Source organism: Anarrhichthys ocellatus, unplaced genomic scaffold, assembly GCF_004355925.1.
Source record: "Anarrhichthys ocellatus isolate YVR2014 unplaced genomic scaffold, GSC_Weel_1.0 scaffold22, whole genome shotgun sequence".
In the NCBI taxonomy this organism is placed as follows: Eukaryota; Metazoa; Chordata; class Actinopteri; order Perciformes; family Anarhichadidae; genus Anarrhichthys; species Anarrhichthys ocellatus.
The window spans coordinates 2,492,944-2,563,642 of record NW_022280052.1 but is presented as its reverse complement, the minus strand read 5'-3'; the positions used below and the strand labels follow the sequence as shown (position 1 = coordinate 2,563,642).

The 70,699-nt window shown below is 39.5% G+C and overlaps 4 protein-coding genes across 10 annotated transcripts in view; 1 reads left to right on the top strand and 3 right to left on the bottom strand.

Annotated features, from left to right (window-relative positions):
- Positions 1 to 11,971, bottom strand: part of tprb (translocated promoter region b, nuclear basket protein) — a 21,043-nt gene extending 9,072 nt beyond the window's left edge. For 5 of the 6 annotated variants that reach the window (XM_031859596.1, XM_031859597.1, XM_031859598.1 and 2 more), the window contains exons 1-31: positions 11,807 to 11,971; positions 11,322 to 11,426; positions 11,144 to 11,217; positions 10,268 to 10,364; positions 10,054 to 10,157; positions 9,722 to 9,886; positions 9,292 to 9,384; positions 9,063 to 9,143; positions 8,779 to 8,866; positions 8,461 to 8,601; positions 8,268 to 8,371; positions 7,727 to 7,924; positions 7,354 to 7,461; positions 7,017 to 7,243; positions 6,599 to 6,762; positions 6,281 to 6,423; positions 5,429 to 5,577; positions 5,155 to 5,317; positions 4,865 to 4,999; positions 4,641 to 4,781; positions 4,262 to 4,430; positions 3,559 to 3,725; positions 3,009 to 3,161; positions 2,767 to 2,883; positions 2,027 to 2,230; positions 1,662 to 1,849; positions 1,373 to 1,520; positions 1,012 to 1,149; positions 685 to 816; positions 414 to 544; positions 73 to 283 (exon numbers count right to left, since the gene is read on the bottom strand). In XM_031859596.1, the coding sequence (XP_031715456.1) occupies positions 73 to 283; positions 414 to 544; positions 685 to 816; positions 1,012 to 1,149; positions 1,373 to 1,520; positions 1,662 to 1,849; positions 2,027 to 2,230; positions 2,767 to 2,883; positions 3,009 to 3,161; positions 3,559 to 3,725; positions 4,262 to 4,430; positions 4,641 to 4,781; positions 4,865 to 4,999; positions 5,155 to 5,317; positions 5,429 to 5,577; positions 6,281 to 6,423; positions 6,599 to 6,762; positions 7,017 to 7,243; positions 7,354 to 7,461; positions 7,727 to 7,924; positions 8,268 to 8,371; positions 8,461 to 8,601; positions 8,779 to 8,866; positions 9,063 to 9,143; positions 9,292 to 9,384; positions 9,722 to 9,886; positions 10,054 to 10,157; positions 10,268 to 10,364; positions 11,144 to 11,217; positions 11,322 to 11,426; positions 11,807 to 11,957 (4,389 nt within the window). In that variant the 5' untranslated portion in view covers positions 11,958 to 11,971. The remainder of the gene's footprint in view (positions 1 to 72; positions 284 to 413; positions 545 to 684; positions 817 to 1,011; positions 1,150 to 1,372; positions 1,521 to 1,661; positions 1,850 to 2,026; positions 2,231 to 2,766; positions 2,884 to 3,008; positions 3,162 to 3,558; positions 3,726 to 4,261; positions 4,431 to 4,640; positions 4,782 to 4,864; positions 5,000 to 5,154; positions 5,318 to 5,428; positions 5,578 to 6,280; positions 6,424 to 6,598; positions 6,763 to 7,016; positions 7,244 to 7,353; positions 7,462 to 7,726; positions 7,925 to 8,267; positions 8,372 to 8,460; positions 8,602 to 8,778; positions 8,867 to 9,062; positions 9,144 to 9,291; positions 9,385 to 9,721; positions 9,887 to 10,053; positions 10,158 to 10,267; positions 10,365 to 11,143; positions 11,218 to 11,321; positions 11,427 to 11,806) is intronic. The other variant, XM_031859599.1, reaches the window with a different exon arrangement.
- A 4,973-nt stretch (positions 11,972 to 16,944) lies between these two features.
- Positions 16,945 to 21,720, bottom strand: pdcb (phosducin b). The gene is made up of 4 exons (XM_031859532.1): positions 21,640 to 21,720; positions 20,520 to 20,582; positions 19,468 to 19,616; positions 16,945 to 18,436 (listed from the first exon to the last, which is right to left on the bottom strand). Exons 2-4 carry the CDS (start codon positions 20,563 to 20,565, stop codon positions 17,921 to 17,923), a joined length of 711 nt encoding a protein of 236 aa, XP_031715392.1. The 5' UTR covers positions 20,566 to 20,582; positions 21,640 to 21,720; the 3' UTR covers positions 16,945 to 17,920.
- Positions 21,721 to 40,525: 18,805 nt separating this feature from the next.
- ptgs2b (prostaglandin-endoperoxide synthase 2b) lies at positions 40,526 to 45,836 on the bottom strand. Its single transcript, XM_031859531.1, has 10 exons — positions 45,707 to 45,836; positions 45,264 to 45,380; positions 45,024 to 45,167; positions 44,761 to 44,904; positions 44,243 to 44,424; positions 44,059 to 44,142; positions 43,715 to 43,961; positions 42,807 to 43,093; positions 42,571 to 42,718; positions 40,526 to 41,986 (listed from the first exon to the last, which is right to left on the bottom strand). Exons 1-10 carry the CDS (start codon positions 45,765 to 45,767, stop codon positions 41,574 to 41,576), a joined length of 1,827 nt encoding a protein of 608 aa, XP_031715391.1. The 5' UTR covers positions 45,768 to 45,836; the 3' UTR covers positions 40,526 to 41,573.
- A 933-nt stretch (positions 45,837 to 46,769) lies between these two features.
- On the top strand, positions 46,770 to 65,918 carry pla2g4ab (phospholipase A2, group IVAb (cytosolic, calcium-dependent)). 2 transcript variants are annotated; one of them, XM_031859530.1, is made up of 20 exons: positions 46,770 to 47,071; positions 49,069 to 49,184; positions 51,334 to 51,415; positions 51,617 to 51,765; positions 52,046 to 52,159; positions 52,659 to 52,696; positions 53,298 to 53,442; positions 55,008 to 55,144; positions 55,496 to 55,718; positions 55,991 to 56,105; positions 57,505 to 57,642; positions 57,724 to 57,813; positions 58,530 to 58,595; positions 59,173 to 59,303; positions 59,452 to 59,563; positions 60,739 to 60,923; positions 61,024 to 61,213; positions 62,358 to 62,515; positions 63,522 to 63,698; positions 64,157 to 65,918. In XM_031859530.1, the coding sequence occupies exons 2-19, from the start codon at positions 49,167 to 49,169 to the stop codon at positions 63,669 to 63,671; spliced, it is 2,241 nt and encodes a 746-aa protein (XP_031715390.1). In that variant the 5' UTR covers positions 46,770 to 47,071; positions 49,069 to 49,166; the 3' UTR covers positions 63,672 to 63,698; positions 64,157 to 65,918. The 2 variants fall into 2 exon arrangements, with proteins under 2 accessions (XP_031715390.1, XP_031715389.1); XM_031859529.1 differs by having other exon boundaries at positions 63,522 to 65,918.
- The last annotated feature ends 4,781 nt before the right edge of the window (positions 65,919 to 70,699 follow it).

Here is a 70,699-nt window from a genome sequence, read left to right as displayed (position 1 = left end):
ACAGAGGCGTCTTTGGGCAGCTACAATACAGCCAGACTAAAGCAGTGAGATTAAAAGATACTGAGCTCCCACCTTGTCATGTTCCACCTTGAGTTCATCATACTGAGTCTTGTAACGGCGTCCGATCTTCTTGACCTGAGTGATAGTTCGCCCTTTCTCCTGGAGCTCCTGGTTCTTGGTTTCCACTTCCTTCTTCAGCGCATTCCTCTCGTCAGTCATCTTACTCATATTGTCACGCAAGTTCTGTATCTGGCTTTGCAGAGATGTCATTAGATTGTTGGTCCTATAGACAGAAATTAAAAGGTTGTGAAAATGAATGCTAAAGCGGAAAAAGAACTGGTAGGGTTCAATACGGGAGAAAACGTATCCTGGTAAATAAAAATTAGAAAGTAACGTCATTTATAATGGCTCACCTGACGACCTCTACTTTAAGTCTGTTGCTCTCCTCAATGAGCTGCAGAACGCGTTTGAGATGGGCCTCCTTCTCAGAGTGCAGACGCTTGTACTCTTCCGGGTCTGAATCCTTTTGCTGGCTCACCAGATTCTAAAAGAATGTGAGAAAAGGTTGTGCGTTAGTGGTGTGAAATGATAAAACATTAGGAATAAATAGTCATCACAAGACAATCTGCTTTTCTGATGGCAGATGTTTAACTCCCCGTCTTAAAAGCAGCATTATTCACCGACCTGAGTCCGAGCTTTCCAGCGGTTGATCTCCGCTTCGAGTATCTTCTTCTCTGCCTGCAGCATGCCGCTCTTCTCACTCAGCTCAGAGTTGGCCTGCTGCATTGGCATGATGTCTGACTCTAGCTTTTGTAGCTGAAATACACAGATTATGAGCTGACAACTTCTGGATTTGGAGGTTTATTCAGAAATACTTTTTGAAAATGTAACACCAGGATAATGTAGTACATTTTGGAGTAAGTGATTAAAAGTGTACATAAAAAAAACTCCAAGTGTACACACTTTATGTACACACAACCACTACTTTTTTCAATAAACCGCAACCTATACCTTGGCTTGGGTTTGGTGCAGTTCTTGCTCCATTTTGTCCCTCTCCTCTCGCAGCATCTTGTTGGTCTCCATCAGGATGCTCATTGTTTCAGTCTTCTTCATCAGTTCATCATGCTGAGCCAGGGTCTTCGCCGTCACCTGAGTAGGATTAGCATTGGGCTTTTAGTCACATGTGGTATCTCTAGGTTTATGTGCTAGTGGCCAGGTTAGACTCATGTGTTTCATTCAGGAAACGGTTCTTGATCGCACTTTGAGGAAAGTGTGCAAAGAGAGGATTTCTTTACAACTCAATTGAATGATAAAGAAAATCCACAGATAAGATTTGTCAGTGGAGAGGAGAAAAATAAACATTTGGACACACCTGCATCCTCTCCTTTGCGGCACTCAAGCTGTCCTGCACCTCCTTCAACTCTCGTTCCAGATGCTCCACCCTCAGACGGTAACGCAAACTCTCCCCTTGGGCAACCTCAAAACGAGACTCTGAAATCTCCTTCTCTCGACGCACAAACCTTTGATGGAAAACAAAACAAGGGTATCAAAGATAGTGGAGAAGGTGGAAGGACAGGAATGAAACCACCGGTGAGCAGCATAATTCCAAGGCTTCTCAACTACACGAAAGGATTTTGTGATTTGGCATAAACATGCGTTACCTCAGAATCTCAAGGACCTGGTCTTGAGATTTGCCTTCCTCGGTCAGGGAGATGTTCATTGGACTCTCATTGACAGCATGTTGCAACTTGTCAGCCATCTTGCTGCTCATTGTCTGGATCTGCTCATGCAGAAGGGTGTTCTGCCTCTGTAACTCCTCATAGCGGGTCTCCATCTTTGACATCTCCTCCTATATTGTGAGCAAAGATATTAAGACCGAAAGCGTAATTGCTAATTTACTTTAAATATCGTACCTCGTTGGAGAAAACCATAAAACCAATAAATTGAAATCAAATGTTGGGCTCTTGTCTCCAACTGAAACATATCTAATCCTGTCGAGTCATGACCTGTACTTCTCTCAAATCACCTTGAGGATTTTTTCCTGCTCCTCCCAGGAGACTCTGGCCTCCAGTAGCTCTGCGTTGACTCTCTGGGCTCTCTCATCCAGCTGGTGTCTGAGCTGGACGGCCTGCACGGCCTGAGCCTTCGCAGCTTGCAGGGCCTCCACATCTGCTGCATGCAGAATCATCTCCCGCTCATACTTGTCTTGCGCTTCAGCTGCCAGCTTAGCCTAGGAAACGGCAAAGAAGATTTGACACAATCATTGCATGTTTAAGTAATATCATGCAAGTGCAGTGGCAATTTTGTTGCAAAACCTATTACTGGAGCTGCACTAATTAATTGGAATAAGTTTATCATACTGGAAAAATGAGTGGTTGGTCGTGAAACATGCTAGCTGGAAAACCTGACAAATACTGTCAGAGCATGCCAGACAGACACACAGCCGACTACCTTGCAGCTTAACAAATTGATGCATTGCAGACTTAAGAAGGGTAGAGTGGCGACATGCGTCCACAACACCATGGCTGCAAACTCTCCTGGACGGGTGAACTTGGGAGAGTTGCTTGTTTTGCACTTTACACTGCAGCTGGCATTTGAGCATCCCTTATTGTTGCAGCTGGGCGGCTTGTGGTGAATTTTAACCACAGCACCTAAGGCATTAATCTAGTCAGTTAACAGTTAATGATAAGTTAAGGGACATCTATCAAAAGAGAAACAATTGGCATCCCTAATTCCTCTACATTAAATTCTATGAGAGCTTCTTACCTGCTCCTGGCTGTCTAGTAGAGCTAGCTGCTGCTGGGCTTCAGCTACTGCCACTCGCTGTAGCACCGCCTGGTGATCTGCCTGAGCGCTGCTGAGACTTCTTCTCAGACCGTTCATCTGACAGACACAAAAGAAAAAGAAAGTTTTCTTTACATGTATAAAACTCAACAGCAATATGATGCTCTGAAGATCGACTGTGGTGAGGGGAAAAACTGCCAATTCTTAAAGAAAATGTAATATACCTGTTCCTCTAGTGAGGCCAGGGCTCTCTTATTCTGCTCCTCTGAAATGTGTTTCTCTTTCTCAGCTTCCAGAAGCTTTTCCTCCAGCCCGCGGTGCTGCCTCTCAGCCTCCTTCATACGCGCTTCAATGGATGAGCGCGCCTGCTCTGTAACCTGGTCATTAGACATTTGCAAATATAAAAGAGTTTATACAACTATAATCTACACCAACATGTTATAAAAAAAGTTCCCAATGTGTGTTCGGCATGTTTTAAATCAAAAATACAAATGTGTGTATATTTAACAAATAGACTAATAATGCGTTTCATTGGCATAAGGCTTGCTAACAACTTTTGTCAAGGGTGGTGTAATGTTAAAGGTGCATAGGAAAATGAAGACATGCAATATAAAGTAATGTCAATGAATTTCTGCACATGTAAGCACTTAGTTTATTGAAAATGTAGCCTTTTTTTTTTTTTTTTTTTTTTTATAAATACAATTTTTTTGTGGTTGTGGCCAATGGTTTTATGAGAGGCGGAACACTGACAGGCAGTTTGGGTTTGTTTTGCACCTGTTTCTCTTTGTCCAGGGACTCCTCCAGGCACTGGGCCATGGCTCTGTACTGCTCCATGCTGGAGGTGGCTACCCTGAGGCTCTCCGTTAGCTCCTCAGCCCGGGACTCAGCCAGCCGCAGGCGGCCCTGTAAGTCCTCTCTGTCTTGATCTGACCCCGGCAGGCCTGAAAGCAGGAAGAATCAGTGGCAGAAAGCAGAGATGACATTTGAAAACAGGACAATTAGTATGCGCTTTTAGGAAGGGAGGGAGGGTTTTGGACTAATTACATTGTCAGGAGTCTGTGCTTAAAACCCAAAAACATTTGAGAGAGTGTGGCTCAGACATGTCTAAAAATGTGTCTTTTATTGCCTCCCATCTCATAAACTTACAACATCCTAGCATATTTTTGTTGTTGGTCAAGTGTGAAACTGGGTCAGTTGATAACAAAAATCTAGAGTCTTAAGTCTCTTATTAACTCCCAAAAAAAGCAAACTAGTGTGTTAATGGTGATTGTAGTTCACCATAATTACACGGACCGAGACTTTACGAAAAGCCATAAACAATTTGACTTCCAATGACGTCAACCTAGGAATTGTTTGCTTAAAATTTGAAGACAACCAGTGGAAATGATATACACATATATACATGTATGGATTCCTTTGTTTATTGTTCCTGTTGTATGACGTAGGTCTGTTTGCCTGTAAGTACGTTTATGCCAACCTCTGATAATGGGCGTGGTGGGGGAGCTCAGGGAGTGACGTGGTTCGCCGCTGCCTAACTGCAGCCTGATGTTGTTGAGCTCCAGCTCGGCAGCATTCAGCAGCTCCTTGGTCCTCTGGTGTATTGGTACCTGTTGCTCCAGCTGCCTCTTTGTCTCCATCAACTGGATCTGTGACATCGAGAAGTAAGCAAACTGTTGAATCCTGTTATTCCTGTGTCTGGGTTTGAATGCATTCCTTTCATTTGGGGGTTAAGTTTAAATAGTACCGATTCATCAGTACACCACAACACCTTTGAACATAACTAAGTCAGACATGATTGAGGTGGAAAAACCTGAAAAAAAACAAACAGATGGGCAACCATTCAATGTTATGCTTACTTCCTGGTTTCTGCTGAGCAGGTGGCGCTGTTCCACCTCGTGCTCCAGCCTCTTCTGCAGCTGGGAGATCTCTCGTTCCTGCTTCTCCAACTGGCCATTTAGACGCTGATTAGTCTCAGTCTCTGAACGCTCAAGAGTGGCCTAGAAGAACACAGCAGTTATAATTTTGAACTATGTTTGTGTGTGTGATCTAATGAGTGACAAATGTCATATTTCTAGATTACCTGAATAGCCTGGAGGTTGGTCAGCAGCAGGTGCTGGCTCTGTTGTTGGCTCAGGATCAACTCTCTCTCCTGATTCAGCTGGGACTCCACAAGCTTCAGCATGTCTCTCTCCTTACGTAGGCTCTCAGCATGGCCCTAAGTGGAAATAAGTCTAGATGGCTCTACAATTCCTCGAACAGTCACAAGTCCAATTCGAGCCGCACCGCAATTCCTCCATCACGGTGATGATAAAATGCAAAGAAACAAACATCACTAGGAAAAATTAAAAGTTTGCTGGAACGAAGACAAACCTCAGCCATGGTGAGTTTCTCTTTGGCAGCTCTCAGATCCTCATTCAAAGTGTGGATGGTCTGCTCATGCTTCTGTGTGGCAGCGGCCATCTTCTGTCCTTTCTCTCTGAGGGAAGCAATCTCCTTCCTGTAGCGCTCAACATTGTCCTGAAGCATCTCATACCTGATGTTGTTGAGACATTCTTTTTAGTGACCCATGTTCTCTCCTATATATTTTTTAAAAAACACATTAAGTGTTGAGTAAAGCAGAAGAAGGTTTTTCAAACCAACTTACCTCTTAGAGGCAAACTCTAGCTGGGTCGATATCTTCGCATTCTGGGAGTGAAGGTCAGAGAGCTGCTCCTGGAGCTTCTCGTTCTGCTCCGTCATGGCCTTGTTGCACTCCATTCGCTCCTTCTTATAGGCAGAAAACACCTCCTGCAACTGCAACCAGACATTTACATTTAGCATCAACAGAGTTTAGTTATTGTTGTCTGAGAAATACCAGTTTCATGAGGGACAACAAACCGGTTACATCGGCCTTTGACCGATTCATACGAGACTGCTGTCAAAGGTTAATCACCGGTCTTCAGTGAAAACTACATCTGCAACTGTAGATTATACACATTACTACTGAATTATATGTTCTGATGACATTTCAATAAAAAAATAACCAAATAAACCAAATTTATTTTCAGTTTAGTTTCTTTCTTGTTAGCCCACTTGGCACTGTTGAGCTTTTTCTTCATTTCACTCAAAATCATTCTCGAGCATCATTAGCAAAGAAAGGTTAGAATATTTGGGGCACATAACTTAAGCAAATACTGATCTGTCAACATAGCCACATTGCCATCTAGTGGCAGACATGGGAAACAAGTGAGCCAAGCTCATCAGCGGTAACAATATCCATAAATACTGTTCCACAGATTGCAGCTGTCCAGATTTCGGATCATTACTGAGCAGGGCAAGGCTGACATGAGAGTGCTTTACAGTAATCTCACCATCAAGCAAAATCATGCCTGTAACTGAAAGTGATCCATTCCCATGGAACTGGTGTTGGGCACTGCTTGACATAAACCACATGGTGTACAGACTTGTTGCTTGATATCGATCCCCCTGCGGATGTCTTATGTTGATGTTTCCTCACCTGTTGCAAAGCTGCCTTGGCCTCCAAGGCTTCGGCAGACTCTGCTGCCATAGAGACGAGTGCAGTGGGCGTTCCTGTGGTAGGAATGGTTGCAGATGAGCGTCGCGGGGTGGAGGTTAGGGAAAACTCCTCGGGTGGTGTACCTGAAGGAAAAACACTCAGAAGTTCAGCCAAATAAAAAGAATCCCCACAACACCGTATCAAGCCGTTACCATCCGACTGAAACTGCTACTTTGAAATTGAAGCAGTTAAATGTGCACGTACAGGACGCCCTGTCTTGCATCAACAGATTATAACTGTGTATCTCTTGGCTGTTACCCTGATGAGGAAAGCTGACTCCTGTCGCCTGAGCCAGCAGCATACGGTACATGTCCCTCTGCCTCACGATGGACTCAGTCATCTTGACCTGCTGGCCGCGCTGCTCCTTCAGGGACTCTAGCTCAAGCTGGGCTTTGTCGAAACTCTGCTCCAGTTCACCACGCCTGGAACAGATCATCTTTCTTAGCCGTAGCCCAGTTTGACATCTATGGTTACTTGTGATAATAGATTTATGAATCTAAAACACATATGTGGGTGTTTTTATGCTTGGCACTCTTGTTCTTCAGCAATCACTGATTTTGTATAGTTAGACATCACAAACAGTTACCCGACTTACAGATGTGTTTGTTTACGGCAAGAAACAGAAAAACAAACAAAAAGGGGAAACAAAAATAAATCAGCACACATTTCAACCTACTTATCGCCAGTGGCCTCAAACTCCTCTTTCTCCTGGGCATCACTGAGCTCCCTGATGGCCACCAGAAGACGCTGGTTCTGCTTCTGTAGCTCCTCTACACCGCGGAAGGTCACTAAGTGTTGGCTGATCACCTCCGACGTGCTGCTGATGTCAGCCGAGCTCACATCCTCCTCATGAATCACGTGGTTTCCACGAGCCTCTTCCAGCTCGATCAGCAGCACACGCACCTGGCAGGAAAGACCAAGGATGACATAGAAAATAAGAATTTGGCGAAATTGGATGATAAGAATTGTTTGAAAATAACCGGGATTATCCTTTTAACTGGACGAGCACCCACCTGTTGAGCCATGTCTCCCAGCTGCAGGTCACACCTCTGGTTGTCCCTTTCCAGAACAGTGGAGCGCTTGTTAGCTTCATCAGCTTCCTTCTGCAGACGGTGCACCTCCTGAAGTAACAGCACATGAAAAACAAACATTTGTTGACTGTAAGTGCAGATGGTTTAGGAAATGCAGAATGTAGTCTCTACCAACCAGTTTCCAATTAAGCAAACGAATCAGCCTAATTTTACCCATTTTCCATCACAAACGGGTGCATTTATTTATGTATTCATTGTGCGAACCATAGAACACAAGTAAAGGCAACACAAACAAATTCAATGTAATCAAATGGAAAATCCCATTCCACTGAACATACATGTCTGTATTACCCACCTTAACAGCCTGCTCCAGCTTGGCAGAAAGACGGGCCACGGACTTCTGCATGCGCTCGTGTTCGTCCCTCTGCCGTTTGAGGATCGGGGCTTTTGCCTCCACTTCCTGCACAATGTCATCCAGGTACTTGTTGACTCGCTTATTCTCCAATCGCTCCAACTGCAGCTGCTCCTGGCTCTCCACATATGCGGTGTACAACTGAAAATGCACAAGACAGTTTGTTAAAAAGGGGGAAATTAGCAGAGAAGATTTGTGCTCATTGTTGGTTAAAAACAGTTTAATGAACAAGTGGCAAGAAAATACTAAAAACGGTCCCATAACGGTGCACTCGAAATACAGTTGGCCAACACTGAGGCGTTTCTAAATTAACACAAAGCATAAGCTCACCCTTAATATGGTCTATAATACTGCATAACATCAAGACATATTGGAAATCCACTGTGGCAGTCTATTGTATCTCATCATCACTAAAACACAAGGCATTTCCTCAGACCAATTGGTTAATAGACTAATTTTGGTGTTCAAATTCAGCTGCACATACCTCTGTCAGCTTCATGCCGGGCCTTATCTTGGATACAGCTGCTGCTGTTGGAGACATTGTTGTCATTTGCTCTTCTGTGATCACGGATGTTATATGAATAGGGCCTGGGAATTCAAATAGTAGAGAGATCACAGGTCATTTATATGAAAATCCATACCAAACTTAATATTGTACCAGAATCAACCCAACAGACCTCTAAGCTTAGAACTTGATAGCAGCTCATTGGCATTGTCCAACTCTTTCTCAAGACCCTGGATCCTGTCCTTCAGCTCGGCCACACTCTTGTCTGTGGCACCATTCATCTCCTGCAACTTCTCTTCAAGGGCCTTGTTGGCTGTGGCGTAAAGAGTAAACAGAGCAAACGTCAGGAAACACCAACAACAGGAGACTAAGATATAAGCTAAGCCACCAGGCTAACAAACAAGCACATTCAGACTCTCTCCTTCTAGGAAGAAGTCAAGAACAATATAATGAAAACGGTAGTTGCGGTCACTTTGTCATAGCCTCGCACCTTCTCCAGCATCTTTCAGCAGCTTATGCAGCTCCTCCACTGCCCGACCCAGCTCTTCACTTTTTGCCTCAGAATCTGCTGATGCTCCCTGCAACCACCACCACAACAACAACAACAGGGTTAGAGGTGACAAAATAACAGCAACTTAACCGTGACATACAGTGAACCATTACAGTCACTGTAAATATAAAGTGCAATAATAAAAGCACAGATGAAAGAAACATGTGACATTTACTTTGTCTTGAAGACAAAGTAAATGTCACAATTCAACTAAATAAACAAACCTTGTATAGATTGGAAAGCTTAATGTTGGCATTCAGCTCGTTTCTGAACTTTTCCTCCATGGTGGCTTGTTGTTCCCTGGCCTAGAATGAGCAAAGATGTGGTCACACACACTTCAATGATTAAACTTCACACCAAGTGCTACAATACTGATCACTTTGTTGGAGAATATAAATATAATAAGACCACAAAAAGACTTGGGATAGGCTGTAAGAAATATCACAAACATACTTCTTTCAGTTTGCTGATCATGTCCTCATTCTGTTTCTGAAGGTGCTCATTGGAAGTCTTCAAACTGGTCACTTGGTTTTGGAGTCTGTTCAACTTAAAGCCACAAAAAAAAAAGAAAGAAGTAATGAGTATAAGAGATAATGGTCATCATTCATAACTGAAGAACGTGCTTTAATGAACTCAATACAAAGAGAAACTGCTTATAGCCATAGTATGAGGAGAAGGTGACTGTTTACAAAGTGTCCACAATGTATCGGTTACTATTGGTCTATGGTTAGTGCATCACACCCAGCTCTACATTTAATGTGATGTAAATAGACAAATTAAAATATTGACATGCTATCCTTATATGTGTTGCTACTGCCATCATAGCGTATTTCTCCATATCATTTAGCCTTTTAAACACTTTTATGTAAATAAAGAGGCATACCTCATCTTCCTTGTTCTCCAGGTTGCACTTCAGTTCCAGTATCTCGTTTCCCTTCTGTCGGGACAGGGACAGCAGTTCCTCACTCTTAGCCTTCAATTCCTGGTTCAGCCAAGATGTCTGGCCATCCAACAGCTCCTTCTCTTGTATCATACGCTTCTCCTTGTACTGTAACGGCAAACCACCAAAACTTCATTCAGTTACTTGTTTAAGGGTAAAACAAAGGATACACGTTCGCAGTATAGTATTAGGTAATAGATGTGTACAAAGTATCTCCCCCTGAGAACAAATCTGATATCAAGATATTATTCAATCAATCCTTTAATATCGCTCACTTTAATGTTGACTTCAGCCGATTCAAGTTCATCCAACTTCATCTGCAGGGCCATCTTAGAGGTGTTAACCTCCACCAACTTGTCATTGAGTTGCCTGAAGTCATCTGGGGAAGCAACAGAAATAATAATTGCCATGTCCAAATGACAGTAAGCATGTACTAATAGAAATAAAAAGTTCTGACAAATGTCTCCAGACTAATGCATCTTTCCATACCATTTAAATGCTCCACTTCCAAGGATCTCCTCTCCAGTGTTCGCATAAGTTCTCGCTTTTCTGCCTCCAGTTCCTCTTTGGCCTTTGCCAGCAAAGTCTTAAAAAAAAGAAGCATTATTTAACCATAGTGATTGCTGGTATTGCTTAATAATTAAACACTTTCAGACCATATCTGGACTTTTGGTGACATCAACACAACCCTTAGTTAATTAAAAAAACTTGATCCACTCTCCAACTCATGAACATATTTGGTTATTTTGCATTTTCCAAAATATTGTCCTCTGCATGTACGCCCATAGGCAATTCAAACACAGACACGGCAACGAAATATACCTCTTGAAAACCACCGACATGTTGCTTATCATGCTTTACTTTCCCAAAAAGCCAACAATACATAGGGGCGACTGTGGCTCAGTAGAAGAGCAGGTTGTCCCGCTTAACCCCAAATTGCTCCCATAGGCTGTGTCTGCGGTGTGTGAATGTTAGATAGTCCTGATGGGCAGCTGGCACCTTTCATGGTAGTTCCTGCCATCAGTGTAGGAATGGGTGTGAATGGCATGTAGTGTAAAAAGCACTTTGAGTGGTAGGAAGACTAGAAAAGCGCTGTACAACTACTAGTCCATTCACATGGTTTCTCAACACTTTAGGGTTTAACATCGTGTTGTTGACAACAACTTTTTAAGATCAATGTGTTGACACTATGACTCAAGTGTAGACATCAACCATTGCTGTAACTTTTACAATGGCACTACTTCTGACAAGGATCACTACATTTGACAAAGGTTTTGTTAACCGTTACAAAATCCTAAAACGTAGCTAGTCACAGAATATAACCAAGCAGTAACTTGACTGATTTGATAGAGTTGTCCTTCCTACCTGCTCAGATGACAGCCTCGCTTGTGCGGTGTCATATTCTCCGTTCTTCTCACGCACACATTTAAGATCCTCCTCTAAAAAGGGAGATTTAAAGTAAAGCACATCATGAGGTAATGCCATCCAGAGAAACTAAGTCGAGTTAAAACCGTATATAATATTGCAGTAAGTTCACTCTTACCTTGCTTTTTAAACTCCTCTTTGAGTTTAAAATGTTCTTGACTCTGGGACAAAAAGTCATCTTGACACTGAGCAAGTTGTTTCACTTTTTCAAAGAATTGTTGTTCTGTAAGGGGGTCGAACACGAAACGTTAAAATGATCAGTTGACTGGTGTTCATATGTTATACTGTTATTTATTTCTCGTTCCATGTCCTCTTGTTGACGCTAACGCTACCGTTAGCTCAGTAGGTAAGCTAACGCTAGCGTTGGCGTCAAGTTGTGGTCACAGACCGCAGTGTTAGCTAGCTCTAGCTTTCGTCCAACTTCCCATAGCCAGTGATAGACACGTAACACAATTAACAATATGAGGTTAATCTGCCAGTTTGCTCATAGCGAAGAAATTAACTTTTAGCTACTTCGTCCCTTTGGCCGGCATGCGTGCATGATGTCGAGCAAAACAAAACATTTAGCACCGATGGTAAGCATAATACCAGGCAATGTCTTACCGCTGTCAACACGGAATTGTTCCTGTTGTGCTTTTAAACAATCGATTTCATTCTGCTGATCCGAAAGGATCCTCTCGAGTTTGTTTTGAATCGTTTTTGGTAGCTTAGATATCTCAGAACCATCAAACTCTTGCAGCAGCAGTGCCGCCATTTTTCCGACCACGGTACGAGCAGGCGCAGTTTGACATTTGAGTCCGTCATTGCTCCTGGAGCATTATGGGAGTTGTATTTCTTAGAAAATATCTATTTTTTAAATACCTGCAAATAGTTGCTAAATATTATTCCTACATGCCTCCATCACAACAGAAACATAATCCTGAGGGACGTTCTTGTAAGACTCCAATGCATGTTGCACAAAATATTGTACAGTATTTAAATCGAAGCTCATTTCAAGACTACAGCTTAACTCATGGTCCACTTACTCGTCTAGACGTTAAACATTTCAGTTTGCTAGTCATGGAGACAGCTCTGTTGTCAACCCCTGACCTAAGTATGAAATGATGGGTTCACTTCTCTTCAATTTTTTTTTTTATTTGAAAGAAAGCTATTAAGTTTTAGTGGATTTAATATTTTTTTTATAATAGTACAGTTTCCAAGGTGAGAAATAAACTTTCAACCAATGCATTTCTTCTACAGATAATTTTACAGGATGAAATCACTTGTAATCACTTAAAAAAATTAAAGATACCTTAAAAGTTAAAGTTGACTGTCAGTCAAAGATTGTCAGCAGATGGAGCCAAAAGACAGCTGAGTGTGTGCAAGCACACATGCAGTGTATGTGTGACTTAGAAGCAGGATGTAATTCAGCAAAGGATGTTGGGATCCTGATAGTTATAATAAAATAAGGTGCAACATGCAAAACAGCATACAATGTAATTAAGAAGGTCACGATTCCGGCTGTTGATGGTTTTGATGATTTTAGAAACCATGCAGTGCCATAAGCCTTTGAAAACATAGAGGCCATGTCTTTAAGAATTTTTGTGGGAATTTGTGGGGTTTAATGATATTAAGAAGTTTATGTTCTACATTACAAACATACTACACATTTGTTTTGTCAAAAAAAAAATGATTTGGACTATTCACCTCAGTATTTTTTTTAAATCTTGAAAACATGCAATATATTCTTACAAAGTAACTGATCTTGTCTTCATCCCTTTCAAAGCTTCATAAACTTCATATTACAGTAAATAACAGGATCATATATGCCACACAATAGATTATAAAAACTGCAATTTAGTACAATTCCAGGCAATTAACAGCAGACCATATAAAATGTTATATCAGAGGATTCTTTTGGAAATTCCTCAGAGGATCTTTTACGGTGAATTCATTCAACATGTTTTCATGTGTACAGAAACTTTATAGTTTTAGTTAGATTGATATACTTTAAGTTACAATTACTACATCTGGGCTTTAATTGCTCTCACAGTTTCAGTTTCAGTCATTTATTAACTTTGTCCCTATGACATACACCCGATAGGTATTCAGAACCTGCCTGGACCTGTTTTAACAAATACCTCAGTGGTTTATTGGTTCATACCCATGGTGATACTTCTATAAGAAAAGAAGACTGATGGCACGAACACATGAAGTGTTAAAGCAGACGTTTGCTCCAGGCAGCAGAACTATTTTTATTACACTTGACTGTCACGCTTGGTTACCAAGATGTACAGTTACCTATAGCAACATTGCTGGGCAAAACCTCTTGATCTGACTCAGTCATGTTGGTTGTTGTCCGCACTTGTCATAAGAGTGGAACCCAGAAGCATGGACACACACAGAAACCCTGCAATATATGGTGTTTGAGGGAGTGGAGGTGTGATTCAAGTTCCTTTCAACATTGGCTAACAAATGCAGTGACCAGTCATCTACAGTACAGTGTGACAGAAATTCAAAAAAACTTGAGATCTGTAAGGATTTAGTCAGTTTTAAGCATCCACCCATCCCTGCATTTGTCCATGTATCTATATGTCCATTCATTTAAACTATTAGTAAAGTCAACCTAGCGTGAGAAACACCAGTAAGACCAACCCAAAGGTGGACTGTGATGTGGGGGTGGTATGTGCACTGTAATTGATTTTCTGCAGCAGTTTCAGCTGTGTTTCTCATCCTCATACCTCTGATTCTTATCTCTTCCAACCTCCCTCATGTGATCTTTAACTGTTTGCTCACTCCACCTTCATTTTAGTAATAGCACTCTAGCATTCTGTGTTGAATTGTACCTAGCCGTTCCACTCATATGTAAAGTAGTTTGTTTTTCACAATACTTACAAGTTTAATCAACTCAGGAGTAAATTGAGTCAAAGGATAACATTTGCATCATCATTTCATCATTAAAATAGTGAGTCACGAGGAAGTTAAAAATATCTAAACAAAGCAACTTAAAATATGTTTACATTTCGATGACAGCTAGTAAACTCAGTTCGTGGTTATGTCATATCACCCACCTCCGCTGTCCATGTTTGGTCACGGGGGCCTCAATCCAGGTCTCCACTGCCGTGACATCACCTCAGTGAAATTGTTTTTATGTGGGTGAAGTAGAGCGTGGCAGCTGGACTTTCCAAGAGTCCAAACACAAAAAATCACAACAGTTCTCCAATTAGCGAAGCAGTATAAACAAAGGGGGAATCAAAATGTCAGGTGCGGGGGTGGGATCAGGTGGTCATTGCTGGGGTAAACATTGAGGTAAACATTTGTTTGAGGGGAGTGATGAGTCAAATCATGCACTGCAGCCTGTTTCCAAGACGCAAGTTCCCGGAGGTAACTGGGTAAAACCAAAAACACCCTTAAATCTGCAACATCCAAAAGCTGTTCTGAATTTTACTGTAATTGTGATGCAGATAACTCATTACACCTACCTCTTACAAGAGGCCCATGCTTTGGCTATGTTAATGTTGTGCAGAATATCGAAGCAAAATACGCAATCTCACTTGTTAATGGTGTATTGTTTATTCTGAGTTTACACATGAGGCATCTTGTTTTGAAGTGGTGCTCCTCTCAACCATTGGTTGGACTCTCAATGGCTTCTGCTGCACTCACTGAACCCTAAACCCTGTTGGAAGAATGCCACACATACTGTACATTTCTGCTAGCTCGGAGGCATATTACTTGGTAGAAGTAGTTGGTGTGAACATTGTGGGCCAGTGGTGGCACACATGCAACTGTCTGAGTATAAATAGGGTGTTTTGGCTAGTTGGCTGCCACTCTTGCATACAGGGCTGTAGTCTAGGTCAGCCGCTGTCTGTATGTTTGGGCATCCCAAGAAACCTCGCACTCCTCGGAAAGCTCCTGTGGGAGGTATCCAAAAGGTTTTGATAAATCTTAAACACGCTACCGTGAAGAAATGATGTGTTACCAGCCAGAGGCTATGCAAGCCGAGCCAGATGTGGTACTGTGGAAACACAGACGCGTGTACATCCTGAGAGAATTATGTGTTAGCGTGTCGCAGTTCACTAAGTGTTGCATTATGAGTAATTAGAAATCAAGTCCTCCTTTGCAGGCAATACATCCAAGATGAATGGAAGTATACTTACATGAAACCACATAAAAGTAGACACCTTGGAATGTGCTGTGAGGTGCTTTGGAAAGGCATAAAGCTTGCCACTGTGTATGGCCTCATATCGATCAATTCAACAGTGAGATTGAGATGACTGAAACACTTTTTTGTCTTTAATCCTGTAAAAAGATTGGTCTGATCACCTCAGCATATATCTCTGCACTATGCATCACCAAGTCACACTCTTTGATGAAGCATTACTTGCTGATATCTGATATCATGACTATGTTAAACATGGTAAAGGTGAGGCTGCATCACTGCAGAGATAGTTAATTCAGTTAAAGATAAAAGGAAGCAGTAATCAAACAACTAAACATCTATTGTCGAGACTAGCTGGCAAGTGAAGAGATTATGATTGCCGTCAAGTTTTAAAAGACAAAAATGAACTGGCTCTTTTTTGATAATATAGAAACTTACACATTCATCATGATTTTTATGAATATAATTGTGTAAAGAAGGTCTACCTTTATTACAAACCTCTGTGTCCCACTGTAGCAGTGGATGTGTTTTTGTGGTAATGTGTTTGGCAGCTACAGTACAGAGGCAACTTAATTAACTTAACACGACATATCAGAGTGTGGGTTAGTATTGCAAGTCTTTACTTAAAAATCTCAATTGGCTTTTATGTTATGGTTTTGGCATGCCTGCAGCTCATTGGGGTCACAAGGGAGTCAAGTCTATGCTACAAGACTAAGAGATGAGATTTAACATGTGGCAGCTTGCTTCAACAGGAGAGATGTCTTCTGCTGTGCTATTTAACCCTGCATCAGTGCAGTTTGCAGGGTTCCTCCTTTGGTGCCTTTGCTTTGAAATACACTGAGGTAAGATAATATTCTTTCGAAAAAGCTTGCAAATTTTCTTAAATAAGTAGAAATGCAATTTAAGTTGTTGTTTTAGTTGTATGTTATATTGGGGAATAAAGAAAGCGTGAGGCAGGCCCTTGAAGACAGAGGGGTTATGGAAGGACCCCCCTCAGGAGTCATGACATTATTGGTTGGTGGGGAAGAGATATCAGTTGGATGGTGGAGCCTCATTCTTGGCTGAATCTCTATGGACAATCTTAAGATAACGGTGGTGATAGAATTGTGGTGATTAAAGAGGAGGTGAGTTTTGCAAAGCTGTCTCACATTTAGTTCAGCATTTTGGGAAATAACCTTCAGTCAGTTTTATTTATTCGTTGTATATCATAAATCACAAATTTGCCTCAAGGGGGCTTATTCACTTTCTTACCAAGAGTTAGATGAGACGATTGATACCTCTCACTAATTATTTGTGGGCTGAAAATGAAGGTATACAGCCAGGTGGTTAGCTTAGCTTAGCACAGAGACTGGAAACAGTGGGGAAAACAACCCTTCCTCTGCCCAAAAGCACCTTTAAAGCTCTCTATGCAACGCGTTATATCTTGTTTGTTTATTCAGCACAAAAGCCACAGCGTTAAAAACACAAAGGTTATGGTTAGGCTACTTTCTTGATTTCCAAGCATCTTGTTGTCACTGTGAGGTTGCCAAGCAATCAGTAGACCTTCTAGTACCACAATTGAATAAAATGCAAAACGTAACTATCTTTTCTCATTGATGTCTCATTTTTATTCTTGACAACATGTATAGTAAGCTTTGTTTCAACATATTACAGTACACAGTTTAAAATGGTAACAAACCCATGGTAAAATCAAATATGACTATATATTGATATTGCTGAGTCACATCACACAAAGAAAACCCAAAACTAATGGTTTCCTTTCTTGTATAGTCTGATGACTTTCTCCCACTTTTACAACATAAAATACACAGACAAGGGAAAACTCCTCACTGATGATGTTTCACTGATGATGGTAAAACACCAGAGACTCATGAATGTGTTTTTCCAGACACAATATGCACATCCCACCACATTGGCTTAAGAAGCAGGTAGGTCATGTTGTACTGGACAGATGGAAAACATGCACAAAAATGTTTCCACATCCAGAGTTCTTTGGCCTCTTAAGCATTAAGAGTTCCTGTCCTATTTGTCCTTTAAAGGATTTTTTTTTCTATACATCTTGGCAAAAACACCACAGAGAACTGAAGTATACATGTGTTTAAATATTGAGAATGTCACTTTGCAAAACCCTGGATTTATAAATAACTTGTGTACAGATCAACCCAAACAAATGCTAAAAAAAATATTTGATTTAATACATTTTTACATCAAGTACAACTACATACATCATGTAATATTGTCTATCATTACAAAATAAAGTACAGTTAACCTGTACAGTTAACCTGGTTTTGGCTTTTGCTTGGGTGGTGGTGAGGTTAATTGTGATATATTTTCACAAATAATAGCTGTATGTCCTCACCTTACTGTAACCCGCACTCATATTTGAGAGCACTCGTATTCGGGACATCAAGGTTCCTTCACCAACTGGATGCAACATTTCTCATTTAGAGAACAATTCTCAAACACTAGTGAGCTTGTGGAGATGTTATGGTTTTTCTATTTGTCCTATGTCATATTGTCTTTCATCGCTCTCTATCCAGCCTTCCAAGACAGCTTCCTTCAGCAGCCAAACTCTTTGTTTACTCTACATCGTTTCCCTCTTCATCTTCCATACCAGCCAACTCTTTCTCTGGCAGCAGGCCATAGCTGTTGAGGAAGGCCTCCACATCAGTGGCAAAGAACTCCTCAGTTAGGTGCTGTATGCAGGCCAGGAAGTTCCCTAGTAGTTCTCCAGCCTTGTACACCAGCAGCGTTGGCAAAACATCATCCGAGAAACGCTCGGCAGCACCGGATGTGACAGCATCAATCCTGCAGAACTTTACAGTGGGGTACTCAGTGGCCAGGCAATCCAGGCAGTTGTTGAGCTCCTCACAACCTTTGACCCCAACCTTGTAGATGTGGACAACCACCACTGTGCTGTAATGCTCCTTCTCGATGACTTCTAGGAAGGCCTCGCCACTGTCCAGGTCATGCACACCTTCAAACCTGGGCCCGAAGCTGAGTTTATCATGCATATCCTGCATGCATTGTTTTCTGTATTTCTTCAAACATCCCTCATCCTCCTCCTTAAGCAGTTCATATTCTTGGACACTCATCTGAAAAAATTATATCAACACAAAAGTTAGAATTTATATTGGCCATGGAAGTACATTATTTGTAATTTGCCTGCTGTTCCGCTCATTTTCTGTAACCAGTGCACCATTAGCATGATGAAGCTTGGTTTTTACTCAGCAGTGAAGCCGGCGCCAGAAAGAGTGCCAGGCTTTTAAACAAGTAGTAACAACAATTTCCGGGTCCATCATGTGATGCCATGGGGCCCAAAAAATCCTAAAAGTTGTAAAAAACTTTTTTTGACTCATGCACCACTGAGCAGCTTTAATAGGAATGAATGGAGTGCCGCCCCCAAAGCAGTATCCAGTTCTCTTTAAACATCAATGGTGGTCGTGCCACAAAATGACGTCATCACGGCTTGCGCTTTGTGCACATGGATGTCGTGCACGAAGTCTCAGCAAGTTGTCGCGGTGTTTGGTTAAGCATCTAATTTCAACACAGTCTCATGGCAGTTTGTGAAATAGTCTCAAAATGCAATCTATTGGTTTTGTGTACAGGGACACAATTTTTTTGTGTAGGTCGGAACGAATGTTAGCTTGAACAAAACCACTTAGTCAGGCTTAAAATAACTACGTACAGTAGTTATACCACAACAACACTGGCCTCTCGGTTGAAAGTCCTGTGTTTGTTGGACCGATATACTGTACGTCACTACGGTCACTAAAACGGGAGGTCTTAAAAATCTACATTTGAGTAAATATCTTGTCAGCCAAATCAAATTGTTTACAGGATATTCAACCTTTTTTTCATTATAATATATTTAACACTTGACTTCTATCAGGGCTTGTAAAAAGACAATAGAGTAGCCCATGAATATGATATAGGAGTTTATAGTTAATAACTATTCCTCCTTGGCATTGAGGTGGTTGGTTTATGACATTTTGCCTGTAACACTTATTGTCTTTTTGACTCGTCACAGCGCAGTTTGTTTGTATGCCCTCTGGTCTTTCGGAGAATACTGCAACGAACAACAAAAGCAAAGTTAAAGTCCTGTGTGTGGTCTGTTTGGTTGTACCTTGCGGTTAATGTGTGCTCTGGCATCATCTTTTGGTCTGCTCGGAGATGACATCTGTCTCAGCAGTTCCTTTTTTGCAGCTGGCAAGTTTTCCTGGTCCATACTTTCCAACTTAAATCTCCTCCAGTCATTGATGACTCCTTTTGGACCTATAGAGAAGGCAAACAGTATTCAGTTGTTAAAGGGTAGTGAGGAGTCCCAACTCTGGAGCATCTTTTAAATATTTTCTTTTTATTTAGAAAGCCTTTTCTTAGATTGTGACTATGTTTTGATTCTGTTTGGTTTTTACTTTTGTATGCTCCTCATTATTCAACTGTTATAATTTTCTTTTCTTTATTTATTCAGTTTTACTGAATAACTTTGACCTTTTGTAACTCTATTCAGAAAATGCATATGCATAAAAACACATTTTGTATTATTATAAATATTTAATATTTAATATGAATTATTATTATTACAACTATTTAAAAAAAGACCATGTAAAGGTTGAAAGAGGTGAGAAAAAAAGGAAAACATTTTTGGTTACAAACACAATTCAATCTTAGTCCACCAAGAGCAACTTGGTTTATAAAGCTGCATTCTTAAACTTTGCTCTCAAGGTCCAAATAATCAATATTTTGGACTTCAAGCTAAATGACTGGTTTAATCATGTGTAAAATGACAACGTGAGTCTATGAGTCATTGGTGGGTATTGTTTCCTGTTTTAATTTGGGTATGAAAGCTTTGTCTCAACCTTCAAGGAAGTGCACTAATTGCACCACTGTTGCGTAACAAAAAGACGATTAGAGCGCCAATTAAACTGCCAAAGCTTTATAAATCTGTACTCTGCTTTGGTCTTCCTCTTATGCATTTAGAGCCAATTGCTCTGAAATCAATGCCAATGCTTTTCTGTTTGTAATTTCTCTGAAGACTTCTTAATAACTTACAACCAAAATGTATGTTTGCAAAGATTGACCAGACTCACTGCTGAACGCACAAGAACAAAGAAAGGTCACCAGGTTGTCAACACATTAAGTTACTGTGTTATGTTTGAAAACACTGCTTTCACTCACCTGTCTGGGTTGCGGTCTCTTCCAAATCAAGCATTTTGTCAGACATTTTTTCTGGTTAGCCACCTGTAAGATAAAAAATTTAGAATCATATTTATCAATTTTTTTAAAGTGTTAATGGCCCGTAACTCTTATACTTGCTATCAATAAGATAACTGTATTAATTAAATTCTCAATTGAATTTTATTTGTATAGCCCAATATCACAAATCCTAAAATGAATTGTAAAGCCCTCACAATCAATACAACACACGACATCCTTGGACCCTCGCATCGGAAAAAGAAAAAAATCCCCAAATATCACGACAGATTTTAAATCTTTGCACTGTGACAGAGCTACTGGATACCAAATGAGTCCCACACTATCTAATTGAATTAATGCAGTCAAAGAGGATTACTGCTCTGCAACAGATCTCTCTCTCTCTCTCTCTCTCTTGCTTGCTGTGCTACTGTTTTAAGATTGAACAGATGGAACTGGCACACTCTGCGTCTCACACTGCTTTGACATGTCTGTGGTGTCCGTATGTGGAACAGTTTGTGACGTCTGCAGAGCAACTGTTTCATTGGATTAAATGACCTTCCCCAGTGTTTCAATTACAGTCTTCCTTCCTGCGTGCAGTCACAGTGCTGATCTGGGCTGATGATCTTTGTAGCCATCTTTCTAACCCCCAAATCCAAATTAATCAATTGGAGATTTGCTAGCATGAGCAAATGAAGTCACATATAAGTGTTTCAGCTCTGTGTGTGTGAGCAAGAGATAGACAATAAACTCTTGTAAACAGCTGACTTTCAATTTGACACAGACCCATGATTAAATTCAGGACCAAAATGAATAATCTTTTGTTGTCATTCAATGCAGAAGCTTTCACTTTAAAACAAGAAATAAACAAAAAAATAACTCTCTATACGATACCCAATGTTGCAACAAAATGTAAATGGCAAATTATATATGCGAAAACTCAAGATGGTCCTCAAAATCTATCTCAAATGCATGTAAAAACATACGAACAGAATAATCTATCTCCCATTTAATCCATTGAAAATTAAACTCCCTATTTCTACATATACACGAGTCCACTCCATTATCTTCCCAAAATAAAAGATATCAATAAAGTTTTTCTTACCAGTAACAGTTCAGTCCTCCTTTTTTGTCAGTAGCTAACCTTGCGCTGGTCTACACTCGAGCACTTCACTGAGCTATCTGTTGTTGGATGGTGTGTGATTTTGTGTGCATGCGTGTGTCTTTTCCAGCCAATGAGCTTGGTCTAAGGGAGATTTTAAAAAGACCCTATAGACCAAACAGAAATAGAGCATAGATCCTAAGAGGATTTCACTTCAGGAATTAGAAGCCTCTACTAGATAAAGGCCTGACCATACCCAATGAAGAGAGAGAGAGAACGCAAGAGAGAGAGAGAGAGAGAAAGAGAGAGAGAGAGAGAGAGAGAGAGAAAGAGAGAGAGAGAGAGAAAGAGAGCGCAAAACACTTTATTTTTTCCAAAACTTTCTTTTATATGAGGAGAATCTAATAAATCACTTAATCAGGCAGCCGATAATCTTATGTACAACACTAATCAAGAGCAGTACACAAAATATATTGTGTTACATTTCACCATTATAAACAGCACATTAGGAGTTAATTAAAACAAGTGCGCATATCCCTGAGATAAACTCTCAAATAAAGCGATATTGTCTGGAATTCAAAGTTCTTCCAGGAATAGAGTTTCGCATGAAAATGAACACATGACCTTTGAAAGGACAAAACACTGCTAGCTATTGGTGGGAGATATCTTGTGATGCTTTATCATGTGCCTCTTGATTATAGTTACCAGAAATCACTCTGTAGTCTCTTCTCCATTATTAAACTATCATTTTTCTTTAGTGTTTTAATACACAAATATGTTTTTGGGATAAAATAATGCATTTCGATAAGAGGTAAAAAATAGAAGACTCAGTGCATCTAAAAATATTGAGAGCAAACAGCATGATAAATGTGCTCAAAGTATCAAAGGTAAAAGTACTAATAATACAAAATTGCCTCCATCAGAGTGTTGTACATTAATACGTTCATGAATATATTGCAGTATTATTGCTTAAATGTATGCAGCATTTTAATGTTAGTTCATGTCAAGTTGTGTAATTTAATCTAAATTCAAACCTCATAAATTAATCATCTGTTTGATATGTTAATTCTTGATCTGCAAAGTAACTGTCAAATAACTGTTGTAAAGTACAATATTTGCCGCTGACATGTAGTGAAGTAGAAATATCATAGAATAGAAACCTCAAGTTAAGTACATCCAAATTGTGATTAGTAATTAAAGGTACTTTTACTGCTTTTATAGTGGAAAGAAAGCACCCATTATTCTCATCACCGCAAACACCCACAAAGGTTTTAATTGTACACATGGGTCTCTGTGACATCTTCCTGCAACCTGGAGTTGTATTGTGGTCAGTGATGACTGGCTGTAAGGTAGACAACCAGCACAGCTTTATATTCTCCTGTATGAAGTTACTAAGAGTGCATATTCTTAGGTATCACCTTAGAACAACATACATTCATATAATACATTTCAGGATATACAATATGTTTCCACAAGCTACAGCGTGAAAATAAATACCTCAGGCACTCCTAATTCTTTGTCTTTTTCCTGACATGATCCATTGTAAGCTTTCCTTTACCTGAGTGCTGAATCACTACAGTGCAAATGGAAAAGTGTATGCTCTCCCCACACCCTCAAGGTATTTTCTGGGACAGCTCATGCAACTGTGTTTGACTTCTGTCCTTCATCTCTCTGGCTGCGTCCTGTATTTATTGGCTTAAAGGATTACTAGACTTTTTTATTCAGGCACACAAGGCACCCACGTCAGGTGGGGTCTTATTATTACCGGTTCATTGCCTTCTTTTCTAAAAATCTCTTTGAGCAACTACTTACAGTCACTACGTATCTAACTAAACTTACATGATAAGATGGTCAAAACAGAGGAGAACTGATGTATTTGTTAGCCAGAAGTCACACACCAAGTGCATGCCCACAACAACAACAACAACAGAGTATAGTGCCCAGAATAATCTCTCTGAGAAGAAACATTTCTTAAAGAAAGTCTTGCATGGGAGATTAATTGCAGTGCCTCTATGGAGGATTGTGTATCTGTGCTAAATTCAGAGTCGCTCAGTTACATGATCATGGATCATTGGATCACTGCTCTCGGCTTGACATACAGGGTGAAACTAGATCAACACCTTTTATTTTAAAAGCTAGAGCTCAGCCTTGTGCCTTTGGGATTAACCTACAATAGTTCTGCTGTTCTTTAAAGAGCTTTTACACAAGGTGGAGGGTTAACATTAAAAATATACTGGACACTGACACTGACAATTCAGACTGTCATTGTAATACATCTTTGCATCAACACCCTCTATACCCAGTTAAATATAGTTACTCCTATTGATTTAATCTAGAAAATACATATATTAAGTACATTTTCCTATTTGAAAGCAACAAAGCTTGCAAAGACAAGCATTTATTCTTTTGTTGCATCTCCACATCAGTTCATCAGTACATAAATGTACCACATCAACTCATTTTTCTAAGTATGTACCCTTAAATATAAATCAAATATTGTTTTGTTTTTTATTCTGCAATGGATACAGTAAAACAAATTGCACATTACTGTTGTTTGTTACCTTGTTGTCTGTCCTCTTAAAGAAATCAAGTGTACACAAAAATATTTGACTTTGCTTACCAGGTGAACATTTCAATAAAACATGTTTAAAAAAGTAGAAAAATAATTTAGTTCACTGTGATGTCCTCGGCTGTACACCATGTTGCAGACTATTTAAACTGAGCTAAATTAAAAAAGTATGTAAAATTAAAGAAAATAAAAGAAATGTTGAACTCAGAGACCTTAGGTTTCTCTATGACTCACCAACACCAGTATGTCTCTGTTGGATTTATAAATATGCATTTACGTCTACCAGCATGTCCCCTCCACACAGGGGCTGGAGAGTACAGAGACAATAAACAAACAAAAAACATGATAACCGATCCATATAACACACACTATTTATACCTAAAAGAAAGATTGGCAGTTGGGACAATTAGTACAAAGATATTCAGGACCAAGAGAAACTTACGCCCACAGTAAATGAAGTGCTAGTGAATTAGTGTTCCTGCCTTTGTGAGGTTCCCCTATATGTATTTAGAGGGACGTATTTCTAATATGAACCATATGCTCCATCTGTGAACACAATACTGTCACTCTGGAGCCAGAGAGGTTTAATTTAATCTGGTGTGGAACAATGTGTTCTCAACAAGCAATTCAATTAGTCACTTTAGAGACATGCTTGTTGAAATGAAATAGATGAAATAGCATAGATATAAAGCTGGTGCCATTTATGATATTTGTCCTGGGAAACGCAAATCCATCTCCGTTATGGTTTTCAATTTTTGGTAAAATTGTCAGTAGCAATATCAAAATGTTGTGCTTATTCTGCATAAACTATAATAAATAAATAAACACTAGATAATATTTAGTTAGGCTAAATTAATAATTTATAATTTCTTTGGTATTTTTGTCATATACAGATATGCAATAATGATTGCTGGGTAATATGTATGTTGATATTGTCTAATGTCACGTCTCTATTGATCATGTGACGAGACGATATGATGATGTGTGTGTGTGTGTGTGTGTGTGTGTGTATTTGTGTGTGTTTGAGTGTGTGTATGCTTCATCACTAGTAACTGCGTGCACTACGGCCCCTCATAATAGTAAGCTCTTGGGCCCGACGTAACTACTTTACGCCATTGGCTCCATGAGGTCTTTGTACGTGGAACTAAAGGGTATAGAGTTACTTCTTTTCACAAAGCCTGCAATTACAAGCAGTCACTGCTTCCCATACATTCATACTGCGGTTTTGGAATGTTGTGGGGTTTTTTAGCAAGCTTTGAGTCAAACACTGTAAATCTCCAGAACTGCTGTGTTGAATACATGAGACAGAATGTGTTTGACTAGATCTCTCCCACGTGTATTCTGCAGGGAGAATAGGTGAGTCCTTTTTGTCTCATATTCTTCAGGTGACTCAGTCATGTGTGCATACCATAGAAAAGGTGGAGGTGTTGGGAGCAGCTGAATTAGGCAATGGCTTCCCAGAGGCTATCATTGACTTGAATGGAAATAATAAGTGGACTGTTCATATTGTTCTTATCAGGCGCCCGCCAAGTTGGACACACAATGTGATTTTGTTCTTGACGTAGTTTCATTCCAATGCAGATAATTCATTTTGACTATTAGAGATGTATGTCTAAGAGGTTCTTTCTTTCTACGCCTGCCATTTGATTGATTGCAACTGTAAGATGGAAGAATGTTCAAACAGAAAGAGGAAACCACTGTCCTTTTATTAACAACAAACTTCTGGAGTAGCCTTTTTACTTTGGCATATACTTCTGACAAATAAGATCTAATCTCTTTACAATTCTTCTAAGTGCAACTATTTTGTAAAGCTCTAACCATAGTTGCCTTTGTGTTGACCCCTCTTACACACACACACACACTCCACCTTCTCATAATCAATGTCAGATATGCCTGATGAGTTTGTGTCTGGTCTTTTGGTCTGTAAAAAGGAAAACTTTTACAGTTCTGTAATTTTCCTGTCGCCAGGCTCAGATGGGGTTTCCCCTCTGACATTTTATTCACAGAATTTGAGAGTCTTCCAATATTATGACAGCAGTAGGCTGTTACAGGCAGTCTGAAAGTCCGGCCTTGCTTTATTTGAGGCCCACAGCCAACACATTGCTGCTGCTCTGACTCAGGAGTTTTCACTTCCCACTCACTGAGGCAGACACATACAAAAGGAATGTACATTTCATAGTTAAATACCTGCATACACTCTCATCACAATGGAGGCAAGATGTGCCAACATATCTGTTTTTATGTCTTTACAATATACAAATGAATAAATAAAAACACAACAACAACACAATTAACAACACAAATACAGACCCAATGCCAGTACCCACCCACCTATGACCCAATGGCTTTGGATAAAAGAATGGATTAAAAAAACAAATAATATAGATAGAAATAAAGGAGGAAACTAAGAACATTCAAAGCTAATATCATATTTCAAACACAATCCATAATAATCAACAACAGAACTCCATTCACCTCCATTGTACTGAGGTGGTGGGAGAAATCTCAGACACAGGTATCTCAAAACCAAAACAACCTGCATGGCTAGTTACCACAAGTGAAAACACAGTGAACCAACCCTTTAAATCTGTGATGAACTGGATGAACCCAACACTTACTTTCTACTGCCTTCACTTACTGAAGAAGTACAGTGAATGCCAAAAGCATTGAGTCCTTGTTAACTCTGAAGCAAACAGATGGAAATCATGAGGAAGTGGGGCTGGATTGAGGACAGGTTTAAAATGGATAAACAATGGAGACAAGGATGAATCAATGGCATGACAGACCCATATGGTTTCACAAAGAAAATAAAGTTTTTGGTATGAATGTTATGTCTCTATGCGTGTGTGTGTGTCTGCCTCAGTGTCTGATGTGGACACTCGTCTGATCTTACGGAAACAATTTGAAAATAAGCTTTGTTTCTTCAGTGATTCATTGTGGGCACAAGTTTTTCTTTCCTAAAAGCTCTCCCTGCATGCGAAATGGCACAAATGTCCTGCAAACAAAGTCGAGGCAAAATGGACAAAAGATTTCCTTTCATGGGAACTCAATCCATACTTTAGCCTTTTCTGTGCTCAAAGAGAAAACCTTCAATCATGCTGTAATCTACAATTATTTAGGCGTAAATTAAAATCAAGTCAATTTATCACTCTAATTGGATAAAAGTTACTCTCAAACAATAAGAGAGTACAAGTCATATGCGCGGATTTATTTTCAATCCATTCCTACTTGGAGTCTTAAATCCATGTCATGTAAGTTTTTATGGGTTTGATGCAGTTTGGGTCTGACTTGATAGATCTATTTATTATTATCTATATTCTATGTCTTTTGAATTTGTATCCCCATTGTTTTAGCAACACAATCAAAAACTGCTTGAGCATGACGTATAGACAAAAATGAATACACTTAGTCTAAATAAGGCGGTCTAAATAAACATTCCTGAAATATTGAATTCTTTAGGTTGAGGTATTAGAAGTACCTTTTATTTGGTGTAGAAGAGATGTTAATTTTATGTTTATTTTTGGCGGACGTAGAGAGAAAATGAATCAGCAACATTTTTAGCAATCATACAGTTGCTTAGGTAAAGTTTTTAAGCAAAAATGGCCAAAACTTCACTGGTTTCAGCTTTTTATGTGTGAACTTTTTCTGATTTTCTCACATGATGATAAAACTGAATGTCTTTGAACTTTGGACAGTTTGTCTGACAAAATAAGCAATTTAGGAAACATTGTGATGGGCATTATTCACCATTTAATTACCAAACTATAAATCATGAATGAAAGTAATTGATAGCTAGCCCCAGGCGGATATAACTTAAGACAATAGAAAATATACTTACTGCCCTTGTTTAATATATTCTATGTACTCACACTGACAACAGAATAATGTTGTTCTGATACTTTTCATGCTCAACTGAAATTAATTGATTCAAAGTACTTTCTGAAATTTGAACCACACTCCTCTATAACTCCATATAATCTATTATCAGTGCCATTTAAGCTTTCTATAGGTCTGGCACTTTCTTGCCTGTAATAACCTTTTTGATTTGGTTCAAAAAATCTACTCCACACACTCAACACTGCAATTATTTTTCAGAAACCTGTTTCCTGATGTTTGTCTGTGATGTGTCTTTCTGATGACATTGTGTATAATATATATATATATATATAATATTAAGTATATGGACTACATGGGCTCCAGAACTAGAGTTACAGATTTTTAATGGTAACACACAACACTGTCGGTCAGTAATTTTCCCTTATCATGATCATCATCATCATCATCATCATCGCTGTGATGATCATCATCATCATCATCATCATCGCTGTCATGATCATTCATGACACTGAGAAATAAGAGGAAGTCATCGGGCACAGGAGAATATGGGTTTCATCATTTAAATGAATCTTTGGTTTAGTGAATAAATAACTCCCCAAAGACCCCTGATTCACGTGTGTGCGTGTGTGTCCGTGTGCATGTGTGTGTTTGCGCCTATTGTGCAACACTAAAGCTGGTTCAGTGAGTAGTGCGTAAGAGGGGGAGGGAGGGAGTGATGAGGTGGCTGTCACCCACCTCCTCTATCTAGCCACTGTTGCTACTATTGAAACCCATTCGTAAATATTAGTCATACCACAGTAGTGTTGGTGCTTCTGTTTTCAGCCGAGGCCCCTCTTGACTTTTTCAAGTTCACCAGGAAAAAATGACGCACACATTAAAAACATTGTACTGTATATATAGTTATATCTAAGATGCCACTGGGAGGTGCTGCAGGAACACAGAGCAAACCACAAGCTGCAATCACAGTCAGTCAGTGATCAGAATGCAGCAGGTCTGTAAGAGAGAAGGGATGATGGGAGGACTACAGTCATACATTAAATTCCATTTCTATTTTCATTAGTCACGAATCAAATCATTGGGCAACGAACCATTGGGCACTTCACATAGGGGTGATGTTATAAATTAGCAAGTAAAAGAATACCGATATTGAAATCTATTCAACTTACAAATCAAGGTTACACAAATAAAGACTGTACAAACATTTTGAGATAAAAAAGTGAACTAGAACAAATCAGTTCACATGGTGCTCAAGGTAAAACAGTTCACAGATCAAATAAATAAAAAGTGATAAGCAGTAAAACAAAAGTTAACATAAATGCCCTCCATCATATTATAGCGCTTTCGAGAGATTATTTAAAATAATGTAAAATGATCAGTTATTAGTTTTAAAATTCATCAAAATGTTGGTGTCAAATCGGTGTCAAGTCAAAAATAGATTTTTTAATTTAATATATCACTGACATTCATTCAGCTTGTGCCATCTGGTAGTGCTATATCAGAATACTAGGATAGCGATGTAGTTGAAAAGGAGCTAGTGATGCTAAAATAAAGTTTTCTGAAACTATTCTGAGGTTTAGTACAAGAAACCCAGCACACATGTATCGCCACAGACTTTTGGTCTAGCATTAAAATGGAGGTCCTACATTTAACATTCACCATATACAAGTAGAAAATATGAAAGGGTGCTGAATAAAAAAACAATCAATTATAAAAGCGCCTCAGAGTGGCTTAGAGATCAGATCAAACCAGCCGTGAGTTAACTGGCAGGTTGTCTTCCAGCTAACTGTGACAGTAGTACACACGTCACTGCCTAAGATTTTGAAACGTCTGGGAGCCCTGATACCAAATCAAACGTCAATACTGGTAATGCTTTCAGTGATGATTCAGTTCTTAGCTTTATTCTGGAAAGAAGCCAGTTTTCCTTCCTCAGGAGTTCTCCCCCGTACGCTTCACTGCCTACCACTACCCTTCTGCTTGTCTCACTGCCACCTTCACTCCAATTTAAGACTAAATGTGTTTACATGCAGTCTCTAGCCTACCATGACTCGCTGTAAGCACTATGTCATTGACCTAATCATAAGGCACTCTAATTGTTGTCTAAATATGCACACGTGACTTAAATAAAACTGTTAGAGAGAAATTATATAAAATTAAAGATTATAGGTATATATGATGTTATGTTTGTTGTGGTTTGGCTGTCAGTATTCTTTTTGTTTCCTGGATTGTCAATATATTGCATGCAAAGACTAAAACCATCAATGAACTGATGCAACTCACATTGTCTGTGTTTTCAAAGCTCAATACAGCATTTTGCTATCAAAAACACACCAATGAGCCGCCCTGTTGTACGGGGTGACATGTTCCTTCACTTTGATGAACAGTATTTCATTTTGAGTTGATCCCACATACACCGTCCCGCTGCCATAAATACTCTATACTGGTGCACCATGTGTATTAATCCGCAAAATAGTCGCTAACAAATGCACTATTTACTACTGTTTGAGTCATGTTTGCTAAAAACTACAATGCCAAGCTATTTAAGGAAATTATTTAGCCTTTATTTTTTTAAATGTAATGATATATAAGTCAGTTCATTTTTACGAACAAATGGACATTCAGAAAGTATTTGGAGACTTTATTTCTTGTTCGTCTTTCCGTGGGAAAATATAGAAGCATATCGCCAGCCTTCTTCCTATGCACAAAATGACTCTGGCGTTATGTGGCTGATACAGTAGAGGGTTTGTACATTTTACAGTATGAAAGGTGTTTTTATAATTAAAATTCAAACTATATTTTACCCAAATGTCTTCTTCTTTGGTTCGTGGTTGTTTCAAACATTGTGCTCTGTTACAGGCGCGTCATTGTTGTGCTATTTTGGAAAGTCTTCTATTTTAATCTGAAGACATGATTGACTTTTAGAAAACGATGGGCTTCGGTTAGTTAACCCCAGTGTGAGTTACATTCAAACGCTTGCATGGCCACATAAACTCATCCTTCTTCTAATTTCCAAGGCAACATGAGGAAGTGTGCTTCTGCATTGATGACATGCTTTGAGTTTCATGTCGCCTGTCACCAGACGTTTTGTGACAACACAGAACAGAGATTACACATGGCATGAAAACTTTAGCACTAGCTTCTGTTGGTGGAAGGTTACAAGTAGAGTCCCTGAGACAGCCAATGCTCGGATTACTGGAGAAAGACACCAAACTAGTTGTTAGCTGAAGAGTGACACACATGGTTATTAAGTATGAGATCGAGTCATTGTTACTGTTCCACTTCCTTGTTCTCGTTGTTTTCTAGGGAAACACATCTACTTTTACAGCTAACGTCAAACAGGTCTCTTATATTTGCATTTTTGTCATAACCTGCCACCAAAATGTCTAAGGAGATAGCTAACAGCAGAGTGCTTTTATTTTTTTTGCCAGTTGTCCAGTTTGTTTTAATGTACATCCATGTTTTTTCCACCTCATTTGGAATTAAACTATTTTATTAAAAAATAAAGAAAACAAACAAACACTGGTATTTCTACACTCAAATAACAGCAGCTTCACAACATAAAAACCTTACCTGGTATCCGACTTACAGTTAATCGGTTTAAAAAAGTAAAATGTCAACAACACTGCGCCCACCATCACTTCTTTCCTGTTTCATGTTGTAAGTTTAATCTGGTAAAAGTGTAAAAAAGAAAGTAGAAACTCCTGACACAGAATTCCCCTTCACAGCATCTGTCATTACAACAACAATTTACTTGTGTATTTCCATTTCATGCATCTTCATACTTCTACTAGATTACATGTCAGAGGCACTGAGATGATGATGTTACGCGACAGTTTGTTTGTTTGGTTAGTTATTTTTCAGAATACAATATTTCATACCCTTATCTTCTGATAAACTGAAGGATGAAGTGTTCCTTTATAAAAAAAAGTTAAATAAACTATTTAAATCTCCCTTGGGTCAACTGGACAATGCATCATCACAAAGATGAAAACAGAGCTGTTTTTCTGTATTCATAAAAAGTTGACTTTTTAGACTTATGGTTCTCACAGGACAGCAGAAACATATGATGATACTACAAGTACATTTTGCTGATGATACTAACATACTTTTTACTTGAGTAAGGTTTTGAATGCAGAGCTTTCACTTTTCACAATGTAGTATTTCGACTATTACTTAAAGATCTGAAAACGTCTTCCACCACTGCACATTCACATATTTTCTTCGAATCCGCATTCACATTTAACCACTGTTGGACTTCCACTTAATAACTTGTCAAGAGATCTTGAAGAGCCTGTCCGAATGTGAAGGAAAGAGCTGCTGGAAGTCCTAAAGTCTAACAAACACATACACGCACATTTATCGTCAAGTTACGTGCTGATTCTGGACACCAATTAAGCGTGGCTTTGCTGAATGTGCTTCCAGTCAGTCTCTTGGTGTCCAGCGGCCTTCCTGCCAAGTCCTGGATCCCTGTGGAGTATGACTCACCGAGCTTTCCAACAAATGCAAACACATCATTTCATTTTGACTGCCTGGGAAAGATGAAATTGGAAACATGTTTTATTCTTTGAAAGGGAAAAGTACTGAAAAGGTTTCTAGCCAGGAGTGCATCTACTGAATTCTCACGAATGTCAATCACATGGCTGTCATCATAAAATGGTAATATTGTTAAGCTGTTGTCATTGCTTGTGTTTTGATATAATTTACAATAGTTTTTTATGATTTATAGCTACACTTGTACCTGTCAAAGTCAATCAAACACCTCATTCATTCCTTTAATACTTGTTTGTTTGTTAAAAGTCAAATGTTTCCACTAACGTGGAACGCAGAGAAGAATTAGTGACAGAGGGCTTTGCAAATAGATATGACAGATATGCAGGGCGTGTCAAGGTATGAGAGCTAGAGACACCCTATTACTAACATGGGAACGCGTTCAAGACACCGGTTGAAATAACTGATATTTTACGTCAATTGTACAAGTTAGTCACGAGAGTGATGTGTGAGAAAGGGACTGAGCAACACTGATACCAAAGTCTGTGTGTGACAAGAGGTAATTATATTTTCAGACCAAATTTATTGTTTCGTCAATCACTAATGAGACCACCGTCTGTTTGTCTGTATATGTTAGCGTTTTGAAGCATATGAATTTGATGCATTAAGAACATTCATATGCTTTTTCCCTTAAGTGTTCACACACTGCAAGAATTAATTTGCAAGCAAACAAGATAATCTTCACAAATAAACACCACTTTTATGAATTTTGAAACGTGAATGCAGAAGTAAAAAGCTAACGGCTACAAACAAACTACACCACAATTGCATGTTCGCGAGTGTACACATCAAAGCTGTAAAGACGGACTAGTCAGCGTGATGGTGTTTTGTAGTAGACAAAATTTATATTGTAGAACAAAACTTTAAAATCTCTAAAGCTTGTGTTAACCACAGACATTATTTCAGGCATCTAACCAAAAACCAAAAAGGGTACCAGAATTTTTGTGAATAAGGAATAGTTCAACATTTTCAGAAATATTTATTTCTTCTGAAGAGATCTCTTCTTGAAACATCATCATTGTCAGCAATGTACAAAGTGGCATAGTGGCATGTATCAAAATAAAGAAATGTCCTTCATCATGTAATATGTCAGAATGCTTGGGGCTGGAGGTACAATACTTACAACTCCAGTGTTTTAATTTTGACAGATTCAGTAATTCTTATCAGGTTAAGTAAAGGTCTGAGAGTGGAGTTAGATAAACAAAGATCATCTCTAACATCTTTGGTATGTGATGTCATCCGCTGAGTCGGCCCCTTCAGGCCCTCAAATGGTCTTGTATGATGTATACCAGTCCTGTATGTCTGAAAGATGAGTAAGTGCGTGCAACGTGTGAGTATCTGTCGATGATATGACATGATGTAGCATGTTCGTGTGATCCCTGACAGATGTTATTATTTTGTCATCCTGTGACAGTGTTGTAGATGAAGAAGGTCTCTTACCCCCTGTGTGACCTTAAAAGGCTCTATTATGGAGATGCTGTAGGTAGTTTCCGTCTAAGGGACACTCCTGTGATGTCCACATCAGACGAAACATGCGGGCTGATCGGAAATGGAAACAGTCAGGTGCCAAGCATTCCTCCTCGCTGAAAGTCACAGAGACATCCAGAGCATGAGGGTCAGACCTTCGCAAGAATGAAGACAATATAACCTGATTTATTCTCACTTTCTTTCTTGTTCTCTTTTTTTTTCTTTCAACTTTTCCTTAATTTCTTCTGGTTTTATTTCTTAGCACAGACACCTTATTTTTAATTTGTGGATGAATCACTACTTTTTGACAAATGAGCAGTTTTTGTTTATCAAGAGCAGGAATAAGGATTGACCTCCACTGCCCTTAACCAAAGGCTTCACAGCAATTATTCAAAAATAAGAATTAGTGGTACATTTCCATAACTTATCGTTGGTAGATTAGAATTCAGTATGGTGTCATTTTAACTCGTTGTTGCAAGGAATGTCATTATGAGCAAGCCAACATCAACCAGAACTAAATGGGTGTAAACAGGTAGATAAAGATGAGTCATCAGGTCTTCTCTTCCTCTTACTTGCACAATGTTTCATTGTGTGTGTGTGGATTTTTTTTTTAATCTCTTGCCCTTCCCTTCCTTTCCTGCAGCGGCTTCTTTTATATGGATTCACCTCAATTGCGCATTAACTGTTTAGTCCCAGCTTTCTGACTTATCTTCCCGCCCATAACAGGAATTTTCTAATGACCAGGTTCACAGTTAAAGCAATGATTGGCCGTAGAACAACCTGCCAAATACACCCAGACATCAAAGAGCAAATTGTGGGTTTTAACAGGAATCTTACCCGAACAACTTCTCATATGCCCCAGGCTTTTCCTTATGACAGTCACTACGGCTTAATGTATCGCATGCTCGTGACAGTATGAGAAAAATGTTATTAGTAAGAGTGTGTCAAGAGTCAAGTGAAACTATCATCATTTTGAAAGTGACATCATTGACAATGACAAGTGGAGAAATTGTGCCCGTTGAGTTTCCCTAACAACAGCAAAACACCTCACATCTTCATGGGAGAGACTCAGCACATGATATATGCTTGAAAAATAATTAAACCAAACATTCTCTGGTTTGAGTTTCTCCAATGTAAGGATTGGAGCATTTCTATATTTTGTATCTGTAGTGAACTGTTTTAGGTTTTTTTGACTGTTGGTTGGACAAAACAAGCAATAAGATTTTGCCTTGAGCTCTTGGAAGTTGTAATGGGTATTTCTCACAGTTTTCTGATATTTTATAAAGACAATTATTTGAATAATTAAAAAATTGCCCAGGTCCACAAATGTTTACGTGTAATGTGGCCTTAAAGGGGAATCGCTTTTACGCATCAAAGTCTGTTTACAAGTCTTTCGGAATACTTCATATCTGAAAACAGCTGTATAAAGTCTTTTGTGGCTACATAAGGGGACTGCATGACGTCTGATTAATGTCCTTGAGTGATGTCACTTATGTCAGCATAAGTTGAATCTGAAGACTAAAGGTTTGAAAATGAAATAATTTTTGGGTGTGGAGTCAGAATGAAGGGGCCAGAACTCTGAAGCTCGCTCCTCATCTCTGCTTGAGGTTCGAGGCTGCAACAGCTGCTTAGCATAAAACTCTCTTAATCTCTGACCAAACTGTCTGCAGTTGGAAATTATTATTTGGAAATTATTTATTAGGAATAACTAACACTCAAGGGGGTCATCAACGACAATAGTACAATATACCAACAATTAGACGAAAGATTTAACAAAAATAACATGTGACGACCCCTCCCATCCACTAGGGGTCTGTGTCCTGTTTGCTGCCTACTCTGTCTTTCAGGATGTTGATCAGCAGCTAACGAGCACCGCCTGAGCCTGCTGGAAATGGCCAGCTATAAAGATGCACCACCTGAACATGGCGAGGTGCCTCCCCTCCTCTCCTCTCCGACTCTCACGGCAGCTGCTTCATTTGATTGATTCGTTGGTTGTTTGTTTCTTTGTTTTAGTTTAGTTTGGTTCATTAAATAAATGTCTATTTATTACTTTTATCACTCGTCTTGTCTCCCTTATGTTGCAGCCTTTGAGCCAGGTCGTAACAAACAAGACAATTGAATGATACAGAATTTAAAAAAAAAACAGCTTTCCTAAAGCGTTTTACTTTTAGACTGTAGGGATATAAAAAAGAGCTGTATAAAGTATCTCAGTTGAGTAGAAAAGGTACCATAAACTATTTTAAATAGTGAGGGTGATTGAAATGTACACATTTAAAAGTAAATTGCAGTCAATGTCACTGTCTACTTATGATGGGAGAGGGAAAGTTAAGAGTTTTTATACATTGTACAATGATGAGTTATAAAAAGAATAGACAAGAGAAAATCTGCATAGTTGGCTCCCGGTGGGTCAGTGCCAGTGCTTCACATTTGTAGGTGGCCGGAACCAGCTCCCAGTTGACCCCTGGCCCCTGGTAACTCCGGCCTTGGATCACGGCCTCCACACCGCGTCCGGTTGCAGAGAGGTCCGGAAGCGGTCAGAGAGAAAACACACAATGAAGTCTCCTGATCTACTCCCACACCAGGGCCCACAGCCTGCTCATGCTTATTACATCCACACAAAGCAAGATGTGCTCCCCCGCTCAATCTCATAGACCGGGACCTGAGCATGCCATTGATGCACAATGGAATAATAAAACTCACTCTCGGGCAGCTAACAGTGTGGAAAACAAATAATTTGCACACACAATTAGGTTATTTTCATGCCGTGATGGGCCAAGTCCCTCTGATGGGGAATCCTACGCTTGGTCCTTTGAAGTACAGGACAAAGATTATGAGATGGAGGAGGAGCTGTCCATCAGGTTCAGTTGAGATGACAACTGATGCGCATGACTTAATTAATGTCATTCTATTCGCTTCTGTGTGTGGTTTTGTGTATAAAGCTCGATTCGTCCAGTGTGAGGGGAGAGAGTAAATGTGCTCTTGTATCGGTTATGAGAAATGTGTGAATGGATGGGAAAATGTAGCTTGTCATTGTCTGTGTTTAGATGGCGGCCTGACTCACCACTCTGTGCTGCCAGTCACGTCAACATTCCTGCCACCATGTTTGATTTGGAATGGGTACCCTGGAACAATAACTTTATTCCTCAGTTGCACTGCCAGCCTATACTGCTGAGGCAAAGTTTCCTGTATGCTTTTGGACTGGGTGCTAATCTTCACACCTCATATACAGTAAAGAGGTATTTTTATCCCTCTGCATCTTTTCCCGGCAACACGTACATCAAGTATGGAAAGTTTTAGGGATTTGAATAACACTACAGCCTCTGCCTCTGTCTCTGCCTCATCACTTTCTCTTTGATACACGCTATGTTGCATGTGTTATGTTAGTAATCTAAAATCAACACAACGTAATGTCAAAAAAGAAGCAGCACACAGAAACTGTTGCTGGGAATATACAGTAGTACAAGGACACTCTTACTTTGCCTCAGGAATATGAAATAATAAAAATCTTTCCTTTGATTACCTTTACCTTTACCTTAAAGGTACCTGCAAACCAGGAGATCATGCCGTTTTTCCTCACAGCATGCAGACCCCCTGGAGCATGTATACATGTTTTACCTGATGTGCCGAAAAGTGAAAGCTCAGGGAATCTAGGTTAAGATTCAAATAACGACCACTTCAAAATACGATTGATGACTTAACTGTAATTTCAAAGATAATTTATTTGTTGTTCATTTGTGCAACATCGTCTGTTGTTAACTTTCACTTTTAAATCTGTAGATAAAAATATATATGTACAGTAAGTTAAAACATTAAAGTTAAAACGTGAAAGATCTTGACATTAGATAGATAAGAAGATAGATAGAATAACTTTTGGATGGATAGATAGATAGATAGATAGATAGATAGATAGATAGAAACTCTTTCAACCAACTCAAAATCATTAATGCAAGCAACCCAACAGAGGGAACCCAGAACAAATTAAGAAAGTATAAGTTCCAAATAAATTAAATTATTTATAAGAAAACTAAATTCCTGATACACAGACTTCGACAACAACATTTTCACCAAGCAACAAATCTGGTAAATTGGCAAATCAAATTAACAAAGGCTTTGGGGAATCATTTATTAATTGGGTTAAGGTTCTGTACACTACCTTCAGTCACGGACATTATCAATGGACAAACCTCACAAAGTTTCACACTGCACAGGAGGACTAGGCAAGGATGCCCACTCTCTCCCTCACTATTCACCATTTTCATTAAACCATTAGCTGCATCCATTCATCAGAAGATCTATATAAAAGGGGAATCCAAACACTCAACACAAAACATAAGATCAGTCTTTATGCAGATGATATATTGCTCTTCCTTCAAAACCCCTACTCATCCCTGCATTAAACTATTCAACTTAATGAATCATTCTATAATATCTCTGACTACTCCATTAACTAGAACAAATCACCCATCCTTAGTAACAGTTGGGATGTGGCAGCCCATACACCACCTATCCCTTTATGCACAGGTCCCATCATGTATTTAGGAATAGAAATTTCCCCCAGGCTGCATGAGCTGTTCACCTTCACTACTCAAAATAATAAACGATGACCTTCTTCTCTCGATGAACCTACCACGATCACTTATGGGCAGATTAGCTACAGTTAAAATGACAATACTGGAAAAATACTGGAAAAATACTGGAAAATTAAACTAGCTACTTTCCAAAACAGGAAAACACAAGGAGGACTTGAAGCCCCACATTTCTTTCCATTATTCTCAGCAAATCAACTTCTACAGTTTGTGAAGACATTCAGATTTTAGATTTACCATTTCTCAGCCTAGTCTATCAAACGTCATCTTTGTCTCAGAAGATTTACAATAGCAGAAAATCTAAAAGCCTGGAGGAAATTCCACAAAATCACAAACACCACTTTTGCACCTTCAAATTGTAATCCCATCTGGAACAATCCTGATTTTCTAAGCTACAAGAAACCACTAAATTTCCACACTTGGTCCGATAAAGGCATCACATATCTGATACACATGTTCAGTAGTAATATCCTGGTTTCATTCACCCACTTGGTCCAGAAGTTCGGCATTGGGAGCAAACAATTTATGGAATATCTGCAATTTAAATCATCTGATCAATCAAAACATTAAGACCACTAGAACTTCCCTCCTCAATATCAGAATTAACATCCCCTCCTCAAAAAAGTTAATTTCAATGATGTAGAATAATATCACTGTCTGACAAAACACTATCCATACCATCAAGAAAATAGGAATTATCACTACTGCTGCCGACTTCTGGAACCGAATATGCTTCATGACTAAAAATGCCAATCTACAACTCATACTCTGTCAGAAAATGTCTAAAATGGGATTCACGTCAGACATCTGTTCAAATTGCACACAAAATAGCCTGGATAGCTATATTCACGCCACTTGGCACCGCACACCAGTTAAATATTTTTTGAAAGAAATGACTGAGCCACTATACTAGTATGTGGCTGCCGCATCCCATTATCCTCTTCACTGTGCTTGCTAGGAGACATATCAACAATTAATCAGAAAAACAAACAGCCGATTACTCCTAGTAGCCCTAACTATCATCAAGAAAAATATTTTCATGAAATGGAAATCAAGGAATACCACACTGGAAAAACTTAATGATAGAATGCATTTCAATGAATAATCTAACCACCTCCATCATACACTATAACAGAACATCACTCCATTTGGTCATCCTTTATGTTTTCACCACCCATCCTATTAATATTAAAATTACAGTTATTATTATTTATTCATTTATTATTTTCATTTATTTTTTATTTTATTTTTGCCACCAATTGAAATCCACATACAAACATACATAATCATATATATATATTATATTATATATAATCTCATATTAGTTATGACGATATTATATTACTGAAAGAATATATTACATTTTTTGTCACTATTTCTGACTATGTTATATTGGTATTGAGATGATATTATTATTACAGTTAATAACATTATTTTCTATTATAAGAAATGTTTGTACTCTCTTATTTATTTGGTTATCACCCCTTCCCACACATTATTCTCAGTCATTATTTTATTTGATGTATTTACATACATATATAGATATATATGAATATAGATACAAAACAATACAAAAATTACAATTAAAAACAATAAATGAATACATATTTATCAAAAAATACAAAATGAAACAATATCTGGTTGACCCTGCCCGAGTAAACCTGCTGACCCGTTCTGGAGCTCCCTGACAGTGCCTGGTTATGCTTCGCTGCCAGTGGACAGGGGGGGCCCTGGTCCTGACTTTAATATTTTTGTTAGTGTTAAACACACATGTTTATTGATTTTTATTATTGTAATGTCTGTTATTTACCATTTTCATTTACTTTTTGTCTATAGCTCACACACACACACAATGTAGCTGGCCTGTATTCACTGTTCTTGTCGTCCTCTTGCTGTTCCGTTTATGTATTATAAATAAATGCATAAAAAAATATTTTCTTGCCCTCCAAATCTGTTAAAATATAAATTCAGAACACAAATGTGATACATCTCATTTAGGTATCTGTCTTTAATCACAACATTTAAATATGTGGAACATTTAGTAAAATGAATGTACTACAAGTCTGTTTTTATAATTTTCTTTAATTCATTTTGGATTTGTTTGACATTGCCATACCCCCAATCTAAGAGAAATAAATTGCATTAGTTCTGACTTGTTATGTGCATAACACTTATCCAGTACTTTGATTACATTGTTTCCTTAATAGGAGAAACTTGTTTGCTCTTGCAACATCAGAGAGTTTATGTAAAAGCCCAACCAGAGTCAAACTGAAAAATACAACAATGCCGATTTCTGAGAAATGGGCTCCCTTTCCTGGGAGCATTTATTAGTGTCAACTTTGCAAGTCAATAGGCGTTGAGAACAAAACGGTCATATAAAGTACATGGATATTTTAAGGCCATATAACTGATCAATGACATTGTAATTCTGAACAACAGTACAGCTAAGTTATTAATGCCATTTCCAATTACCTAAAGCCAATACGCAGACTGGAGTAAAAAAAATAAAAATAAAAATTTAAAAAAAATAAAAACTATCGGTAAAACAATACTGAAGTAGGAACATTGGATCAAATGAGTCAAGATCAATCACAAATTTCACTGGGAACATCACTGCTATGCCTTTGTAAAACACTGGGACATCCGTATAATTTCAGTAGCAGTTGATCTAAGGGAACATTAGAAATTTAATGTAAACGACTATGTAGTTAAAATTGTAAACTAACCTTCAAGTATCAAGTTTCTGAGGTCATTACTGTAACAATAATTTATAATACAATGAATCTTTCAATAAATAAACACAACCACAGACTTTAGTTCTTGAAAAGCAGACAAAATTACATATTAAAAAAAATGTTGTGTTATAAATAGAATACAATAAATACAAAAATAAATAAATAAATAAAAAAATATGCTTAAAAAATAAAAATAAATTAGAGCTCAGTAGTCCTGTCTTTCAAAATGACTGTGGGGTTGATATCACTGTCGCGTGAGTGGGATGTGCTTGAGTTGATGATCATGGACCCTGTGTCTTTGACGTCGGGTACATAAAAGGATGCCACGGGACAGGGGCCCTGGACGTTATTGCACACGAGCCTCTGCAGGGAGGCGGTGTTGACGATGTTGAAGCCCACGCTGCCTCCGAATGTGCTCGGCTTCCAGTACTCCGGGGAGCAGATGGGGTTCCCCATTAAGCCCTTGAGAGAGTAAGGGGCCCCCATCTCCACCATGGTCTCCCCAAAGATTGCGTTCGACCTGGGCTTCTCCACCAACAGACCCGGGTAGAGCTCCACAGCGTCGACGTGTCCGTAGAACTCCTCAAGCACTGCGGCCATTTCTTTCTCTCCTGAGTAACACAAAAGAGGACATAGTTTTAGTTATCTGGCTCCTATCACTCACTCGGCAGCTGCAAAGCTTGCTGCTAATCTAAATATGAGCTCAGTGTTTTGACCGATTCAAATCCAGCCCAAATAGTAGACGGGTTTATGCACTTGTCTTTCTTACAAGCACACACAGCCTGATAGAATTAGTTTTTAATTAACGTTAAATCCTCTTTAATTTAACTTCTCGTCTGAAGCGTGAGGCCTCTCTTGTCTGTTTATGTGTTGCTCTCTGTGATGACAATCTGCTTATGTTATCTCAAGACTAAATGAACATCTGGTTCTGAGTCACGGAAATAAATTCCAAACCTCCACAGCTGCTGGACACTAAAACTAAGTCCATATCATTTCTTTAATATAAGTGATCTATTACTTTAAACTTCGTTCAAGCTCACAAATAACTCCTGCAATCAGTTCATGACAATGTTATCAATAATTTGGCCTGAGGCAACATTTCCTTACACTTCACAATGATAATAACCTCTTCACTAATCCTCTAACGTCATCGTTTCCACCTGCAAGTACTGTACATATTGTGACTTTGTCTCACCTGTAAGGTCTTCAAAAGAGCTGTAGGGCTTCAAGGAGAAGCGTTTCCTGTAGGCGTTCAGAGACTGGTAGCGCATTTGTCTGCTGTTTTCAATGGACTTAATGGCCACGTACATGAGAGGTCCTGGCACATTTCGGCCGCCAGCAACCTAAAAGAATTAATAGAGTCAGTAAATCAGCCTTAAAGCAACAGTGGTGTTACAAGCTGAATCTAAATGTTTCTCAGACAGTTCTTACCCGTCCAGCAATCTGATTGGTAAACGACTCCACAAGGCTGCTGATGCCGTGCTCGGTGACTACGGAGGTGTTGAAGACAAACTGTTTATAGCTGTAATCTTTCTCCTCAATGTGGAAACTCTCAGGCATCAGAGGGTGCCAGTGGTACAAGGTGTTGAACTCGGATGCAATGCGATTCTGGTACTGGAAGCGCTGGTTGATCAACAGCTCGGGATCAAACTTGAGCTTGAAGTTATAGCCGCTCAGGTGCTGCACGTAGTCCTCGATCACAATCTTGATGGTCTCTCCTACAGGAAAAAAAGGAGGACATTTTTCATGTATAGCAGATATTATAGATGTTTGAAGTCCCTCTCTGCTTACAATGCGTGTTGCTTCTTGTAAGTTTGATGAGGAAACTTGAAAGCGCCAGTGTACAGACAATGAGAATAAACTTTAGGATTAGGAGAAATCTTGTCCAGCAGTTGATTTATGATTGAATAATAAATATTTGCACAAATGTTTATGAATATTTCAATGAGGGAGTACATGTAGGTGTAAGAATTTGTATCTAGATTATCTGCTTTTCTGTGGAAAATCTATATTAGACAAATAATTATTCAAGCAATGTCATTTTTATGTCTTAAAACATGTTTGGATGGGATCTTTAAATCAGTCTGGTGATGAGTAATAGTTGGTGAAATCAAAAACCAAACATATCCTCTTTCTAGTAAATCATTTTTCTCAAGGTAGAGCTCAATTGCGCCACTGTGTACAATAGGGTTGCTGGTTGATGATTAACGAAACTTCCTCATTTCTTAACTACCACTGTAACTACATTAATACTATCAAAAGTGCATTAGAAGCTTTTCTTGTTGTTTTGACAGAATTTTTCCAGCAAAAGTTTTAAAAACTTTCGTACACAAACTCACCAATCAGAATTAGCCGTGTGGTCTGGAAGAGCCTTTCGTCGTCCCAGTCCGGGTGGACCTCCTTCAACACATCACACACTCTGTTGTGTTCTCGTAGCCAGATGGTGGCGTACATCATCAGACCAGGGACTAGGCCGAACGCCTCGTGGCCCACAGCGAAGCGGTGAGAGTGAGGAACGTGGGGAGGGTAGTGCATCTCAGCGCCTACTTCCTTTACTGTAGGGGGGTACACCTCTCCATCCAGGATCTGCAGCATTACGCAAGAGAGGAAGCAACTTTTAGACACTTGTGGTTTGAAGCATTTGGCTGTTTAAACTACTGGCAATCTGTCGGTCTTCACATACCTGATATTTAAGCTTGCCATCCTTTAAGAGTCTGAGCTTGTGTTGCCTCTCGAGGCCGTCTCCATAAATGTGGTTGAGGTCCACCTGAAAGCAAACAAATCACCATAAATACAAGTAATTCACAAATCTCTTTTCTCTCCTTCCTGACTAAAATCTGACAAGGCTTGAAATCTGCTATGCTTACCCCGTGGCCTTTAGCTACAGTAAAAGCAGGTCCTTTCTTCATATCAGATTTGAAGAACTGATGGGTGAAATGCTGTGCGAAGAATGCAAACATCAGACTGGTGCCCTGTGGATCCGGAATGAACTGTCTTCTCATTAGAAGTTTCTCAGCCAATAGCTTAGCATCAGGCAGCTCCTTTTTACCTGGGAACACAACATTACAGTAAGCATACAGCACTATGATACAGAACCAAGCCGGTTTAACTTGGATGAAACATATTAACGTTATTGAAACGTGGTGATTTACTTTTACGAAAAGCAACTGTCATTATAAATTCCTGATACACGTCCAATGTGGTTTTCTGTTCTTTAGTTTAGGCTTGCTGGGGCAGGTTTTTCTGTGTTCCCTCAGCACATTTTGTTTCATTCAATCCAACATAATGTGAGCACTGCTCGTGATGCAATGAGGCCAAGCTACTCTTGCTCAGTAGTCAAGAATCTGAGAAAACTGGTTCTCCAAAGGCAGAGAGTGAAACTCACCTACTACTCCCATAGGGGTTGGGCAATCCTCTGGCACAGGGGGGAGGGTCCGCGTATAGTAGGAGAGGTTGGAATATGCTTCCCAGCTTTTGTAACCATAATCTGCATTGAAGGTCGGAGGACTATCAATCAAGTGGGATCGAGCTAGAGTGGGAAAAAAAGCATTTCATTATTAGTTACAACTGCTTCTCTACAAGCTGCAATACAAATTATTTAATGTGAAAATCCATCTTCTCATTTTGCATTCAGCTAGAAACACTTACATGTCAGCACATATCTCATGATGCCATCCCTGAGGAAGGAGATGTTGTTGATAATGTTCCAGAAGCCCTTGAAGTGGGTGAGAAGGTAGTGGATAGTGTTGGGTGATGGCTTCAGGGATATTTTGACCCAGGTGAGAAATTCAGCTGTACAAGCCAAGAGGAAAAAGTTAATTGACCAAATTACTAGAATAAATAGATCCACATTTTACATTCACCTCATTGTGTGCCATTCATACTTACGTGTTGTGCAGTTTTGTCCATGATATCCTGTGCGAGTGCAATCACACTCGTAATTATCAGTTCCAAGCGCTGTGCAAACACCCCTGTTGTGACATGGCTCTGAACAACACTGGTTACCTGTGACAGAAAATGGTTCACTTCAGGTACCAACTGTTACAAAAGCCTCAAAATGTAATTGAACCCAAAAACTCTACAATATTCGTTACTCTGTAATATAAACCTCTGAGCTATGACATACTTTAATGGTGTTGCTGGCTATCATATCCATTTAAATGCCATAGAACATATTGAGTGGTTTATACTTATGTCTTCTGATATAAAGATATACAAAATTACAAAAAGTAAAAAAAAAAAAAAAGAAAACGAATGCAAAACTTTCGACACCTAAAACCGAACTTTTAACAATGCTATCTTCTGTGTAATTTTCAGTTTCATCTACTTACCCCCTTCGCAGACAAGACAACCCAGAGCCAGGAGGAAAACTGCAAATGTAAATCTGTACATAGTCCAAAGACTTTTGTCGGCTCTCGTTTTTCTTTCCTTCTCGCTCCTTTACGCCGCAGTGGTGTCGCTGTGAGGCCAACAGTCTGAATGCCAACCTGCTCATTGGAGCACCTTTATATGCCTGCCTGGAGAAGGGTGACGTCATTTAGTCGGCGCATCCGTTCGTTTTTTTAAATGAACAGACGCGGCTATGAATACATCGACCACATACCAGAGGAATATTTTTTCTTTCACAATCTCAACTCCTCTACGTTTCTAATTATGTTGTTTTGTGTGTTTTGGCACCAAGCTGACTTTACCGGCAACGCTTTGGCAACAAATATTGAAAGTGTCAGCTTTCATTTGTAATTTGTATTTCTTCCCATACAAACGACAAGTTGTAGAGTTTGTGATTTTAATGAATGTGTCCTAAGTGCTACAGAATGCAGCCACTTTTTAAATATTAAAGATACATTTCCCCTGAATATCTTAATTATTCAGACTACATTTCCACCAGAGGACGACTGTAATTCAAGATGATAATAAGTAATTCAAGATGATAACATGCAACAAAGGAAATATCTGACAAATGGAAATAAAGAGATTCTCTCTGAGTTGAGGTAATGTAATTAAAATGATTAAATGTACAGTATAAAACCTCAAGAGCCACGGGTCCCTGTTGGCATCAATGCCATGAGCTTTCGCCCTTATTCATTGTCTAAAATAATTATTACTTAAAATAACCGTGCTTCTTGAGAACATTTGATGGCAATACTGCATGAACAAATAGACACTTTATTGAATTATAATTGTGTCAATTATAATTCTAATCAATGTGTGTCTTAAAACAAAGGTTGGAAATGACCAGCACAGTGATACAAATGGGAATATGTTACTAATATTCTTATTTTAAGCGTCACCCCTCTGTCATGTTCTCGGGAATTCACAAAAAAAAAGTGTATTCTGTCGACACAGTCAGTCTTTACGCGCCCTCACGTGGACATCATTGCGCACTGGTGCGCATTTGCAGAGGTGGAGAACTCTGGAGCCGACTGCTGACTCAAAATCGGACACTTGAAGTTTTCCGTAACTCATTCCTGTTTGTCATGTTTTTAAAATAAACATTTCAAACTGAGAGTTATTGTTAGTCTTCTGCGTGTAGTTAGATTTTTTTAGATTTTCGCTTAACTTGTAGTTTGGTACTGCAATCCTGCTGACTGCCGTGCGCTGTTCATGTATTGAGAAGCGCCTCCTCCTTCTTCAGTCCTGCAGTGTTGGATATTCTCGAGCATGACACAATTTTCTGTATTTGCTCTACAGTTAAGGTACGTTTAAAGTTGTTGTTTTTCATTTACAGTGGATTTTTTTGTGCTGATATAACAGCAAGTTTGGAGAGGAAGGTCAATGCCAGTAACAGTTGCGGTTTAACCAGTGTCTTTGTGAGCCTTTCACTTTACGCAGCTCAGAGGATAAGGAAACGCGCTATTGCCAACACTTACGGAGCAATAATACTTTATTAATTCGATTGGCAACAGCTTTTATTTCGCATTTAATATGGCAGACTAGAGTGAAGCGAACATCTCCATATTCATAAATATTTCTTTTTTTTGTGTTCACAACATTGCAGATTGATAGCTTACGCTATCATCCCTATTGTCTTACATTATCTGAGGCAATGCTTTCATTGCAGGTTGCAAACTCACCATCCAGCGTCTTCAGATCTGACCTTATTCTGCCTAGAATCAGGAAAAACCTGTTAATGTGGCCTCATTTTTTTGTTTTGGCGAGAGATACCTTGTCATAACATTGCAGTGTTATATTTCTTTTGAAAAAAGCAAAGTGATTCATAAAAGTGAGGGTTTTTTTCTTTACTTCAACTTTTACCTTCTACATCTCATGACTACTTGTACAGTTGGATACATTACTGTATGTCTTTAACCATAATCCAAACCCAGAGGTATACTTTTTGACTCACAAGAGCTATATTCTATCACTTTTTCAACACTTTGTCAATCAATCGGTTCCTAATGACATCATTGTTTTCTGTTTCTCTTTTAATTCGTGTTTTTGTAAATACCAATGTATTGGGGTCCTGGGAGCCCCTAGTCAAAACCACCCTGTTCTGCCTATGCAATTTGCCATTGTGTACTAATTTAAAGTATCACATACTGCAGGTCAGTGGTTTTGAAGGAGACAGACAAAGATGGAGCACACACGGATTTCCTCATGTGCACTGTCTATTTTCATTTTACACAATATGCAAATGAACTGTAACATTCCTAAAAAATAATTATCTGTGCTTTTTCTTCAGATGACATTAATCAAATAAGTTATAATGTTGTGAGAAGAAACAAGTTCATATTTTTGCTATGATGGTCATTTCTTACAGTAGTTTTTGGGGTCCCGAGTCAAAAGTAAAGAACGTAACATTACGTTCAATATGTTGGTAGGATAATTTACTGTAGCTATTTTGCATCATGGCCGATCTCTTACACTTTTTGCGTCCACATATGAAAATCTACTGTAGTGCTGTGGAAGCCTCTGGGTTAGGTTGGTACATACAGCACTCAGCAGACTGCATGCTCTCATTGTACACCGCAGAACAAGGGCAGAGTGAACTGGCACTTGCAAAAGTTGGACCACTGATGCGAACTACGTGACCAGAGCACGTAGTCTGTGTGTGAACACACAGACTACGTGCTCTCAGTCCCCACAGTAATGATACGCTTTGGTGAACAGCTGAGAAAAGGCTTGCTGACCTTGATATGCTATCACCAGCACCGACACTCACACATACACACCCTGTATGCAAATTTATTTTCAACATATGTATGTCTAACAATTGTAAAGAGAAATCCTCAATGTTGCTAAAAATAATAATCTCACCACTTCTTCTGTAGATGCACACCTGCCTATACATACACAGATTGTACTGTATGTTATACACACACCATCTTTGTTGATTTATATCTGTCACCTTTGGCATTAAAGTTGCATTCCTATTTACTTCCGTCTTTTTCTTTCTCTCTCTTTACATATGTGGTGTACTTACACTCACACATACATAAATAGTCGCTATTGGCCATACCTCCTATCAAGGGTTTGTGGTTCAGCACACTTCCTCTTGCCCCTGTCAAGATATTTCAGAAGCAGCTTTGGCTGTTTTGCTCCGTCAAGAAGTTTCAGTAACATGCCTGATTGTTGATGGCGATGCAATGTTGTTGAAATCCAGTGAAAACATTTTAATGGTAATCTTGTCTGTCTGCTAAAGCTGTTCTCCTGCATTTGCACTGATAATACATGTTTTTGTTTCACCTTCCAGTTTCCAAATGCTCCAGTTCTTGTCTGAGATGTTCTCCTGAGTTAAAATTCACATCTTGACGAAGGTTTTCCTGAGAATTACTCACCTGACAACACACAATGGCTTCCAATATAAGCGTGAGTATTGCCATGTACAGCAAAACCAAACAGATTCCAGTGGTTTCAATCATGGCCCAAATCACTCCATAGCAGGGCTTACCTTATTGTTTTTTTTAATAGTACAGTAGAATAATTTCACTCGTATTGCTCCAAAGCAAAATCTCAACAGCAAGGCCTTTTCATGATCACAGCAGCAGGCGGCATGTGGGCTGTTTTAAGCAGCAAAGATTAGCATAAAATAATCTGTGTGATACCCTGAATGACAATTTCACATCTGTTAAAAGTCCCACTACAATTTCTGCTTTAAAGACTTGTAAATGGGGTTGAAATCAAATAATCCCTCCTACATAAGGGTATGCAACAGTCAATCACACACAATCATCCACTTGTGTCCCTCATGAATAGTCACTCCTTAAATACAGTGAGTACCAGATGTTAAGATTTCTTTAGAAAGCCGGAGAATTCTCACTGCCTATGAGGCTGACAGAAAAAAAAACACATGTCACAAAAATGCAAAACAACTTGTTCATCCAACATGTGGGTTCACTGTGAAGGAAGGACAAAGTAACATTGTTTAGACATTAATGACCTCCAAAAGATGTCTGTATTTTAACTGAAGTATCTCTTATTTTTCAACATTTAAGATTGGCGGCATTTGCACAAACTTCGAGGTGACCTTTAAACTTTGTTTGGGAACACTTTTTAATACAGCCCACAATTTACAGTGTAATTTTATTCTATAAATCAGACACCAATAACATACTTATTTACGTAGGTACCTACTGGTACTTAAATGGAGGTACAGTGGAGGAAAACAAGTCTATGGAGAACAACAACAATTTGGCATTTTAGAGGAAAGTACTAGTTGCCTTCCAGTTACAATGATCGGGTATAAACCTGCAGTTTGTGAAAAATATTATTGTATTTTGGAAATTATTAACTTATGTCACAATTACGATATGCTACCAAACCACGGGAGGGTGACATGAACGGGGGCTGTGGCAAAATCCCTTGGTTGCTGAAAAATATATAAAGTAAATCGATTATGTTCACAAAGTAACGACAAGTGTCGAAAAAATGGTGCTGGCGTACAGAAATGTAGTTTTGGATTAGGAAACTCTGAGAGAACGGGTACAAATCTTAACTTACTAATGAGTGACATCCCAATTATTTATGGAGTACAGCAATATATTTGATGTACAGTTTATGTTCTTGGATTGACTACAGTGCAGGTGCTGTTCCTCATAATAAGAGATGAAATATACAACATACTTTTGCCATTTCTTCAAAGCAGTTACCAGTTAAAGCTTTATCAGGCAGCAATTCCAAAAATAGCCCTTCAGCATAATGCCATTAAGGTGAGAGAGAAAGCAGCTCCTCTTGGCTCTGTTTTTAGGCTTCAGAAAATCTAGCTCATGCCTGGAGACTTTGGCCAATCACAGGTCATCTCAGAGAGGGGGCGTTCCTATTGGCTGTTCTACAAATGCAGATGTGCGTGCACGTCCCTTCAGATTGTCAAAACCGGATTCATTACAGAAAGTCCTGCAGAAAAGTTGTTATTCCAGCATTGGCAACAACTGCCTACGCTGCAAAGCAACCCACAAAAAGAAAGATTGCAATTTCATCGCCTCAAGTTAGACCCCAAGCTTGTTGCTGCTTATGCATATGCCGTGCTCGTGTGGTCGGAGGGGCTTAGGACAGAGAAGAGAGGAGAGTTGTAGGAAGAGACCTGCATTTTTAATTCCTGGAGTTTTTTCTTTTTCCTTTTACTGATAACTGCCTACCCCAGCTTAAACGTTTCACAACCAGGAAATGTTGCTTTCACCTGCCAAAAACTGCCAGAACAAAGTTAAACAACTTGTTCCCTTGTATTCTCCTTATGTACAAGAAGGCACTGGTAAGTATTTTATTGTTACCTGAACAAATGAACTCTATAAATCCCAAGCTTAATATTGTGAACACAGCTGGGAAGTTAACCCTGAACAGCAGATGTGATAGTCAGCCTGCCAAAACCCTAGATGTTCTCACTGATTGACACCGTGAATCCTGCATCACATTTCATCACTAGATTTCATTAATGCAGTACGGTTTATGCACCTACTGACCTGTGTGGAGGGATTCTCCCACATGAGACAGTTATCTGAACTGAATGAATGTTGCATTGCAGGTGGATCAGCAGTTTTCTCACAAATTCACAGTGACGGTGGTTCGAGCCGAGAACGTCACCAAGGGAGCGCTGGGTGACCTGTGTGAGTTTTGATACATTGCTGCCCCCATGCCTCCCCCATTTGCTTGACATTTTTTCAGAACATGTTGCATGCATGCAGTAGCTATTTTCACTGGAATTGTTTCTATGTGGTTGTGAACTTTTCACAAAAAACTATTACAAATGTACACATGATTTGGATTCTGCTATTCAGTAATACTGTTGAATTTGTGTGCGTGTGCAGTGGACACCCCAGATCCATATGTGGAGCTGTTCATCCCAACGGCCCCAGAGAGCAGAAAGAAGACCAAGCACATAGACAACAACATCAACCCAAAATGGAACGAGACCTTTAACTTCATATTAGATCCCAACCTGCGGAACGTCCTGAAGGTTAAGACCTGAATTTATTGTCTGCATTGCACATACTATAGCCGTACGGGAGGACAAGCAGGGATGTAGTGGAGAGTTAAATGTTACCATCATAGAAATTAATATCAGAATGACTCTTCTTGGTAGTCATTAAGGTAATCTAAGAAAAAACGAATAAATTAAGTATTTTTTTGAAAGTCTACATTGATCTTTGTGTAACTTCTTGACCAAACTGAACCGGACTTTAACACATACCAGCATGATAACTAACTATTTAACTGACAATGTTTACCCCAATCAGTTAACATTAATGGACGCCAACTATGTGATGGATGAGACGCTTGGGACTGCGACCTATGACATCACCAAGCTCAGCGTAGGCCAGACAAAGATGGAGCCTTTCCTCATCGGCAAAGTAAGAAATTCAACGGCAGCAGAGTGCTTTGGCTGTTTCATTATTATGAACTCATGTTGTGCAGGCGAGCGTTGGTAAAACTTACAGGAGCGTCATTTAGATTCTAGTGAGGATTCCACGTTTTCCAAAGAAATGAAATATGTGAAGATGGATTACAAGGAAATGAAATGTTACATTCAATATGATATTGCATATTACCAACTGAAGACATACTGCATGTGTACAAAGACTAGAATGTGGCAGCAGAATAACTCTTGAGTTTTTGGGTGTTTGATTTGAACAGATTAATTAAATGATACAATTCTACACAATTATAAAGCGATTTATGACATTTCTATTTAAATAATGCAATCATTTGGTAAATGATGATTTGCAGAAAGTTAACCATTCCCGTCCCTTTCCTTTTTATTTTCTTTTTCACGTCATAGATTTTGTTTGCAGAATTACCTATTTTGCTGCTTCTTTACTGGACGATAACCACATTTTTTTGTTTTGACAGGTAACCAAAGTTTACTTAGAGATGTCACTAGAGATCTGGTATGTATTCCCTTTCGAAATCTAAAAAAATGTCTCAGTATATTAGATTAAGTTTTACAGCTATAATTGTTTTTCACAGTTCACTGATAAATCTAAAGGCACTTGTGTGAAATGGCGATACTGGTTGGATGTGAGTAAAGGCTTGTGAACAAATCCGTCACAGGTGCAAGAATACACAGGTATTCAAAAATGCAGCGGCGCAGTGTAAACTAAAATTAGAACTTAAAGCAGTGTGACTCAGTAACAAGAGGATACTTGTGCAAGATGATATAGGGTTAAAATGCATAATTCCTGTGGCATCACTACACAGGCGTAAGTGGGAGGATTTGGAAATGCCATACATATTTGAAGGGTTTATAATTATGAGCAACAGTAAAGGGTGTTGTTTATCAGTAGATGCATGTTTCACACCAGACCATCCCAGTGGCAGATCTTATCTGACCTAAAGACTAGTTTCAACATCATCAGTAGTATCACATACACACAGAGAGAGATCATATCTTCTATCTGCCTCTCAGCAGGAAATGTAAAACACAGGTTATTGTTTGAATTCCCACAATCAGATTGTATTAAACCTTATTTCCGTTGTTTGTTGCTGCAGTACCAATCTGGACCTGCGGTTCAGCCTGGCCCTGTGTGACAAAGAGAAGCAGTTCAGACAGACCCGCAGAGAGAGAGTGATGCTGGGCATCAAGAAGCTGCTAGACATGGAGAAGCCTCGTTTCCTCCCCAGCGCTCCAGAGGAGGTGGGAACAGAGCAACAGTCAAGTATTAACACAGATTTAACATGGCAAATCTTTGTATTTGAAACTTAAACAGTTTTCAGTCGTTTGTGTAAATCTGTGAGGTGACAGCTTAATTTATTCAAGCACTCAATTTCGACATCAGTTTGAACTTCACTACATATAATGCCTGATTATCAAAATTAATGTTTTACATGCGTCATGAAAAATAAGAGGCCGATGTGTGCTGACATGAAGGCAGTCAATGTCCTACTGTGTTTCTTACAATTAAATTATTTTGAAGTTTCAGCAAGCACGTTTATGCTAGTTTATGCTAATTGTTTCCTGACTGTAGCTTCATATTTAGCGTACAGAGTGGCATCTCTTCTAAAGTGTATTTCCCAAAGTTTTAAACTATTCCTTTAACAAAGTCCCGATAATGAAGTGAGGCCTGTGAGCTCCAGCCCACAGCTACACTCACATTTTGTACCATTTCTGTACCATGTTGTATCTAAAATACGTTTTTCATTATGTTGTCTCTGCTGGCCTGCCGCTCACCTGAACGCTATGCTGTGAGTTGCTGCTGCTATTTTTAATCATTTTAAAAGCTCCACCTCCAAAAAATGTAGGCTCTAAATCTACTTTCCCCAAAGGGAACATTAACATCATCACTCCCTGCTGTCTTGTGAGTCAGAGCCTATAGATGCTAAATACCTACGCTGCACATATTTTACACTCACCGTCATAATTCATTTCACATGAGCTATGAGCTAGAACTGCTGTAGTCTCTTAACATTATACATTTATAGTTAAAAAAATGATGGGTGTGATATGCTCTCATTGAACAGATTCACTGTTATGCACTTTCTAGTTAAGATAACAAAATGTAAAAAAAGGAACAATCATGCAAATCTTTAATTAAGGTCTGTTGTTCTTAGGTAATGTAATCAGACTTGCTGAATTCAAAACTGTGATGCACCTTTTCACAAAGTGTTTTCTCAGCTTATGATAACACTACGACATTCCTCCCACTGGGAAGCAAACCATAGAGTGAGCCTCACAAAACTGCAAGTTCTGCACTCCTGCTCTGAGCTAAGCTCAGTTTCATTTTCTCGTTGGTGTGGTTTTGGCTAGATGCCCTTGGGGCTGGCTGTAATCTTCCAGCCAGGCCTGCTCATGTCCTCAACTTGTGCCGGAAGCTCCATAGGAATGAGATAACCAGCTACTCTCGTCCACCATGCTACAACACTTCACTACCTATCCAGGATGACTCCTGTGGAAATATGTCTGTCAGAATATTCAGAACTGACCACGACATAATGAGATTTATAAAATAGTTCAAAATCTAAAGGCACGAGTGAAAAAATGTTGCAAAGGCGTGACGCAACTGGCTCCCTCACAGTTCAGAGGAAGTTACTCAATGTGAAAGAATGAGAATGAATGTCAGACTAATGCTCTAAACGGTGTCGTATGTAATTATGCGATTAAGCATGCTTTTGTCTTCTTCTTCCTCACATTATGACTGTCTCCTTGTGTATGTGTGTGTGTGTGTGTGTGTGTGTGTGTGTGTGTGTGTGTGTGTGTTGCAGGTTCCGGTGATAGCCATAGCAGGCTCAGGAGGCGGTTTCCGTGCCATGGTTGGCTTCTCAGGTGTGATGAAAGCTCTGTTTGAGTCTGGGGTCTTAGATTGTGCAACATATGTTGCTGGACTCTCCGGATCTACATGGTCAGTTTTTATTTCTCCTCTCTTTTTTACACCTTCTCTTTCCTTGATCCCTATAATTTCTAAAGACACGTTTTCTCTTTCTCTTTGTCATTACAGCTATGTTTATTTTGTCCTTTTCTTCTGTCTGACTCTACTCTGTGTTCCCTGCTCCTTTCACTGACAAACTTGCCTTCCTCTGCTGGTACGAAGCTGTCACATTAAGCAAGCACCTCTGGCTTGTTTCAGTCTCCACCTATATGTTTGTGGAGTGACCTACTGAATTTAATTTCCTTACAAGGGAAGAACCTCATCAACCTTGTAAAAAGCAGTGATTTTTGTTAAGCATCTATTTACTGTTTTTTATCCCTTTAGGTACATGTCCGCTCTCTACTCTCATCCAGACTTTCCAAACATAGGCCCAAAGGACATCAATGCAGAGCTGATGAAGCGAGTTAGCAGTAACCCACTGAAGCTGTTGCTGCCTCAACACATCACCAACTACATCCAGGCCCTCTGGACCAAAAAGGCTTCAGGGCAGCCTGTTACCTTTACTGATATCTTTGGTATGCTCATAGGAGAGACCCTTGTACCTGCGGTAAGAACCACCTTACAGCTGTTGTTTGTCTTAATTTTGATGGAATTACTTATTTATCCACATCCATAACTTCATGCTAAATTTCCTCTTTTCTTTGAACTGACATCCCACTAATGCCTTATTTAAGCTTATTTTTTATATTTTGTACTTGGTTTCTTCCCCTCCATTTTTTCCCTTTTTTATTTGACTTCCACTTAACCAGGACAAAGACAACTCCAACTACCTGAGAGTGTTAGTGTTTATGACTCAAAGACTGTGTTCTCTCCCACTAGAGGATGGACACCAAACTGAGTGGAATCCAGGAGAAGATAAACCAGGCCCAGAGTCCTCTTCCTCTCTTCACATGTCTGCATGTCAAGCCAGATGTTTCAGAGCTCATGTTTGCAGGTAAATGTCTGTCCTTTTTGTAAATCTGCATGTGCCTTTATGTTTGTGTTGCATGCACACCATGTCCCGCAGAGAACAATTTTGCCTATATTTGTACCTTTAGATGATCAGATGGGTTTAGCCACATGCCAAACACCAAGCTCCACCACCAGACAAGAGTCATGACACCACAATGTGTCATGACGAGGCTGGCTGTCAACTAATGACGGCTCTGTGGTGCTATATAGCAACTGTGCTATCTCAAGGAACTGAGTTGGGCATGACAGACTCTGGGTTAGTCCCATGTTGTACTTCCTCATTCTAAATGCAGCCTGAGCAGCAACTGTACACTACGCTCCAATTGAACAAACATCAAACATGTAATCTGAGTTTCTCTGTGCTATGTCTACGTTGTCCATCTGGCCATGCGTCCATGTTAGTGCAGGTGAGACCCAGCTACCACCGATAATGCCGTACAGACCCACGGCGTCATTGCGTAAGCATAACGTCCACCCTCCGTTTCCCCCTTAGGTAAACACTGTTAGCTCTGTCAGCACTGATGTCATTGTTTGCACTGTTCGCTAGCCAGGTTTACTGCGAGCTGCCGGCTCAGCCGTCGCCATGATGAGAGCAGTGTGAGGTAACCCCTCAATCCTATGCTCTGAAATTGGAATTGTCGTTTTTTATGTTTAAATGCTGCTGCTACAGTATCAACGTTTCCTAATTTCATGTTCAAATAAGGACAAAGAAATGTGTTTTAAACTGTGTCTGTTTGAAACACAAAGAAAAACTCCTGAAGCAAAATAAACTGTGATAACAACACTTACAGATTAGCTAACAATGTAATTATGTCGCTGTGCTGACCAGAACAGCTGATATCATGACTGACCGAACAATGACAGCGAGGAAATTATGAGTGAGTGAAGTGAATGGCAGAATAATGAGAAATAAAGTACAGCCCTAGGCATGCAAAAGTCTTCCTGACTGAACTCACGCTGGAGCTTCATTTGGCGTAGAGAGAAATGTAGCCGGTGACTGAATAACCCCGCTTTGATCTTATTGACCCCTGTGATTCATCTTACTCTCTGTGATTATATTGTGCATGAATCCTGTTGTGCTTGAATCCCCGTCCGGTACAGTGCACACTGCAGACAACACAGAGCTTAGCTCATATTGACTATGACTTCTGCAGACACTCTGACTATTATTGAACTATAATTACACATTAGTTTTCACTAATTCAAATACAAATGATGTTTCTCTAATTTCCATTCAGTTGTCCATTATTCAGATTTATTCAACCTACCAGAAATGAACTGCACATGCATTGTAATTCTAGTGTAAAAATGCACATGGACCAACGTGTTAGTCAGTGACAGATATGTTTCTTTTACATTAACGCTGAGGCTTCAACCTGCAGACTGGGTGGAGTTCAGCCCATATGAAATTGGGATGGCAAAGTACGGCACCTTCATGACCCCCGACTTGTTTGGAAGCAAGTTCTTCTTGGGAACCGTTGTCAAGAAATACGAGGAGAACCCTCTTCATTTTCTGATGGGTGAGAAAAAAGTTTGCATTTAAAACAGTCAGAGCAGTTAACGAGAATACACCTATTAACAGTGTGTTTTCACTGTGTCAGGTGTGTGGGGCAGCGCCTTCTCCATTCTGTTCAACAGAGTGCTGGGAGTCAAAAACACAGCTGGTGGCAGCACCATGGAGGAGGAGTTAGGTAATCTTTATGTTTCTCTTTCTACGTATGCTTTGTTCTGAGCTGCACTATTTTGGTTAAGTGCAAATATCTCAATGAATTATATTTATTGTTGTTCTCTACGTGACAATACATTTTGAAATTGTGGATCTTGAAACATGCCTTGAACATATTCTGAAATATGTGTTTAGTCATGGGTACTTGGTATGTGTGTAAGTGGGTATAGGTGTTTTTTTTCTCCAGATAATGCTTGTATGGTGCACCCGTCCACTGAAACTGACATTCAGTCGTGCCTGAGATCCTATTGTTGTCTGTATTTTCTTTCTTTTCATGGCTTTGTTTTCACACACCTGTAGGTATCCTCACACCTTTAAAAATAGCCAACCAAAAATGATCTCCCCAGATAACAACAGTGTGTTATTGTGACGTTACCACAACAGTGGGAAGGAAGCTTTTCCTGTTAAAATTCCAACAGCCAACCCCATGTTTGTTGTGTTTGAATTCATTTGTTTGGGGTGACCTTTAAACCAGTTGTACAACCACCCAGTTTAAGAATGCTTTGTCGGGTGTATTGAATTTCTCTGAGGACTTATTTGACAGAGAGACAATAGACAGGGAATTTGATAATGCCACTTAACAGAACAACAGCATTCTGTCAGGTACAGTGCTGATATATGGTATAAATAAATAAATCGTTGAGTTAAACCTGATGAGTGAAGCTGTCTTGTGTCTTACAGAGCAGATCAAACCACAGCACATTGTCGGAGAAGACAGCCTGGACAGTGAAGACGAGACACGTAAAGGTGATGTGCGCGGTTCCTACGAGGAGCTCACGAACACAGACGTGCAGTATGATTACGTTTGTTACAGTGCAATTGATATGTCTGACTTTGAATGGTGTCAGTTACTATTTTGACACATGGGTTCGAGGGAAAGTCGACGCCTTAACACATTTTCTTAAATGTCTTCGGTAATGCAACCACGGTTAGCGTGACTCAGCTACATCTGGAAATCTACTGTGGTTTCGGTCAGGCCAAGAAAAAATGCAGTTACATAGAAACATTATCAGTCATTTAGAGTCGTGCTTCTGACTGTATGATGAATGGAAGTCCAACATTCATTCAGTTCTATTTTTGGTCTACTGATGTAAATTCCTGGCTCTTCATCAGCTAAATGCTAGTCAGTAGCTGTCAGTAGCAATTCTGGTGAAGTAGATTCAATTTCATTCTGGAAGGTCGACGGGTAATTTCTCTTTTTTTGTAAACTATATCTTATTTACTTCTATTACAGGTAATGCTTCATCTTCAGAGCCACATTTCAATTCTTTGCCACGACATATGATTTGACAGTATTTTCTCTGTCATTATTTTTGGTGCTCAGGTGGGACAGAGAACCAGTACGCAGAAGAGGAGTACAGTCGCACTGCTCAGGCTAGCTGGGTTCAACGAATGTTCACGTCACTCTTCAGTGACTCATCCTTATTCAACACAAGAGAGGGCCGGGCCGGGAAGGTAACTCAATATGTTCATTCCCCATGAAACCATGAAATTATGCACTTCATACAAAACACTGCATGTGCTCCAGCTGCATTCTCGTTTCACTTTTCCTGTATTCAAATTCACAATAACCTTTTTTTTCTTTAATCTCACCCATTGCCAGGTGCATAATTTCATGCTGGGTTTGAACCTGAACACCAGCTTCCCGTTCTCTCCGGGCAATGAGATCATGTGCAACGCCACCACACCTGAAGACGAGGTGGACGCCGTCACAGGTAAGAAAGATGGTCACAAATAACTGCTTTTTCAAGGAAATGAAAAACAGTACAGGACATGATAATTTTACATGTTCTGGTTTTGATTCTTCAGTTTATTGTTAATCCTCTCTACCAATTTTTAGGAACTGTATTCAGTTGCAAAAGGAATCATATTAAAATATTTGGAAATGGATAAGAACAATGGCATAGTATCTTATTTCTTAATTTGCAAGTAGATGCATGCGAGTAATGCTTTGTTCACACTACAGCAACATTGTTCCAGTCATATTTAATGGGAGCCGTTGACATAAAGCTACAAAATTACGCCCGACACTAGTCGCTGCGTGACAGGCCTGACGCGATACCAATTAAAGTTGACCTGGCCTTAACTTTTGTCAGCGCTCCAATAACGCAGTGAAGCATCTACCAATCATTTGTTTTTGTTTCACCCCGTTCCATTCCATCTAAAGAAATGCCGTTGGCCTGTTCTCAGTGCTATTTAACAACATGAATACATCAATAAGCGCTTGAGCAACACTTCAACTGCGACTATTTACACATTTTCACAGCCTATTTACACATCTGTCTCGCATAACAGATGTCTAGCAGCAACATAATCATTCATTTAAGGTTGTGTCCTTTTAGCGCTGGTTTGGTCTCCACCAATTCCTGAAGGAAACATCTGGATCTTTAGCTCTTAAATGCTCCACTATGTTCATCGGCTAGTTGCTAAACTTGTCTGTCTGATGGTTGGTGCTGGGCAAGTAGCTTACAGTGGCCTTTTAGAACTTTTTTGCTGCAAATAGCTGTCTGCGATGAGAGTGACGAGAGTCAACCAAAACAGTAAGGTTGGGGGCGGAAAACTGAAACAATGACGCGAAAGATGCCTAAATGCTCCTTAGAGCTGAGGGGAACTGCAGAGTTGGGTGTTTGTTTATAACTACAAGCTACTTCTTTCACATTACATGAAGTCATTTTAGGCCATTGTTAATATAAAACATTATTTAGCAGAGTAAGGTAGCTTTACTATTGGTACTGAAGCACAGGTGTGGTTTAAAAATGACTTCCATTGAAAATGACGTAGATGAGTCATTACACAGTTATTTCGGTTTGATCAGTCATGTGGAATAAAATTGTCTGATTTCCCAATCATGTTTCTGCATCATTTATTTGATTTAGTATGATTTTCTCAGACCCAGATGAGTTCAATCGTATCTACGAGCCTCTAGATGTGAAGAGCAAGAAGATTCACATAGTGGACAGTGGCCTGACCTACAACCTTCCCTACCCTCTCATTCTGCGGCCGCAGCGCGGCGTCAACCTTATTATCTCCTTCGACTTTTCTGCACGACCCAGCGACACCAGCCCCCCATTTAAGGTCCGACTCAATTCTTTTTACACTCACAAATTGCTAAAAACAATCTGTCCTGACAGGGAATCATGAACATGTTTTTGTCATTTGTAAATGTATCCTACAGGAGCTCCTATTAGCAGAAAAGTGGGCTCGAATGAACAAGCTTCCATTCCCCAAAATCGACCCCAAAGTCTTTGACCGTGAGGGCCTGAAGGAATGCTACATCTTCAAACCAGAAAGAGGCGAAAAGAACTGCCCGACTATCATCCACTTTGTCCTGGTCAACATCAACTTCAGGACATTCAAGGCACCTGGTAAGTATGTGCATAGGTGGCGGTTTCCACAGCATGTGTGAGGAGGAAAATATGCCTTTGTATTGTAATATTGCTGCTGTTTCAGCGTCATGGCACATGAGGCATCTCTTCCTCGAAGTTGCACACTGTAATTTAACCATATTCAGTCTGCAGCAGACAGTTTTTTATGTTCAGCCAAAAGTTGGGCCCCTCATTTGAATGACCTTGCTCAGCGTCTGTGTGGTCTTGTGATGGAAATGGTGCGTCTGCCTTTAAGCATACCAGCAGTTTACTGAGTGTGTGTGTGTGTGTGTGTGTGTGTGTGTGTGTGTGTGTGTGTGTGTGTGTGTGTGCGTGTGCACACGCAGATGTGGACTACAGTGAGCTGCTCATTTGATTTATGGTTCCATAAGTAGCCAGGTGCTGGTAGGGAATCTCTCGCTCCAGTGGGAGTGCTCTGTGTAAACAGACCATATAACATGAGTCCTGCAAAGACATACTATCTGCACTGATGCGTCTTTAAATTCAGTAGGTCATCAGCCCACATACTTCCGCTGTCCGTTTATGGACGTAACATAGGCTTTTTGCACTCAAACCCAAAAGTCATCAGAAGGAAATATGCCATAAATGGACTTTCCGTTTGTGGAAGTTATACAGGCCATTATGAAGTCGGTTCACTGTGGTATGCATGCATTTTTTTTGAATCAATTGAGAGGAATATTATGTTATATAGTTGACAAAACTAGCTCATCTCGTGGTCTAGTATTAGCATTTTTTGAGCTTTCAATTACTTCTTCTATCTTGTGAGCTTCATCCGCAGATGGGGTTTGCACAGATTTCCATTTTTCTTACCACTTAAAGGACTTTTGAATTCTTGTTGACTTAAAAGTTTCTATGTTTGTTCTTTGCCTCATCGATCAAGGAGAGGTCCACAAAGTAAGAGGAAAAATTGTACGTTTACAACTCCCTGAAAAACAGGCAAACTCCATCTGCTGATAAATATATGAAATTAGCTTCAGAAAGGCTTATCAATAGACCTTGAAATGACCAAAAGATTAAAAAAATGTTGACAATTCAACATTTGTCCCTAATATCCGGTCTGCCAATGGGTCAGTGGACCAGATTTTGTGGATTAATTTCCTTCCTTTCTTACTTGTACTTACAGGTGTTCCCAGAGTGACAGAGCTGGAGAAGGAATTTGCTGATTTTGACATCTTTGACGATCCCGAGTCACCATTCTCCACTTTTAACTTCCAGTACTCCAACGAGGCCTTCACCCGACTCCATGACCTCATGGAGTTCAACACTCTCAACAACCTGGAGGTCAGTTTTGTCCTCATAGTTTGCAAAGGTTTTTCACATGAAACACTAGTGATGTCTGCAGCTTGGAAGACTCACGGTAATCTTTGTTAATCCACAATCATTCAGTGTTGTCATTCGGAAAGTTTTACATTTTTGTTTTGTCACTATACAAATATCTGTTTGTTGTGCAACATCAAAACTTCAAAGTCCCAAAGGCCTTCAAGACCGGATACTACAAGTTTGGTCTAGTTCATAGTAGGTGTGTTGCCGTGAGAGGTCAGAATGACTTTCACTCACTGTACCTGAGTCACTTCCATGTGATGCAATGTATTTTTTGATTTCACTGGAAGGTCAACTCATTCAGACAGACTAATACTTACTGTCAACAGAGATTTCACAACCCTATGGATTCTAGCACAGTTAGGCAGCACTCATTACAGCTTGATATTACGTCGATCCAAATTTATGTATGAGTGAGAATAACCAGCAACACCAAAGTTTGGTTATTCTTGCAGCATTAATTAAGATGGCCACGGCACTTGAAACAAATGTGTGTACTATACTGATCTTTGTACATTAAAAGCTGTGTCAATCGACATTTTTAGCCATGCTGGTGGACGGCTCCAGGGATGGTAATGTCAGTTGGTCTGCTACCTTGGTCCAGATTGGAATATCGTGGATGACCTAAAGACCTCTTCCTACAACAAATGATATTTAATGAAACCGCCCAACTTTTGATGTATGGCTTTAAGGCAGGGTTGGTTATCTTGAGAAACTATAGTGGTCACTAGATTTTAAATATTATCCAACAGAAAAAAACCCGCCCAGTGTTCCCAACTCTTTCCCAGTGAAAGCAGGTAGCAGCACTCTTTCCAAAAGTCGTTAAATCTAGCAAGAAAGTTGTCGAAAGATTACCAATCCTAATTCAATGGATTCGAGATAGCATATATATTTTTCATTGATGATACAATATTCATTGATACAGTTTGGCATTTTGATATTTAATCCATGTATTTGTCCCCCACAGGTGATTAAAGAAGCCATCAAGGATTGCGTCCTGGCCCGAAAGGAGAATCCCTCAGGCCTCTCCATTCCCTTTTCCCTCAGTGCGATCCCGAAAAAGAGGTTTCTCAAAAGAGATTCTCGGGGCAAAACCGTGGAACCTTATGTGAAATGAGAACCAGCAGCCGGACCTAAGACTAGGGTATAGCGAACTTTCAGTCTTAAAGAAAAGCGTTTTCTTTTTGGAAAATGCTATCATGGTGATCTCTTTCCTGTACACTTTGAATCAAACTTTTAACTTTGTAAAGAACCATAGTGTGTACTGATTAAAGCCTTATGATTGCATTCATATACAACAACACAGTGAGAATTTTCATCTGGCTTCATTTGCACGAATGTGACTTCTGGGGAAACTGTTTGTTTGTTGAACACAAACAGCTGAATTTTTTCTGCTGGCAGTGAGAGAGACTGGATGTTGAGAATTAAACACTGCAGTGTGAATGGATTGTTACAGCCAACATCTGGCTCCATCACAAACAGGAGATTGTTAATATTTACTGAAAATCCTGAACTATGTTGTCTTTTAGTTCTTTACAAGTGAAAGAAATGTCCACTTCAGATCTATTTGTTCATTCACTTCAATGCAATTTTCTATTCCAGTTGCAACAGTCCCAATTCATATGGATGCCTCTTGGTTTTCATGCTGCCTAGAGCAAAGCTGCATTTGCATCTGTACTGCTGACTCAGCATATCTAAATCTAGCTTGGAGCTGTGTGAATGCACTGTAGGAAGCAGCATCTGGACCTGTAACTGTTTGTCAGTTGAACTATTTACATATTGACTGCAGAACATGCAAATCCCCATATTTTGTTTTTTTTGTTCACTGGATGGCTCGTCTAAACATGTAATACTTTTTGAAAACATGGAAGAGGAGCTCGTAACCATTGGTTTTGTTTGATGGCAACTCCTAAACACGCCAAGTGCACCCACCCTGGATACCTCAAACATCTAAATGATGCTTACCCACCTACCGGGAAGGACCACTCCCTGCTTCCCTCTAGGGAGTGTCTCATATTAAAGCCACCATTTTGTTATAAACAAAACTTGATGCCATAGAAACGGCCCCACTCTTTATCTACCCCTCTCTTTCTTTGCTGTCTCTAGGTGTGTTTATTTTCCTGATCATGTTGTTTCAGGCTGCGTTTTAGACACAGGTTTTGTTTTTGCGGGCCATTTCCTCACCCATCAAACACAACTCGCTGCAGGACGCCTCCAACAGCCCCGTACGGTGAAGAGGAGCTCACGTCAGGCTGGGTGGAGGTGGTGAAAACGCTCGCAGCTGAAAACGGTGTCTCTCGCCGGCACCCAGTGGAATTTTACACACTACACCTACAGCAGTGGAGAACAGGAATATGACACGCTACACTTATACCTGCAGGGGCCCAAAGGCTGCACACAGAGCAGGGGAATTTTACACCGAAGCACCTCCAACACCTATGCTCATGTTTCAGCCCCGCTGGTTTGGAAGAAACTGTTCTGCAGTCCCTCTGTAGGAGTTCATGACCCAACAAACCTATGGAAAGTGCCTTTCTCCTGATATCTTTTTTCATTTGTTTTCTGCAGTCAGCTGCATTGTCTTAGGTTTTCTTTCAAGAAATAGTTTTGGGAATACATGTATTCACTTTCGTTTATTTGACACCAGTCTGTTACATACGAGTCAAAGTCATGACGTCACGTCTGATCTGGCTTATGTTCTACAAGCTTCTGTTACTGTTACGTTTCTAGACCCTAATTGCTAGTGGTGAGGCCGGTGTATTTTTGAGAGACCCATAAACAACATGGCTGCAGGGAAAAACTTTAAAAAAAAAGAAAGAAGAACAAAGGGGGAAGGCAGCATATATGGCCTAAGTCTCTCATCAAGGTGAAGTGATTGCACCTGAGGGGGCGGTTCCTTTCCTTTGCTTTCTTCTCTGCCTCAGGTGTGATCATGTAATCTGATGGTATATGTTGTTTCCTTGTTTTCAATCTTTAAGCTAAATTTACCACCTGCTGGCTGTAGCCTTATATATTAAAGACAAATGAGAGTAGTACTGATCTTTACATCAATTAAGCACATTCTCACAAATGTTTAAATACTACTTTAAACTAAACTAAAGTTGTACTCAAGGCAAAAAAAAAAACAAGCATTAATCTTTTTGATTGACATTTTGTCAAACTCTGTGAGCTATCACTTTTATTTTAGGCGTGGTCATTTTAAAAGCCCACACAACCTGTAGTAGTTTTATAATTTTCCTAATATTTGTCATATTAAATTTGTATGATTTCTGACAATGTTTACAAATGTTTAAGATACTAAACAATGTCATGTGATCATTTATGCACATCGTAAAAAAAGAAGGATAATAAAAGAGAATTTATCTTGTGTGCAATGTTTTCTGTTAAAATATATCCTTCCTCCGAGATCCCTCCACAGCAGATAACAAAGAAGTTCAGGGTCGCCATTCCAGCTTGTTTTGTTTCCTTTTGTTTGGATGATATTTTAAAAAACATTGGGTGGCAGGATTTGTCTTTTAACATATGAATTGTAAGTTTTAGTGTGTGTTGGACTGTAGCTCAAAGCAGAGATGTGGAATCCCAGCGTTTGTCTTCGTGGCTGCTTGACTAACATATTTAAACCCTCAGTGATGTTATCTCAGAAAACCTACAAATGAATACCTTACAACAAAGCTCGTAAAGGGTTGTTTTATTGGAGGAAAGAAATATTCTCTCACCTGTTCCTTTGTAGGATTGTCCTGTCTTAAAGCTACAACAGATCTTTTAACTTAACTTAATGTTTTAAATTATTTTAACTCTGAAGCACATTTCAAATTAAACTGCATTACATCATATCACACGACCCAGTACTACCCAGCATTTGAAAACGGTTGTGTAATGTCTTCTGTTGCAGAGGCAGACCCAGACGTTGTAAACTTCTCTTAACTTCTTTCACTCTCTCAGCTTCACTCATGTATTCCTGGAAAAAAACTTCTTCATGTTCATAGTCCATAAACTAGTTATCTAGCTCATTAGCTCACTAAGGTGACAGGATTGAATGAAACAAAAACAAAAAAACACATGACAGTGTTGGCAGACCTAGATATGGTGAAATATAAGAAATCACACTGATAAGGTCTTCAAGGTTATCTTGGTTTGGGCTCGAAGACGACAATTTTACAACAAAAAGCGTGTGTTGCAAAAAGGGGTTGGATGAAGATTTAAAGATGCGGTTGTTTACCAGACAGGGTCTAACAAAAAGATGCATTTGGTTGCACAGGGGACAAAGCAAGCCTCTATAGAATGGCCAAAAACTGATGAAAACATGAAGATAAATATTATACAGGCAAATATTAAATCCAACAACAAATCTAATGTATTGCATGAATCATATTGATCATCCACAAGAAACGATTATCATAGAAACTAGGCTATCATATAGAAGAATAGGAGGCAGTCATATTAAATTGCCTAAAATAATTCAAACAACAAAAGCAATCTGGCAGTTGGCTGTATTGATACGTACAACAGGAAAACTCTTGAGTGTTACGATGAAAACGTATTCATTAAGATGTCGGTAAAAGTCGAGTAGATCATATGTTTGCAAATCTTATGGTCAAAACTTACTTTGAAAACAATTTATACTTTATAAAAAGTTAGATTACTTAACATGCTCTAACTGTGTAAATTTAAAGGGTTGGTTCATCAAATTACAAAAAAATGACACATGTTTGTGTTACCTCGGGTGGTATCTCTCCCCATTAAAATAGTATTGGTTTTATTTAAGTTTTGAGCGTCCGTTTTAAAAAACAAAATATTGTCCCTGCTGTGAGCAATTCCATTTACCTCCACTGTATTGGGGAGGTTGCAGAAATCTCAGACACAAAATAAAACCAAAACTATCTACATGGGTTAAAACTTGTAAAGTTAAGAGCCACAGTTTATGTGTTTTTTGTACTTTGGATTCACTGAACCTTAAAATGCACATTGAATTGTGCATTTTATGTGCTGTAAAGAATTAAATCCTAAAATTGGATATCTCCAAATGACACCAAAACTATCTGCATGGATACGTAGTACTATTACTGTGGTGTAGAAAGAACATTTTCTTTGTATTTTCTTTGTCAGTGATTGTGTCCAAAGTCCTTACTAGCTTCATTACATTACATTACAGTCATTTAGCAGACGCTTTTATGCAAAGCGACTTACAATAAGTGTGTTCAACATAGGTATTCAAGAGAACTATAGTCACCAGAAGTCATAAGTGCATCTCCTTTTTTTAAACAAGCATCTAAGAGCATAAACCAGAGCAAAAGTACAGTGCAGAAACAAACGGATACGAATACAATAAGTGCAACAAACTAATATGAATACAATAAGTGCTCAGGGTAGTACTTCTTGAAGAGGTCAGTTTTCAGCCCGTGCCGAAAGATGGGCAGCGACTCTGCTGTCCTGACGTCAGTGGGGAGTTCATTCCACCACTGTGGGGCCAGGACAGAGAACAGCCGTGACCGGGTCGATTGGCCGCAGGGACCTCTGAGCGACGGGGCAACCAATCGCTTCCCTCATATCTAGTCAGAAGTCGACTGATAATGTGTTATTTAACAAATCTGAAAGCATCAGCATCACTGTTATAATACTGCAAACATGTCCTAAGTAGCTTAATGTGATGTTACAAAACAACACACCAGAACCACCTTCGCCTCCAGAAAGCAAGAAGCCACCCACAGTCCCTCCCAGACTGAAGACCTGCTCCAACGCAGCACCACTAATTAATTACATTCCCCAATTAAATCATCATCAAAGAGCAATATTCCCCTCATATGAAAGTACTTATTAAGTGCTTAGGATGCTTTGCAATGCTGTTAGTCCTTTTCTCTGGCACGGAAGCACCTGGTCCTGCGCCCAACAGATTTGACATTGAAATCTGGGAGACCAGACAGTTTCTCGGAGGCTTTTTCAAAGTTCATCCCCTCTGCAATGCCTGTCTGTCTCAGTGCCCGCTGTACGGCAGGAAGGGCTTGTTAATTTGCACATTCACGTGAAGGTCATGTATGTGCCTGTATCCTCGCCTTTTGATGTGTTGAGTCATTCACATAGCGCAGACGGGTTGGGGCACCCCACAAAGCCCACAATGAGGGCACTCATGACCAATGCACGCAAGGCTGTGTGTGTGTGTGTGTGTGTGTGTGTGTGTGTGTGTGTGTGTGTGCGCGCGCGTGCGGGAGAGAGGGAGTGGAAGGTAGATGGATAGAGAGAAGGAAAATAAATGTGTACGTTTTCATGCAGGGTATCTATTGACAGTCTACAGGAGAGCAGTGGTGGGAGGTTAAATGAGACTCCTCAGTTTCCCAATCATAATATCCTGCTTTTTCTAGTTTTACATCCACAGAGACATGTCCGGTGCATTGAGCAACACTTTCTTACTGTCCTGGAACAGATCAGTTCCTGAGTCAGATAAGTCAGATATGGTGTGTGTGTGCACGTGTGTGTTGGAGGGAATGGAAGGTCCAGAATGCGTAATACATTAAGTGATGATGATGGGCGTCTGGTTATGTTCTAAAATGGGTAAGCAAGCTTTGAAAGTTACATAAATGGCGGGAGGTCTGGCGTCATTTCAATCAAATATCCTGCATTTCTACACCACCTAATCTTTTGGATTAACCCTCCACTATATCCCAAATAACAATATCGACAGGGCTAATGCAAAGTATTAATAGCCACATTCCAATTAAAAGAGACAACTCCACAAACCAAGCCAGAAATCTAGGTGTAGTTATGGATTCAGACCTCAACCTGAACAGCCTCATCAAGACAATTACAAAATCAGCCTCCTATCACCTGAAGACTATATCAAGGATTAGAGGACTTGTGTCTCAACAGGATTTGGAAAAACTTGTCCATGCATTTGTCTTCAGCAGACTGGACTACTGTAACGGTGTGTTTACAGGTCTCTGTAAAAGGTCAATCAGGAAGCTGCAGCTCGAGTCCTCACTAAGACCAGGAGGGTGGATCACATCACTCCAGTTCTGAGGTCTTTGCTCTGGCTTCCTGTCCAACAAATAATTGACTTTAAAATCCTGCTGTTGGTTTATAAAGCACTGAATGGTTTAGGGCCGAAATACATCTCTGATCTGCTGCTACCTTATGAACCATCCCGACCCCTTAGGTCGTCTGGGACCGGTCTACTTTCTGTTCCCAGAGTCAGAACTAAACATGGAGAAGCAGCGTTCAGTTTCTCTGCTCCACATATCTGGAACACAGTCCCAGAAAGCTGCAGGTCTGCTGAGACCCTCAGCTCCTTTAAATCAAGATTCAAGACTTTTCTGTTTGCTGCTGCCTTTAATTGAACCAGATTCGAGGATATTAATCAATTTCCTGCATTTCTGCATTTTACTAGTGTATTTTATTTCTTACACTGCTTTGTAGTGTCCTAATGACTGTTTTTATTGTTTCAATGAATGTTCTTAATTGTTTTTAAATCTCCTTTTCTTTTGCCTTATGTTTTGATGCTTTTAATGGTTTTATGTGAAGCACTTTTAATTGCCTTGTTGTTGAAATGTGCTATACAAATAAACTTGCCTTGCCTTTTGATTTGGAAATGAAAAATCAGTTCGGCATTATGGAGACAGCTACAATCATATTTTTTAGCTGATTTGAAGTTTGGCTGGAGTCAGTGGGCCACACAGGTTAAAGTCTTTTCTTATGTTCTATTTTTAAATGATAATATCGAAGGATTTAATTTAAATAAAACGCAGAAGGAGGTGACACAATGGTGTTTGAGCCTATAATGGCCCACTGATGAAAGTTCTGCAATATTTATATATTTGCAGTATCATCAAATGGGTGTCAATGCCGACATTCCCGAAAAAAAATGCTGTATTTCTCAATAGTATGGACCTACACAAAAAGACAAAACGATGCAAATAATTATGAAAACTGGAAGCGAAAGTATCAACAAAAAGCTAAACTCTAAGAACAATTCCAATGCTTTCACTCAGAAATAAATTCTATATCAACCAGGACTGAAATCTTAAGGATTGCCACTTTAAATGTTTCTTACCTTTTTCTTACCGTCAGGCTCCTGTGTGGATTGACAGACTGTGATTGACGCCCAAAGCGACGGCTTCGACTGAACCAACTCAAAGGTCGGTCCAAAAATGTGTGATT

Coding starts and splice junctions, on each gene's coding strand:
- pdcb (XM_031859532.1), bottom strand. CDS start 20,565: ATGTCTGACAAAATGCTTGATTTGGAAGAGACCGCAACCCAGACAG. Junction 19,617..20,519: donor AGAGACCGCAACCCAGACAG/GTGAGTGAAAGC, acceptor CCTTCTCTATAG/GTCCAAAAGGAGTCATCAAT. Junction 18,437..19,467: donor GAGCACACATTAACCGCAAG/GTACAACCAAAC, acceptor TAATTTTTTCAG/ATGAGTGTCCAAGAATATGA.
- ptgs2b (XM_031859531.1), bottom strand. CDS start 45,767: ATGTACAGATTTACATTTGCAGTTTTCCTCCTGGCTCTGGGTTGTCTT. Junction 43,962..44,058: donor ATGGCAAGCTTAAATATCAG/GTATGTGAAGAC, acceptor GTAATGCTGCAG/ATCCTGGATGGAGAGGTGTA. Junction 43,094..43,714: donor CACACGGCTAATTCTGATTG/GTGAGTTTGTGT, acceptor TTTTTCCTGTAG/GAGAGACCATCAAGATTGTG.
- pla2g4ab (XM_031859530.1), top strand. Junction 56,106..57,504: donor TTCAGAGCTCATGTTTGCAG/GTAAATGTCTGT, acceptor TTCAACCTGCAG/ACTGGGTGGAGTTCAGCCCA. Junction 58,596..59,172: donor TGAAGACGAGACACGTAAAG/GTGATGTGCGCG, acceptor TTTGGTGCTCAG/GTGGGACAGAGAACCAGTAC.